General features: G+C 50.5%; 1 protein-coding gene across 2 annotated transcripts; it reads right to left on the bottom strand.

Moving 5' to 3' along the window:
- Positions 1 to 1,492: 1,492 nt before the first annotated feature.
- Positions 1,493 to 30,983, bottom strand: VIPR2 (vasoactive intestinal peptide receptor 2). Of its 2 annotated transcripts, XM_033098596.1 has the most exons (13): positions 30,817 to 30,983; positions 29,034 to 29,133; positions 19,863 to 19,970; positions 19,475 to 19,572; positions 12,847 to 12,944; positions 10,063 to 10,204; positions 6,849 to 6,999; positions 6,168 to 6,228; positions 5,573 to 5,642; positions 4,949 to 5,040; positions 4,646 to 4,775; positions 4,527 to 4,568; positions 1,493 to 3,379 (listed from the first exon to the last, which is right to left on the bottom strand). In XM_033098596.1, exons 1-13 carry the CDS (start codon positions 30,877 to 30,879, stop codon positions 3,221 to 3,223), a joined length of 1,314 nt encoding a protein of 437 aa, XP_032954487.1. In that variant the 5' UTR covers positions 30,880 to 30,983; the 3' UTR covers positions 1,493 to 3,220. The 2 variants fall into 2 exon arrangements, with proteins under 2 accessions (XP_032954487.1, XP_032954488.1); XM_033098597.1 differs by lacking the exon at positions 4,527 to 4,568.
- Between the last annotated feature and the right edge of the window lie 29,965 nt (positions 30,984 to 60,948).

Here is a 60,948-nt window from a genome sequence, read left to right as displayed (position 1 = left end):
GCCACTGCAAATCACTCGTAAAGCAACTGGAACATTCATCCCCCAGGGACGGCTGGAGCATCGCGCAGCTGTCACAAGGAAGGCACATCTGTGCACAGGCACGACCCACACGCTGTCTTAACTAAGAAAGCATGTTGCAGAACCTCCCTGTAACACAACCTCATTTCCACGGAGGAAGAGGAGGAGGAGGGAGGGCGAGTTCTGCACGTACAGGAAAACAGGGTCACTGTCAGTCAGTCAGATGTCATGCGGGGTCTCTGGTCCTGCTCCCCACATAAGAACGCAGGACATGGTGAGGCCAAAAAGGAACACCCACGGAGCCATAGATAGGGGAGTCATACCACTATAGTTTCACTGGCTGCTGGATTGGAGACACAGGGAGCAAACATCCGCCAGTACCCCAAAAGGGGTCTTCCTGCACCATCTCGCTGGCGGCCGGGCGAGACACACACAGGAAATAGTAGCCACATGATCTGCAATCCGCCGCCCACTTTTCTGCCTGCCAGCCAACCCCTCTTGCTAACTGCAATCCACCGTGCTAACTGTAATCCGCACTTGCTAGCTCAGCCACCATCTGCTGCTAGCGTAGCCACAGCAGTTATATTAGTGGCCCATGGCTCACTGGTTACAGGTGACAGCCAACTAGCCACAGCTGATGGCCATCCCATCAGAGTTGATGGCAATGTACTACCCGAGCCAGCACTTTTCCCCCTGAGGCCAAGAGCCTGGAAACTGCACTCCTGGTTCTGTCCCCACATATGTACCCCTAGAGGGGCCAGGAGGGTGGCAGACGGAGGGTGGCACTCAGACCCTTTCCACTTTCTAGGTTCTATTTGCCCATCATACTGGCGGTTTTAGAACTCCTCTGTCATTTCTGTAATCTCAAAAACGCCCTTTACAAACCTGCCATCCTGGGTGAGAGAGGAAAGTGCAAACTACATCCGTGGACTGCAGGGGGCGCCGTCTTTAGGCCCCGGAAGCTCGTTCGTCATGTCCCTCTCTGGTGTCTGCAGTTTCCTCCTCAAGCTCTGCTGACAAAGTGTGGACCCCAGGGTCGGGGCTGTGTGCAGCCTTCCCTCTTTTCTTCCCTTGGGCTTCGGTCAGTAGACTCACCTGAGGCTGGTCCACTGCTCGTCTCTTAAGTTTGTCGTCTTGACAATTTGACTTTCTGCAGTGCGCTGTATTCCTCAGGAAACAAAGCACTTTGTGGAGCATGGAGTTTATTAAAAAAAGATTTTATCTGCCGGTGGTATAAATGGGCTTGGGGGTTAACTGCAAGACACGCACACACAACCACACAGAAAGCACACACATGCACACGTGCACACACACACACAGTTGCACACGAGTGCTCAGCCGGCCCCCTTAGCAGGTTCTCAAGTTCTGTGAAGCTGGAGTGGCCATGTGCAGGGCCCCCACGACAGAGCTGTGGGGAGATCCCCCGGCCACCACTGCCCTGCTTCCCCAGTAAAGATGTCCTGTGAGGGCCTAAGTGACTTGGGGGAGGGGTGGCTGTTTCACACAGTCAAGGAGCTGCTGTGTGTCCACCCTCCCCTCTTCTGCCTCCATGCTGCAGCTGTGGAGAGATTCCCCTGGATGTGGTGGCGCTCACTGCAAAGCGTGAGTCCATCCTCAGTTTGAGGGCCTAAGGCCTCAGGATTGGCTAGTCAGAGTGACTTCTTGTGCAGCTTGCAGGTGTGAAATCAGACTTTATTGGTATTTACACATTTATGATGTCTTAAAGCGACACGAGGACTCTGGTCACGTGCTCGTGCTCACTGTCCAAATACCGACTTCCCCACACCCCCTTCCGTTCCTGGGCAATGTGGCCCGTTCCTGGTGCTTTGGGCCTCTGTGAACGCCAGCTGAGGGAAGCCTCAGTGACCCCACTCACGTCCCGTGCACGTCCAGCACCCGAGCACAGCCCATCGCTCCAAACAGACTTGGTCTGGCTGTCAAGTTGGCTGTGTGGATCTGGTTACAGCAGGACATCTGAGTGGGGGGCCCGTGGTTCCAGGTGGTCAGGACACAGCCCCTGTGCCATCCCACAACCCCGTGTCCACCGTCCCAGTCATGTCACCGTGCCCGAGGGGACCAGCACTGTGACCAGGTGTGTGCAGAACGTCTGTCAGTGCTGCAGGGCCCTGGACACTGAGGGGGCTCACTGTCCTCGCCTCTCGGCATCCTAGATCTACCTCCCAAGTCTGCAAACATCAAGGGATCTGAAGCCAGGGCTGCAGTTTGCCAAGACTGGACAAATGCACTCAATACGTTTTTATCCTTTGTTAAAATAATTCTCCATGTAAACAGAAATGATATTAAGATTATTTTCTTTAAAAAGAGACTAGGTTTCTGTTTCCACCAGATAAAATGCTGTGTCTTGTCTCCCTGATGACCAGGGGCCTGCAAAACCTCCTGCACAGAACAGGCCTGCTGGGTCCCTTCTAGCCACCTACTGATGGGCCCTGACGTGGCCCCTGGCCCCGTGGGCATATGTTCAGTGGTCAAGGCGCGGGATGTGAGGGCAGACACATTGCTCCCTGCTGCTGTCACCTGATGCTCTTCAGGGCACTTTTTCTTGGGCCAGGCCAGCTATTGTGGTGGAGAAGCAGGGACAGGGAGCCCAGAGCTGGGAGTTCAGAGAGGGGGGCCCGGAGAAGGGAGCCCGGGAGCAGAGGTGGAGGGGGGAACGGCCAGGAGGGGTGGGTCTGCTGTGGCTCGCAGGAGCCATTTCAGGTTAGTCTTAAGTGGGCTTCTAGGCATATGACCTTCATACCAGAGGGCTGCGCCGGGCGGAGTCACGTGGGGCCAGTGACGTGGGTCATGCCGAGGACAGGCACCTTCTCCTCTCATGAGGGGCCCAGCCCCCCTCCCCCCGCACAGGCATCAAACTTGTAAATCCCCTTTTCTCCCTCCCCAGAGGCTGGACCCACATCTGGGCCAACCAGTGTCCCCTATTCTCCTTGAAAACGGGTCCATCTACACAGCCAAACGTTATGAACAAAACCACCTAAATACCGGAGTGTGACAATGATTACATTGACGTCCCGGTCAGTTACGAGGTCACCCCGGTTCCACAGACGGGAGAAGCAAAGACCAGCTGTCCTGAGTTGCCCAGATTTACCCTGGGGCACGCCTGAGGGGTGCGCCGCCGTTGGCTCCCCACGTCCAGTGGGTTCCGGGGCTCTGGACGTGGCAGGGGTGAGGGGTGGGGGGCACTCTAGATGACAGAGGTTTCCGTCTGCAGGAAGGATGGGGTGTGGGAGCCGCGGTGGGAGTGCAGGGCGCTCTCCGAGCCATTCCTGGAGATGGACAGGCTGTGGCTGGAGGGCTGGCTCGGGCACCGGCTTTGCCACTTCCTTCTGAGCTCAGTCTGCACCTGGGGGCGAGAGCAGTGGGGTCAGGGCCTGGAGAAGACCCCCAAGTGAGCTACTTCCTCCTGCTGCCCTTTGTGGGGGACATGTGTCAGGGTGGGGACATCCCTCCATGTCTCATCGGATGGACAGGAGTGGGCCTTGGAAGGGGAAGAAGAAAGGGACTGGGGGCTCCGACAAGGGGCCGAGGATAGTGTTCCAACTGCGGGGACCTAAGGCCGTGAGCTGCTGGCTTCGAGAGCTTCGGTCCAGCGACAGTGGCTGACACGTCCCGAGCCCGAGACAGGTAAGGTTTTCAGAGGTCTCCCTGGACGCGGGGGAGGCCGAGTCTGGCAGGGACAGTCTCTGCTCAGGTCTCCTCCCCTCCATCAGCCCCCAGCAGGGTACTGGGCCCCCACCTAACATCAGCAATAAGTGACGGGGTCTCACCCAGGAACGTCACCATCCAGTTTCCTGCTCTCTAACCTGCGCTGGGGCACCTGGTGGCTGTAGGTGGGCACTGGGTATATGTTGCCCTCAGCCACCACCCACCACCCTCTGCTCTGCTAGCTGAGGGACATGTGAGTACAGAGAGGCCACAGCAGCAGCAAGCTGGGGACAGATGGGCTCAAGAGCAGGCGCCTGTGAGTTCTGATGACCCCCGGGCAAGTCCCTGTCACTCCTGCTGATGTTGGGAGGGAGGGAACCTGAGCGGCGCATGTGACAGGAAGGGCAGCCAGATGTGGGCCGTGCACACGCGGAAAGACCACCGCAGCTCTGAGGGGGAGATGAGTGACATTCAGAGGGCAGGCCCACAGAGGGACACACTCAGGGCTCCTGACACACCACTGGCAGGAGCTCAAGGAACGGAGTTCCACTGGCGTGCCTGCCCTCCCGCTCAGGGAGTGAGAGAGTGAGGGTGCCCAGAGGCGGGGTCCCTCCCGACCACCCAGGGGAGCACCCCTGAGTCGGACACAACTGGGAGGGTGGTAGGAGGGGCCCCAGATGGTGCTGGAAGACTGAGCGTGGCCATGGCTGTTGGGTGAACACCTGCCGGGGGTGGGACTGACCCAATAGAAGACGGGGCTCTCAGTCCCCACTGAGAGGCATTCCAGGGAATCCCTCACAAACCACATATCTGTACTTAATTCCCAAGGCGTGACAAGGACTTACTTCACTGTTCAGAAAGCAGTAGAGAACTGCCACCACCAGGCCCTGCAGGTGATAAAGGGTGGTCAGAGGCCGTCAGAGGACTCGCCCCATGGGGGACAGCCAGCCCTGCCCACGCGTACCTGGAAGGATCCGACACACAGCTCAAACAGGATCTGGTACTTGGAGGAGACGCCGATGGGAAACACAGCAAACACCATGTAGTGGACGCCGAACAGCGGGATGAGCAGCAGGGTGGACTTGGTCAGCCTCCTGGCCCGGGGAGGACAATGAGTGACCGCAGTGTCACGCACGAGCCACCGGCCACAGCAGTCCTGCTCGCTCCTCCCCAGCCCTTGCTTCGTCCTCCCTGCTCTCGGTTTCCAGGCCATGTGAGGGCAGTGAGGACAGCTCAGGGCCCAATGGAAACACACACTCGTACTCACTTATACTGTGACTGGTCATTGCCTCTGACTTCTGGGGACGTCAACTTCTGTAGTAAAATCCGTATAATACTAACGAAAAGAACAAAATTGACCTGCGCAAAGAAAGACAAAACATTTGTTCGTGACCCCAGCAAGGGAGAGGTGTGTGGCAGCTGGGCCCGCTCCCCGTCGCAGGGACAGGCTCTGGTACCTCACTTACAGGAACCCGGGCCCTGCCCAACCTGGCTGTGCCCCAGGTCGGAGCTTGACATTGTGTGTCAGCTGCATCACATAGCTTAGGGCCCCCTGCTTTGGCAGAGAGAAAATTAACTTTGAGACATGAAATCGGATAAAAGGAAATCTGGCTCAGCTCTAACATGGCCAGCCCGACTGTGACCCCCAGGTCCTCTCCCCCACGGGGACCACACATGTGCTCCCCGTCACCGTCCCCAAACTTCATCCGGAGGGTACACAGTGCACTACGGAAGGAGCTGGTGGCTCCTATGAGGGGCTTCTCTTCAAAGACTGGGTACAACGGGGCCATTCCTGTTCAACACAGGACAGCCGGCTCGCTCTCTGCCGGCTCGCTCTCTGCTCTCTGCCAGCCCCACACACATCTCGTGTTTCAGTACAGATATTACTTACTACGATAGAAATTAAAATTGGCGTTCGTATAACCCACCAGGGACCACTGTGCTCGTTGGTATCCCAGCAGCTGTTGGAAAGAGAAGACGAAAGTCACTGCCACCAATTCCATGAACCCAGCTACAGGATACCGGCGCTGCCTGTGGACCCACCTGACCGCTGGCGCCTGCGGGACGAAGCTGGCCCCTCCCATTGCAGGCGCGATCTCCTGGTTTGCTGTTCAGGGGCCCTTCTGACGGCCCACGCCACCCCTGACGGCCCACGCCCCCCTTGACGGCCCACGCGCCCCTCTCTAAGGCACAATTACTGTGCATTTAGAGATGTTGACGCAATCTGTCCCTATCGTGTGGTTTAGTTTTATTTTATTCTCAGCACGATAGTCTGCTGCTGGGGAGGTGAAACCAAAGTGTAACCCCAGAAGCCAGGAGAGGGGGCAGGTTAGGTCCCCCCTAAATCCATAACTTCTGGGTCTAACTGGGGAGTTGGTGCAGCTCATGCTCCTTCCAGCCCACATGAAAACGACCTAACGATACCAGAACTGACTCAGTGTTGCTCCATGTCACTCTAAAGGCTGCGGTCTGGGCACAACACTCACCCCGTGTCTTCTAAAGAGAGCCTGGCTGCTGTCCACGCCGCTGTGCACACGGTGGGGATGCCTGTGGACAGACACGTGGTCACCCAAAACCCCCTGGCAGTGAGCTCGCAGCAGCCTGCAGCGCCACGTGTGGCCTTGGTCAGCCAGGAGCAGCCAGGAGGAGGGCTTTCTGAAGCAAGGAGTGAGCGGAAACTCGTCATGAACATACACGAGCTTATGCTTGGGCCTCATGAAGCACTGCAGACAATTCAATAGGTGTCTGAAAGTGGAAACTTCCGACACGCGTAAGTGCTGCTACTGGAGTTTTGGAGCAGAGGCGTGAACTGACAAGTAGACAGCTTCCCCTTGCTGTGAATGTGGGGTCCCACGGCTTCACCCCCTTCCTGGGGGTGAAGCTCTTGCTAACTGGGACCTGAAGATGGCAGGACCTCCTGCTCCTCCTCCTCGCACGCCTCCTTCCTGACTCTGCCACCCCGGGCACGCTCCAGCAGCAGGAGTTTGGAGCAGCTTCCGACCCGGTCCCTGGTTCCCAGAGTTATCAAAGTGTTTGTTGGCTATAGGAACCGGCTGTCATCCTAGAAAAGCACTTTCTGATTTGACCGGAAGTGCACCCTAAAAGAACAGGCGACAGGAACCTGGAGGGTTTGTGGGCACATGCGGACTGGTGAGGGGAGTCCTTACCCCATCCAATCAGGAGATAGGCCAGGAAGCGACGGCCTGGCGAGAACATGGCCACCAGCAAGGTGTGCAGGTACAGCCCCTCTACCAGCAGCCAGTAGAAGTTGGCCATAGTGCAGTATTGGAAGAACACCAGGCTCAGCTTGCAGCCAACCTGGAGCAAGAGAACGTGGCCACACTTGGGGAACAGCTCACGGAAGGCAGAGCTGCCCCAGGGCAGCACGCACACCCCCACTTGTGTAAGAGCCAGAGACACCCCGACAGAGCTGTGGACTGCAGATGTGTGTGTGTCAGAGGCCCTGGGCGTGCAGGATGTCGGGGCTCAGGACTTGCTGGAGGCAAACGCAGGTCATGGCAGCTGCACACCACTGTCCAGAGAGCCCCGGACCCCTGAGTGGGCGCAGGGGCGTGGGCCCACTGGCCTGACCCCCCTCCGGGGCACCTGGACCCACTGTGCCACATCCTCACCCACCAGGCTGTCCCTGCTCCTTCCGTCTGCTCTTCCTCACTACCCTCTCTTAACAGCAGATGAAGAAAAAGGGAAAAACAAGAGAAACTGGCAAACAGATGACCTCCTCCAGAGTTGGGAAGGAGCTCCTACCAGGAAAAGGTCATGTAGCATATAAAATAAACATACTTTAGTCCCTCAGACTTTCATGTAACTAAACGTACCAGGTATTTCAAGTTCATGAACAAACAGCAAGTCAAGGCTTTCAGTCACTAACTCCACAGTGACGTTCATTTCTGTCCCTGTATCTTTGCAGCCTCCCCACCCCAATACACACACGATGGCCTTACTTACACAGCGGGTGGATGCCCAGACGCGCAGATAGGCTTCAGTACGTGTGTGGACATCCGTATGGGGGCAGGTGGGCCTACAGCCATTTTAGGCTGGCTGGCCCTGCAGGGCGCTAACTGGACCACCTGCGGCCCCTGGAACCTGCCCCGCCCCCACTCCCTGCCCCAACCTTGCTCTAAGCAGGGGGACAGGGCACCGTCATCCTCAGGGGCAGCACAGATAGCCAAGCAACACCCACTGAATATTAGGACCAGGGCCATCGTACGTGGACAGACGCCATATTAACAAACCATGAAAACAGTAAACCAAACTTCACTGAACCCGTGACTTGTCACCACTCCCGGGAATAGTCACAGAAATCGTGTCGGGCGTGCAGGAGGCAGAGCTGTGGAGCCCCTGTAGGTGCTGCCAGGCAATACGGACAGCCAGCTGGCACACTGAGGGCACAGCTGGCCACTGTTGCAGACTGTTGGAGCCAAGCAACACTGGTCCAGTCAGAAATACACACAGTCGTGAGCTATGTCAGAAGGACCAGGAGCCCCAAGGAATAGGTTTTGTACTCCAAATTCTCCTTTTGCAAATCAAATTCACCTTTTTGCACTCCAAATTCACCCTTTGGAAATCAAATTCACCCTTTTGCAAATCAAATTCATCCTTTTGCAGATCAAAGTTTTCCACAAAAATGTGTTCTTAATCTTTATAATAAAAATAAATCCAATGTTAGTAGGAAGATGAGTGACTAATGAATGCAGTCTAAGTGTGCCCATTACTGCTGGGACGGTTAAAGAAATCGTGTCACACCCACATAGTAGACCACTGCGCCAGTGGGTTTGGAGGGTTCCCACAGTGTCCTGTTGAATTAGGATAAAAGATGCAGAAATGTGTGTTCAAGATGATTCTACTTTCTTGGTAAAATCTTGACAATGCCACGCCTGCATTTCTTTCCCTTTGCTCATCCACCATCCACACTCTCTGCGGATGAGAGGTTTCGTGAGTAACAAGCTCTCTGCTGATGGCATCATCTTTAACGGTGATTTCAAACATGTCCCTCAGGGTGGAAGGGACTGTGGGCCACGCAGGGCCTCCAGGATCTGCTGCCACCCAGACACGGGGTAGAGACAGGCCCAGACCAGTGGGCCCTTAGCAGCAGGTCCCCAAGCAGACCTGTCCCCTGGCCTGAAGCACACGGCGGGGCCGGGGCTGCACCTCGTGTTCACCTGGCGGCTTCTGCTGAAGCCAACGCCCAGGTTGTCATCCTGGGCGTCTGGTTGTTCATTTTCTCTAGAGTATGGTTTTCATAGGAGTTAAATGAAAACCTCACAAACCAGCACAGAGGAGGGCATCTTGGTGTGCTCGTCCAGGGCAGGGCCCACCTGTTGGCTTCACGTGTGTCCTGTGTCCACAGCTGCTCTGCCCTTGACACGGGGTTCCGAACCAGTGGTCCTTCCAGGGGTGAATGCAAACAGCCTGAAGGGGGCATGTGTCTGTGTGTGCTGGCAGCTCTCACTCATTCCACTCCATTCACCTGCCTTTGTCCTGACACGTGGCCATTCTGACCTGGGCTGGGGGCTGACGGCAGCTCGATGGCCCAGCACCTCCAGCCCAGCCTCTCCCCCTGGGGCAGCAGCGGCAGGCGGGTTTGGCCTGGGCTGGGTGCCTCGCTGCAGAGCCCAGGGCCATCCTGCCCACCCCCAGGCTAAAGGACTCAGGCTTTGGGGGTAGGGGGTGCAAAGCCCAGAGGCCTCACGTGCCATGTGTTCTGGTCTCAGTGAGAATAAACTGCCCAGGTGGCCTGTGTCACTCGAGAGCTGAGACCAGGGGCCCCGCTCCGCACAGACCAGAGGTAGCTGCAGGTCAGAAACCTTCTCTTGACAGGGAACAGACCCATCACCTTCTGAGGACCCTGCCCCTCTTTGGGGGCCGCCTCAGGTGTCCCCCTCAGCCACAGATGGAGGCGTTTGGTGCTCAGAATCGGTGAGATTCTGGGACAAAGTAGCAGCACTGCACATGTCACCTGTGTCAGTCCTGGCAGGGACTGTCCTGGCACTGACCAGTCCTCGCAGGGCCTGCATGGTGTCTGGCTCTGCTGGGCTCAGTACTCACTCTGCCTGTGACCTCCTGGCCCTGGTGGCGCCTGGGACTTGCTGCCCACCTGCCTGTGTCACCTGTCCGCTACCAGCCTGGACCTGGCCTGCTCTGAGTCCCGGGCTCTGGGCCAGGTCCCTCTACTTCTCAGGCCTGAGCCCTCGTCCTCGTCCAAGCAGGACCTGCAGGACCTGTGCAGGGGCGGCTCTGGGACTTCATCCCCATGAGGGTGGGGCTGGAGATGAGGGGCAGGGGGGTGACGAGGGAGAGGGTGGGGCTGGAGTTCCTGAGGCCACCCTCCCCTTGGTGACAAACCATCAGCGACAGCCTTACCCAGGAGGACCGCTGGTCCGGGCAGTGCAGGGTGCCCGAGCTGGAGTACAGGACGTCATCCTTGACCAGCACCGAGATGGCACGCAGGATGAAGGAGAGGAACAGGTTCAGGTGGATGTAGTTCCGGGTGCAATGCAGCTTCCTGTGTGGGGGAAGGGAGGGAAGATCATCAAACACTGACTTCACAGAATAATTACAGAATCCCTGAATGAATTTAGCAAGGTGCTGAAGCCAGACTAATATACAGAAATCAACTCCCTCCTGGAAATAGTTAGAAATGGAACTTAACAAAACCTAAAACAGCACAAATACCTAGGGATGACAATCAAAAGATGTGCAAGACTTTACTTTAAAAAGCATGAAACACTGAAAGAAATTAAGGAAGCCTAAAGAAATGGAAGGATCTATTACTGTTCCAGGCTGAATGGTTCGTCACCCTTCTTCCTTTTTTTCTCATCTCTCTGCCCCTTCCCGCTCTCTCACCTGCGTCTTCCCACTGAATGGGGTTTGGGGTTTCTCGCCATCACAGATGAAAGCAAGCTGTCCAAAATGTCACCTCCAAGTATGGACCTACTGATGGATGATGGGTGCCCTGCAGGTGTGGCTTCCAGAGAAGCCAGATGGGAACCTGCTCTCGGTAGTGGCTGGGACAAAGGCTGGGTCAGACTTTGGAGAACCCGTCCACTCCCCAAGGCAGACGGACGCAGTGCAGGCCCTGAGACTGGCCACCAGGAACAAGGGCACCTCTCCTGTCTAACGGGTAAAACCTTGGGGCAGGGTGGTGGGGGCTAAATTACAAGCTCCTATAAACTGCGTCGCAGCACCTGTGTTGGCAATCTGGGCTGCTGCCCCCGGGGCCGGAGGCCCTCGGACGGGCTCTGTCCAGTACCTGGATACCGGAGTGTTCAAGGATGGTGGTCACGGTGACCGCCCGCGGCTCCCACACAAAACCCGGCGTGTGTTTGCTACCCACACCCTCAGCACACTTCGCGACTTGGTCTAACAGATAAATCACTCGCTTTCACTGTGTACGGAATAAGGACACAGTTACTTAATGACAATGCTCTCTTAGCTTCTGGAGAATAAATGTTTCACGACTGCAAAGAATTCCTTTCCTGGGTATATTTACCAGGACAATGGTGCTTGTCACTTTTATAATTAACACACTTTAGAATTCATGCACACTCACAGCTGTTGAGCTACCTGAACACATGGGACAGGTGGGGGAGTGGAGGGGATGTCATGTGAGTGGCCCAAGATGGCAGCATTACAGGCAGGACCAGCATGATGATGGTCACGTATAGAGGACTCGCTTACTGCTCCTAAACCCACGCATCTGTGGGATCTTAAAGGATCGCATTTGTGTTTTTGACAATTCCCACATGCTCTCGGGCTGGCTCAGTGGGAACCTGAGGGAAACTGCTGATGTCAACAATATGGGTAGTTCAGCTCTTTAAAAATAAGCTGAAAATGTTCTAGCTTGTTACCCTGTGCCCACTCACCTCCCCAAATTTTTCCTTTTTTATCTTTAACAACTTAAAGATTTAAAGATGTACAGTAAAATATAGAAGATAGTACAACAGATATTAATATTGTACCAGGGTTTTTTTTTTTTAAAGAACTAGAGAATAATAGATGTTCCCCACATTTTTCTAAGTAGGGTTCTGGGATAACGATACTGACTTATTCTCTCTGAGAATAACCAGCCACCTGATATAGGTGTGATGCCTGAAAAATGAAAAGTGTAGTTTAATTACATTTGCTGGATTTCTCAGCTCTTTTCTCCATTTATTCATTTATTTTACTTTCCAGTATTGCTCTCCTAATGAGTTACTTGTAAGGTTCTAAAGAATCTATTTGTTATGCCACTGATTCTATCTTAGTATTAGTCAATATTTGAACTATATTTTAGCAAAGAGAAATAAGACACATGGTGATCAAAACCCTGTTAAAATAAGCCAAATATCATCCATTTTATTTAGCACTAATGATGCTTAAGACATGGATTTAATCCTAGGTATGCCTACTAGCTTTTCCCAGACAGAAGCATCTGTTCTGGGACCAAAATCTCTATCCTCTGGACCCTGACCAACCAGCTGCTACAATGTATTTCATTAGTTACCCAAGGGAGTTGCTACAATGTATGTCATTAGTTATCAAAGGAAGTTGCTACAATGTATGTTATTAGTTACAAAAGGGAGCTGCTAACATTCAGGTGGGGGTGGGACCCTACCCTCACTTCCAGGGGGAGAAACAGACAAAAGTTAGAGTGCTTGCCACATGCCGTGTGGATTCCACTAGCATCCACACTTTACAGATGCACAGAGAGGTTGAGTAATTTGTGCAAGGTCAAACAGCCACTAAGAGACGGACCCAGGACTGAACCAAGGCAGGCGGACTCCTGCGTCTGTCCGTATCTTGAACACATTTCAATGTCTCTGTGACAGCCGGTGTGGCCCACATGTGGGTGCTTTTCAAAGGCAGTGCTGTTGCTTCTGTATGTTCAAAGCATTTGCATAATGTCTGTATTTAGTAAATAATAGTCGAACTGAATTTTCATCCAAGACCAGCATTACCTCTTTTACAAGGAATGCAGAGTATTTAAATAAAAACGTAAGTGTTGGCATTCCATTTCACACTGGCATCTCCCAGGGAGCTGGGTTTGCTTAGCACTCAGAGAGAACTCAGGTAGTAGTCTCCTCTCCACCTCTGATGGATTAGGCGGCTAAGTCGGTAATTTCCCCATCTTGTATTCTTGCAGAATTGCTCATTTCTGCTGCTTACCTGAAGAGGCAAAGAATGACGCTTCCTGTTGTAAGGGAGATCAGCGAGACACTGTAGCCCAGGGTGTAAACAGCCTTTACCAGAATATAAAACATGATCTACAAAGAAAGGAAAACACATCTGTGAGCCAGCATGAGACAAAGGGACAGGTCCCAGATCCAAGGACGCCACTGTTCCCTTCACAAAGGGCTCCTGGCTGCTGATGGCCTAGAAAACATGAGGCAGCATCGTTTCAGAGTTCCACCTCCATCCTGAACCAAAAAATTACTCTCCTCTTTAAACACCCAGCCTTTTCCTTACAGTTCATTGTGAATGACTTTGGATGGTGTCCGTAAAGCAAGTCTCCCCTGGAGAGATGTGACCTGCTACCCTTCCAGACAGCAAAGGAAGGAGGACGTGCTGGGCCGCATTCCAGGAGAGCTGGAGTCGGGGTCCCAAAGCCACGTGGCAGGATGTGCACACGCACACACTCAGGTCGAGGGGATTCCTAACCCAGACCAGTGGCTGAGTTGAGCCCTTGTCCAACAGGGCCTGGGACCCTGGAGCAGCACCTGCCATGCTTCCAACGCTTCTTTCAACATGAAAATGCTCAGCCAACATGGATATTTTAAATCTCAAGGAAATACAAGAGTTCTGATCACTCCAGGAATCTGAAAATGCCCTGACTCACACCAGAGAAAGAGAGAAAAATGCAGCAGAAGAGAGAAAAAAAGCACACACTTGGGCAGAGAGGCTGAGCAACCCGGCTGGACCCAACCCCTCTGTTCTTCCCTGAGGACACGCAGCCAACAGGAACGAGCAGATTCCAATTAGGACGAAAGGACGTTTTGTACTGGAAAACAGTGTTCCCGAACAAGAGATGTGTGTATGTGTCAGCGTGTGTATGTATGTCAGTGAATGTGTGTGTGTGTGAGTGTGTGTGACTGTGTGCGTGTGTAAGTGAGTATATGTGTGTGTGTATGTATGAGTGTGGTTCTCGCCTCCTTTCCATCAGCTCTGGAAGTGACTGGGTCCCAGCCCAGTGAAGATGGCCAGGGCTATGGGAGACCAAAGTGGAAAGGAAGGGCAAACGGGCACCGGAGGTGATATCCCTCCAGGTGGCACAGGTCAGGTGTGTGGGAAGTTCACCAGGCTTTTCTGCTTCAGGATGGCAGTGCTCTGTGGCTGTGTGTCAAGAAAAAGGTAGACAACACCTTAGGGTTCTGAAAATGTCCTCAGAAGCTCTAATTTTAGGTTTGTGTCATTTTCTGTTTTCTTCTCTGATTAAGGGTTCATAAATAGCAGCGGCTTTGCATCGTTTCCTCTTGTGATAAAAGTTCAGGTTGAACAGCTGGAAAATGAAGTATCTGAAACCTATCAAAAGCCTAGAAAATAACATACGGACAATACTCACCTGTAAAGAAACGCCAGTCGGCTGTAGCCCCACCTGCCTGAGGAGGAGAGTGTCGTGTCTGGGCGCCGTGGGGTCCCAGAAAGAGGCCATCCCCTCCCTGCTTTGCACTTTGGGCTGCTGCTGACCTCCACGCCAGCATGGAGCAGGCTTCCGCCTGCAGTGCTTTCCAAGCAGTGTCCCGAGGGTGACCACATGCTCGGATGTGCCCAGCTGAGGCCCGCTGAGGGATTCCTAACAGCCCAGCCCCCCTTCTCCCTGTGAGTCCAGGTCTGCCTGCAGCCCGGTCCCCACCTGGAGGCTCCAACTGCAGCCCGGAGTCCTGCCCGAAGAGCCACAGGCACGCCTTGTCCCAGCCTGTGTCTCACAGGAAATGCAGGTCTTGCTGTCACCCTGGCAGGCCCTGGGCCTCCCTCCTTCCCGAGCATGCCAGGTCCCTTCCTCGATGAGTTTGTCTTCGGATTTCCTTTCATCCAGTGGCACTGTCACCCACATGTGTGCTCCTGTGCCCCTTCTTCCTGACCGTGCTGACCTCTAATTCTTGTGCCTTTGTCATGGGAGCAGCTGCCTGGGCCTCGGCCATCCTGGGTGGAATTTTCTAAACCACCCCCCCTCCCGCCACTGGCTTCTCCTGGGCAGGTGCCGCGTGTCTTTGTTACAGTTTCAGGTAAGATCTGATGAACCTTCTGATCCTGGTGTGCAGGGCTCTGGTCACACGGCCAGCCGACACTGCTGCGTCCGTCACTGCACTAGTCTTACCCTGCAGGCCTCACTGTCCCTGCTCCCAGTGTCACCTCATTGTCCCATGACCCTAGAGAACAGCACTTACAGCCCTGGAAGCCATGACAGGAGCTTCCTCTGGCCACCCGTCACTGCCCAAGGAGCTTGCTCCGAAGCTGAGTCAGACCAGCAGCCACGACAGAACGGGGTGGGTACCCAGCCCTGCTGTGTCTGCTGGGCACACACGTCTGCTCCCAGGAGGCACCCTCTGCCATCCCCACCCAACTCAGCAGCAGCGTGTCCCTCCCTACTGGACCTGTGGGGACCCGGAGAGGCCAGAGCGTGCCCAACACACAAGCACCATGAGGACCGTGGGCGGTACAATGGGGGTGACATGAGTGGTCAGCGGGCAAGAGTCACCGCAGTAGTCTGAGGCTGAGAGGAGAGAGCACGCGTATTTTAGGAATATGGCATAATGTGGAAGAAATGTGTCCACTTGATGCATGGGAAGTCTGGAATGCCAAACAGCCCTCGGGGCTAAATTTAGCTGAAGTGTCCTGCATGTGAGAACTGTGTGAGCTCGCACACGACCCAGGCAACGCGGCACACTGCCCGCCGTCCACCCTGCACAGGTGCCCGCGTGTGGCTGGGGCTGCTGTCTTCGGCGAGGCAGGTGGCAACTGTGAGGGCACTCGCTGTGGTTGAGCCCGGGCACCGGTGCAGCTCTGGTCTGCAGACTCACCCGGAGGCTCCTGACACTCAGCACGGGGTACACCCTGGGGCCCACAGAGACTCATTCTGGTTGCTGAACGTGTAGTGGTTTCTATGTTGCCAGCTCGCAGCATCCCCAGGAGACCAGACAGGGAACCAAGGCAAGGAGTTCGCCCTGAGGGCACAGCCGACCTGGAGCCTCAAGATGGCCTTTGATGGGGATCCACTGACACCCTGTGGCCGAGCTGCCCGGTCTCGGGCAGGGTGGGTTGGAGAGGCTGGGGGCAACGACGACACCAGCGGAAGGACTGGTACCGGCGCAGGCTGAGGGCACAATGCCAGGACAACCTCCTCAGTGCAGGACGCCATCAACTCCCATGACAAGGGAGGGTCTCGCGGTCAGCAAGTGACCTGCTTTTCCCCGTGGCATTCAGCAGGCTGGGCTGTAGAACAGAGGAGACAGGAGCTGGGCGGGTGGGTCTTAAATCTTCTTACTGGGATTAAACCCTTTCTCCAATGGCTACAAGATAGAAGACCTATGAAAATGCTCCTTGCACAAGGCACATGTCTGGGGGGTGGCTGTGGTGACATGTACAAGGTGGGGACGTGCTGGCTTAGGCTTTCTGTGCACAGAAGACAGGCCCGACCACCTGACGGGGCCTCAGGACCCCTCGTCCCAAACGAGGGGCACCCATGCCTGCCTCGTCCTCTGGGGCGTCAAATCCCTTCCCCTGCAGACGCCCCTTCCTGACTTTTTTATCTTATGATGCCCTCACCATGTGTAGGCAACTCTGTGGCTTTTGTGGAAGCTATTTTGTTTTTCCTTGAGTTTAATTAATTTTGAAATCAAAGATTGCACACACAGCACCCAGGGCAGAACCTGGCTGTGTGGGAGCAGAAATCCAATGAAAGTCATGAACCTGGGAAGAAAGGAGCAGCTGATGAGACGAGGAGGACATCAGAAGCGTGAGCTCACTGAGGCGCAGGACATCGCTGCCGCCCCCCGGCCACCGCTGCAGGAGACCCTGGTCCTCGGGCACAGCCAGGCCTGGTGGGTTTCATCCTCAAAGCGATCCCTTAAACAACCAAATATTCAAAGTATTCGAGCACGGAAACTGCAATCAGGAAGAAATATTATTCATCTTGGTTTTATGCCATCATTCTCTTCGCTCTCAAACATTAAAATATTTTGACTTTCTAATCCGTTAGCAGGGACAATGCCTTCATGAAATCTGCAGAATCTCTGAAATGTTTAATTAAGAAAAAAAAATAGCTCTTCGAACTGGATGGAAAAGGATCAGAATTTAGACACTTTGTGTTTCACACAGACAGGATTTAGTTATAGGCCTTTCCACAAACCAAGTGAACCCAGAAGTTTTCCCAGCAGCTTTCCTGGGCAAGCCTCCCACACTGTGACCCAGCAGACCGAGGAGACGGGGTGGTGGGCTCACTTCTGAAGGTGCCCATGGCCCCCACGTGAGACATCCTGTGCAGCCACAAAGGGTTCTTAGTACCCCAAGGACAGAGTCAGAACTCCGTGGAGTGGACGAATGAGGACCAGGGCCCTGAAACAGGTTCTGAGTAGAGGCTGGTGGTGAGCTCTTGGGACACTGCTTTACACCCCACACGTCTGTCCTGAAGCCTCAGAGGTGCCAGACAGTAGAACAGAGAGGTGGGGATAGGACAGAGCCCCACCCCACACACAAGGCCACCTGCAGGCAGGTGAGATATGACAGGGTCAGCCGCAGCCACTGCTGGAGCCCTGGTCACCGTAGGGGTCGGCAGTGGGAGGGGGCAGTCCCCGTCCCCAGTCAGAATTCAGGGTCCTTAGAGCAGGGTCTGGGAACTCTTCTTTCTACAGAAATAGTCCTGAAACTGGGCTACATTCTATATAATTTGTAGTCTTATTCTCAGAAAGTCAACAGGACGGTCTCCTGGTTTGGACATATCGAGTAGCTAAACAGCAGTTTGGGACGAGCCCTCATCTGGAATCGCTCATATCTCCCCATGAAATGTGTTCTCAGTTTGGGTTTGATGCCCATAGGCCACAGACTGGGATCTGTACTGGGTCATCAGCCATCACATGCAGCATTGTCATTTGTCCCCAACTTTCCAGGTGGGGCCACGGGAGCTGAGGAAAGCGAATGGGTTGCCAGAGCCACAGGGTCCCTCTCCGTCATGTTTCCTGCCTGCAGCAGACTCACATGGGACTCACATCGTGCTGTGGGGTCAGCTGTGCCTACAAGGCCTCAGCGGCACTGTGACAACGGACGCAAACCATGGGGGATGGCACCCCAAATCCATGGGGGACTGCAGCCCAGAACAAACCACGGGGGATCGCACCCCAGAACAAACCACAGGGGATAGCACCCAGAACAAACCATGGGGATCGCACCCCAGAACAAACCACGGGGGATCACACCCCAGAATAAACCATGGGGGATTGCACCCCAGAACCATGGGGGATCGCACCCCAGAACAAACCACAGGGGATCGCACCCCAGAACAAACCATGTGTGTGATCGCACAACAGAACAAATCATGGGGTTCGCACCCCAGAACAAACCACGGAGGATCGTACCCCAAAATGAGTGGGATCAAAGGCTATGATGACAGAAGGACCACAGAGTAGGACGTGGGGCCTGGAAGGGAGGACCGGCAGCGGTGAGGTCGGGCGTTTCAGGGCATTGGGTCCTGTAGTGAAGTCCTGGGTTGGGTACCTCTTGTACTTATGCCTGGCCAGGTGGTGGCCACTCCCTGTGTCTTTGGGACAAGCGGGGTGGCGTCCAGCAGCACGAATCCACATAGGCTCCAAAGTGGCCCTTCCACTGGTCAAAGAGAATGCAGGCGCCACCAACGTCTTCACTTGTAACAAGTGGCTGAACACACAGGGGAATGTGAGATACCCTTGACACAGAAAAGCTGTCTTTCGCAATCATGACCCCAGAGGGAGAGCAGAGTTCCCTCACTTTCATCACCAAGGCTCAGAAAGAAACTCCCTTTCATAGAAGTCTAGCCTGGAGCAATTGTCACGGTGTGACGTCACATAGCAGCAGAGCGGTGGCTTCACCGTCCACACCAGGTTGTGGGGTAAATGAACGGGGCCCAACGGGAGGACAGGTATCAGGTTTGCTGCTCATGAAGCAGAATGAGCCACAAAGTATGACGGTGCAGAGGCTGGGGAGGTGTGCAGACAGGCCCTAGCAGAGGCCGCTGAGCTGAACCGACGTGTTACTTTAACCTTCCTGGCGGAGGGGCTCACTGAGCTCACAGCTCATGGCTCTTTACACGCCCGGGTGCAGAGCACCACCTGAGGGGATGCCGGCCATGGGGAGCCCCAGCACCGCCTGAGACAAATCACCAGCTGCCAGCCTGCACCCCGCACCACCAGTGGGACACGCTCATCCTCTAAGTTTGCAAAGATGCTTTAGTGTCAGCTCAATCAGCTGCTGCTGGCTCAGGGCGAAGACGACAGCTGCGCAGCTTCTCGAAAGCCCACATCGCAGCAATGTGTTAAACAGGAGGGAGAAGCCCCCATGGCTGAAAGGGCTCAGAAAGACTCATTTCAGGCAGGCACAGCCTTCCTGTTACTGACGGCAGGTGGAGAGAAGCAGCCTTTCCAAATCACAGACCATCGGACAATCCCAAATGCCACCAGCAGGAGGGACACAGGGACTTTGCTTGATTTGGCCAATAAGCAGCGTGGCCACCCAGAGGTGTAATCCCTGTGGGGCCGTGTGGGCGACCGGAAAATGGACCAGGAGCGCCTGCCCCCGCCAGCCCCCGCCTGCCCCCGCCAGCCCTCACCTTGCCCTCATCCTCAGGGTCATCGTAGCCGCATGCGTCTATGAAATCTGGAAACATCTCCGACCACCCATCACTTGTACAGTTTTTGCTTATGTTTCCTGGAAGGTAAAGATCGGATGTTAGGTCACTGCCTGCCCCCTCTCTGTGGTTGGTGGGGAGCCCCAGACTGTGCCATGACACTCCACTCAAAGCACTTCAGCATTTCTGGTCTCACGTCATTACCCTGTAACACCTGCCCAAGACAAAATGAACTCTCTGTGGCAGAGTAATGCCATCCAGGTGCCCAGCTGTGCCTTCTCTCCTCGTCCTCCTGCTCTCTAAACCCACTCAGCCCAGGAGGCCCCACGGCAGCCGAGCCCTCCATGTGCGAACCCACGGAGGATAGTACCTGGTTTGCTGTGAAGGTTGCCGAACACCGCTGGGCAGGGCACAGTGACGGTCTCCCCCACGTCTGCGGGACGCCAGCACGTGATGTTGTCCCAGACACCCCTGCAGGCTGGAAGGGAGACAGAACGAAGGCGGGAAGGACGGCCAGTCCACGGCAAGGACAGCGGTGTCACCACTGGGGCTCCCCAGCTGGCAGGATCGGATCTGTCTACGAGCTTTGCACATAGAAAGCCCATTCCGTAAATAATTATCTCACAGATTATTTTTCTGTTCATAAACTTGCTCCAACAATAGTTGGGAATACACTTAGCTATGTGTCCATTTAACCAGCTTTGAGAAATAACCAGATCCGTGGCAGAAGGTATTTGAGTAATGCAACATGTCCTGTAATCGAGTTGCCACCTTTGTCCTGCTGACGTGACAGAAGGGGCCCCTTTGGGTATCTGTCTACATTTTGGGGCTCAGGGTCCCTTGCACGAACCTTTCTGGCATGAAGGCGTCCGGCCAGGTAACAGCTGGCAGTGTCCCTCCCTCCACTTTCAGAGCAAATATCACCCTACCTTCCTCCACCCAGAAGCTTCACTTTAAAGCCACAAGCAGGAACGCTTCTTCCCGGGCAGGCAGCTGCGCTCGTGAGCTCTGTGGCCACCGCGGCCATCACCGAGTCCCCAGCATGCAAACTGCAGGGCCGACAGGGCCCTGCCTCTGAACTGCACCTGATGACTGGTGTTTCACCTCTGCCCAGCTGACCAAGGCCAGAATCCTGAAGACAGCCAGGAGGAACGTCCCCACAAGAGGACTTCCATTGCTTGGCTGTTATAAAAACACGCAACATTGCAAGGAATCTCACCAAACAACCTTCCTGTGCAGAGGCTGTTGGAGGGACAATCACACCGCCAGGCCCAGCCTGGGGCTGGGGACCTGCCTTTTGGGCCTCCATGGCATCCTATGCACAAGCTTACGTGCTACATACACAGAAGTCCCGTGATTTCTCTTTTATAAACTTTTATTTATTTTTGTTTTTCCAGGACTGATCAGCTCCAAGTCAAGTAGGTGTTTCAGTCTAGTTGTGGAGGGCGCAGCTCACAGTGGCCCATGTGGGGATGGAACAGACAACTCAAGTGTTAAGAGCACCGCGCGCTAACCAACTGGGCTAACCGGCTGCCCCTCCACGACTTCTCTATACAAAACCAGGAAGTTGTTTGTCTTGACGTCTCCCTTGCCTTCCCACTTAGCAACGTCACCCATGCTTTTTCATGCAGCACGCCATCACTTTTAGTGGCTACCTAACATCCCACAGTGTGGATATAACACCTTTAAATCCCCTACTTGTAAACCCCCAGCCTCCAGTGTATCTGTGACACAAACGAACAGTGATGAAATCATTGTTTGACTGGAAATCTAGTGATTAAGTATCTAACCGTGCCCCCTAAGTGGCGGGACTTTTTTCCTGTCCTTTCGCAAGGAACCGTAGTTTTTGTGCAGACGATGAGGGAAGAATCAAGGTCAGGCCGGGTCATCGCAGACACCCCAGCAAGGGGCGGGGCCCATGGGTGCCACCAGCCCGCAGGCTCCCTGATGACTGGAGAGAAGGGAGACTTCACCCTCCAGAGGCTGCAGGCCACTTTTTAACCCAGTGAGCAGAAGCACAATGGAACAGTAAGGGCCACAAGGGGCCAGCAGCACTGCGTGGGGTGGGTGCGATAGCACGGATCCTTCCCAAGGGGTGACATCCAGGGGGAAGGGGGCACGCGGCCCAGAAGGGAAGCAGACCCATTTCTAGGGCGGGTCACGCGGCCACCTGCCTGCTGAAAGCGTCCTGATTCTACGCAGGGTCATGACGTGTGCGGCTGCTGGAATGGTCCACGGAACGCATCCTGTACATGCTGTAAACGCAGGCACGTCACACCTCCCTTCCAACATTTTGATTATATAAATGTTCAAGCACACCGAAAGAAAGCGTCTTTTCTGCTGGAAAACGGCTCACGAAGATGGTAACGGGAAGCCACAATCCTTGACTGAAGCACCACACGTGGCCCCAGGAGAGCAGAGTGCTGTGGAAGGAAGCCTACACCCTGAGCAGGAGAGGTGGCCCCAGGGTCCCCCAGCAGGGACACCTGCCTGGCCCAGGCCTGGTGAGCTGGCCACTGAGGTCCCACGCAGAGGACACAGAAAACAGAGTCAGGCTGGTGGCACCTCAGAGGCCCTGGAAACACCTCCCAAGTGGTAACTCTGTCACTCAGGTTTATTCCTTGAGGACAAGGCCTCTGCTTTTCCCTCTGCATTCTCGTAGAAAAGAGACCAGATAAAAACTGACACGGCAGCAAAGCAAAGGGGACGTTCTCGGCACACTTCCTGCCAGCACAGGCCTGCACGGTTCAGTGTATTCTGAGCCTCTCCTGCTACAAGGAACCGGAGGAGCCCCGGGCACAGGCCTGGCTGTGCGGCCGTCAGGGGGCTGTGCTGAGCAAGATTTGTACCAGTCCTTGGAGCTCGAAAATTCTCATTTAACAGTCTTTAAAAAAATGAATTCTCTTCATGTAGGCCAGCAAAGCCGTCAGCCGGTTTCCTGCTCCCGTCTACTTCTTGCCTATTATCAACTTAAAGGGCTAAGACCCCAGTGGGATGACTCACCAACTGAGTTGGGAAGTCCTTTTTTAAAATTGCTTTCTCCTTCTCTGTGAACCTGGCCATTTGTTGAAATCTGAATCCCAGCCAAGCCGATCCCTGGCCACCGGCCTCAGAGCCAGTCTGGGGGACATGCTTCGGGCCGAATTATTGAGGAGGGTTCCGTCTTTGCCACACACAAGCCTGTCTTCCAGGGCCCCGGCCAGGAAGCATCTGTGACCGTGACCACTGGGCTTCCCTCACGTTAGATGTCCCAGGCTGGTGGCACCCAGGCTTCCAAAGGCTGCAGACCTGGTCCAAGGCAGCCCCCAGCCTCTGAGCACCTGGTGTCCAGGAGGTCAGCATGTCCTGAGCAGCCATCCCACTGCGGGACCCTGTAAAATTTGTCCTACGTCCTACGGCCAAAGTCGGGCTGCTCGTGATCTCTGCCCTGGGGAGCCCTCAGAGAGCAGCTGCACTTATGCCTGGTGGCACGTTCCCCTCAGTGCCTTGCTTTGACTTCCTGCTCAGAGACCACCCCTCAAAGTACTGCGGTCGCTGGACACTTGGGCCATCGTTTCCCAGCAGCCAGAGCTGACCACACAGCACAGGAAGCACCCCAGGGTCTGTTTCCTGAGCTCAGGGTGCACAGGTGTGACACGTGAAGTCACTTGAGCGGCTGCCAAGAGGGTGGCATCCACAGAGAGCGAGAGCCCCCTGTTCCAGGAGCTGTGTGCCAGGATTCTCTGTGTTGGCCCAGATGGTAAACAGGCTTCACAGTCAAGTGACGAAACCTCCCAGGAGCTGAGGTGACGAGAGCAGTCCCACGCAGGGCAGACACCATCACTGCCAACCCTGCACCCCCCGCCCCTGCGCGTCCTTGGGGGCGTTTCCTCTCTGGATAGTTTTACTGTAAGGGCCACTCCAAGTCCCGTGGGGCCCCAGTCACTCTGACACTGGCAGTGATGATCAAATTTCAGTAAACGATGGGTTCCTTCTTTCTGTTGTTCTAAGGATGCAATTTCATCTTTTGTCCTTAAAACATTTGCCAGTGAGACAAGGAAAGCAACATGCGTGCATTCGCTCCATCCGGCACTGCCAGATGCATTTTTAGCTGGACCGCCGTCAGGACTGGGGACGACAGTGGCTCCCGGCAGACGCAGGGTGGAGTGGAGCCCATAAGGGGAAAGACCAGGACCGACAACCTGTCTATAACTACAGGAGAGCTCTGCTGGGGCTGCGCTGCCTGAGACAGCCCGGCCTGCCGTGGGCTGACGGGACGGCGGGGATGGGTAACAGGACAGGCTCAGCCCTGGGGACAGGAAGGAGACAACACGTGGTCCGTCCAGGAAGCTGCACTCTCTTCAGGATTTCATGTGGAGCCCGGTTCATTTTCCAGCAGCAAGTGCTCACTGTGGCTGGGGCGCCATGGCTCAGGGGGCGGGGCAGAGGGCCTTGGCTGACACCCTTCCTCCAGCAAGCACAGCAGGCTACCTGCAGCCACAAAGGCATAGCCTGGGGACTGTGTGCAGACGGCTCACCCAACAAGCTGCACAGGCCTGGGCTGGGCCCAGGACACCGGGACATGTGGCACCGGCATCTCACACAGGACGATGCCGGGCCCCACAGCAGAGCTGGTGTTTCAGACAAGTCTAGGACACCCCAATACTCTTGTCTAATCAGGGTCTCTGCCAGCCTCACTCTGCTGGAGAGAGGAACAAGCTGCAGCCAAGGTACCATTTGCTGCAATGTTGCCACTGGATGGCGCTTTGAAATTGGGTCATTTCAGGATTTTGAATCCTGAGGTAGCAAGTTTTTATTGTGTGGGTGAAGGTCCAGGCAGATTCCATGAGTGGGGAACATATTCTGGGACTTGAACTAACATTAAACAGACTCAAAGCTCGGAACCAGCCAAAGCTGTTAACCAAACAAAAGCATTTTTCAAAGAAACACAGAGGTCCAGTTTGAACCTCTGTATTTGAAAAATATGCTGAGTGAACCCCGAACATCAAAACATCCCCCAAACTGAGCTGGATGAACCCAGTGCCCATGGGCTTCCAGCTGGCACTGCTGCCCGGGACTGATGCAGACACAGCAGAAGTAGAAGCAGCGTTTTCGTGCCCGTCCGCCTCCCACAGCTGCAGGACAGGTGCCCCCGGGACCCAACAGACGCCCCCGGGACCCAAGTGCGTCTCAGTTCGGGAGTGTGTTCATAAGTATGCAGAATGCTTATGCCTTTCTCCCACCAAGATGGTTGCTGTCCTTGCCTTTTATAAACAGCCTCTGTTTCCTAATAATCCTTTAAAAATTCTCAAAACCTTCCCTCCCATGTCTGTGACCAGTCGGGACACTGTTGGTGCCACAGGAACCCCAGGAGGGCAGAGCTGAGCACCACATTGCAGGAGGCCGGACTGGGAGGCTGACAGGCTGGGCCTCAGCACGGAGTCCTGCCATGTTTTTCCAGGATAATCTTCCATAGATTTATGGTCAGGACTTGGGGGGCTTCCCAGATTGTCCCAGGGCATCCGTCTACCAGTGTTATGATGGGAGTGACAGATCCTCTCACACAGCACAGTGGCCTGTGACCCTGTTTGAGAGCCCAGAGCAGCCACCCTCTGCAGGACGAGGGGGAGCTGTGACCAGTGCCCTGCACGTCCGTGTCCTGGGTCACAGCTCCAGTGTCCTCTGCAGCCCCAGCCCCTCCCTGGGAGCCTATACCCACACCCCAGGCAGTGCCCTACCCTCACCCTGCCTCTCACGTGTCCCTCCTCTCCCCTCCAGCGTCAAAGCTGCAGGTTTGCCCTTGGTCCCTCCTCCTCCTGCCTCCAGGACCACCTGCCCCAAATGCTCCCAGCCCCTGCAGGCTCTGTGACAGCCCTTTCCTGCCGCCTGTACAAGCACAGCTGTCCCCACCTCAGGCGCCTTTGGGAGAAAGAGGGTTCCCACCTTCTTTCTCTATTTGGAAGAGCAGTGCCCCGTCCTGTCCACTGTCCTGCGGGGGCTGCTCTGTCGTCACCTCCCTGCAGTGTGGCCCCACCCGCCTGCTGAGGTGACTGTCAGGGCCACTCTGGGGACAGCGCTGCACTGCGGCTGTGGCCTCAGAGGCCTCACACACATACTGGCAGGAGTCAGTCAGTCTCAGCAACGATCAATAGCAGATCACAAAGCTCCTAATGCCTCCTGCGCTTTTCTTTCTCACAAAGTGAATCCTTTGAAGGATTTAGAATTGAAATAGTTTGGGGTTTTTTTGGCCTGGATTTAAGTTAGTGTTTTGTTTGTTTGTTTGTTTTAGATTCAACATGTAATTAAAAGAGTTCCTTGTCAGACGTACAAACTACCTTACGAGAATTGAAAACTAGTCTTTTCTTGCATCTGGTGCTCTTACACCAATTTCCTAATCCTACACAATTTAAAAGTAGCTACAACAGACCCTCACTTCTAATATCATGAAGCGAGTGAAAACGTGACATATGGATTCACTCGTCCTGTCCCGTGAGGGTGCTGCACGCAGCTCGCAGAGATGGCCTGATGGCGTGTAGTGTCTTCATTCTGGAAACTCGGTGCTATTTCTACCCCTGGCATCTGAGCCACACACATTGCAAAGAGTAAAAAGGAAACAGGGGTTCAGAGCACAAGTTGCCGAAGCCCCTGCTACATGGCCGCTGTTCCCTGAGGGCAGCTGGCCTGTCAGCTCGCTCCTCCTGCAAAAGGGGGAGTCAGCTGCCAGTGTGTTTGCTGCGGGGCGAGAGCAACTTACATGACGAGAGCCTTCGCTGTAAGAACACGTGCGAGGACTGGTCCTGCCACTGGCAGGAAATGCAGTGACACCTTCCCCAGCCCTCTGGACAGGGCCGGTGTCCTAGGACCTTTCTCTGGGCCCCTCATGTTCCTTCTGCTCAAGCGGATGAACGTGGTGACCAGCATGTGGCTCTGTCCTCACTCACTGCCCTTGGGCTCGTCTGCTGTGGGTCACACACAGCTCACCTCTGAGGTACAACCGAGATAGAAGCGGCCTGCCACAGAACCCTCGGAGTGCTGAGGACGTGCTGACTGCCCGTGAGCCTCAGGTGTCCACCAATAGCGGGGCCGGCGGAGCGCACCACGCCAGATTTGCTGAGTCCCACACAGCTTTTCACTTTAAGTACCAGTTGCAAACTTTGAAGAAACTGGCATACTTTATGTAAAGTTTGCATTTCTGATATCCTCTGAAAATAGAAAGCTGGGCAATTTGGCGCCTGCATTTCCTCACAGTAACAAGCAAAGGTTGTAAGGGGCAGCTGCCTCTACTAGTGTCCAAGTCCCTACTGCCAACCATCTTCCCTCCATCTCCACCGCTGGCCATCCTCCCTCCATCCCCACTACCAGCCACCCCCACAGCTGCCACCCCCACAGCTGGCCACCCCCGCCAATCCCCACTGCTGGCATTCTGCCCTCAACTCCCACTGTGACCAACAAGTCACACTCCTGAATGGCTGGCCAGGGACCAGGACTCAAACCTGTGCCTCTGGACAGAGTGAAGCTAAAAGAACATTGTTTTGAGTTCTTTAATGCCACATTCCACCTACACAAACCAACCAGAAACAAAGAATCTTTTACACAAAAAACCTGACTGTGGGTCAAAACATCCCATTTCCTAATGGCAGACAACTAACGGCCCTAAAGCAGTCCTGTGTCTCCTCACACAGCAGCGTCGCCGACACAACTTCCCGGTGGCCCTTCCCTGTACCTGGAGCCCTGTCAGCCCCTGACAGCTGCGAGGAGGTTTCATCTGAGGGTAACTCATGGGCACATCCCACTGTTTCCACTGCTGAGCACCCACAGTGTGAGCGGAAAGATTCTCCTCCCTCCCTTTGTTGGGGCTGTGTGTGTGTCCAGAGCCTCGCCGAGGGCCTGGGGCACGTGTCCTGAAGTGTTTAGCTGGGGAGGTGACAGCAGAGCCTCCAAGGGGTCTTTGAGTGTGAAGATGCACTCACGTCGGGGTCTGTTCAGTGCTGCCCTGGGACGATGAGTGCCCGCGAGGGGCGCCATTTGTGGGCAGCCTCAGAACCCATCAGCACCTCAATTGTCCAACAATGGGATGAGGGTGGATATCCCGGCCCCAGACAGGGTCGAAGGTCACCGGAGGATGCAGCCCACCCCGCTACATGCCAGAGGCCACAAGGATGGAGCTGCTGGCACGTGCTGACAGGACCTGGGCTCAGTGGCCACCAGCTAGATGTCTGTCTCCTCTCAGTGTTTACTTTTCCTAAATCTCTCAATTTTCACTGAAGGGAACGGACCCCCGTGGCCATGAGAATTGTTTTGTCCTGAGGCCCTGGTTGGCAGGACCCACGCCTCATCTCTCCCTGTGGCACTCGCCTTTGCACAGGACAGACACTCGGTCCCTGTCTGCTGTGGGACTGGGCCACTTTACTTGCTTTTCTCTGGACACAGTTCAAGCAGACCATTTGGAAGACATGGCCATCAGGACAGAATCACAGTCGTTAAGGCTGGAAGGGACTCTGGAGCCAGAGGCCTCATCGTCAGGGGAGGAAGTGGACAGGAAGGCCACAGGATGCCTTTTTGGTTCCAGTTCAGAGCAGCACTGGCCCCCTGGGAGAACCCGAAGCCTGTGTGGTCCAAATGGTGATGTGCTCGCTTTCTGAGACTTAGTATATAAAGGAAAATCTAAAATTTTTCATCAGTACTGTATATTCATTACAGGTAGAAACGATAATGGTTCAGATACATTTGGATAAAGAAAATATATTGTTAAAACTAATCTCACATTTCTCTGTACTTATTTCAATGTGGCTCCTAGAAAATTCAAAATGACCTGTGTGGCTCTCATTCAGTTTCTACTGGGCAGTGCTGGGCTCTGGTGGGAGGTCCTCCACACGGCACCAGGCTGTTTGAACACATAGTCTTACTTTGATTTTAATTTATTTCTTGACAAGGATAAAATCAAGACACAGAACAGAGAAAAGGAAAGCTGAAGGACAGGTTTTTGCTACTGTTTATAATCTGGGCGTTAGCCCAGAATCTTCTGAGTAGATAACATGTGAATGTGCCTAGGTTGAGGGCATATTGTCCCAGAATTTCTTCTTTGGCCTGAAGAAAATAAAATCTGCAAGTTCACTATTTTCACAAGAGGTATGTCTTCAGGAGAACAAAACTCTCATTTTCCTATTTCATTTCTAAGTGCACTGTTCTCAACTGGACCAAAAGTATCTGTGATGTAATTAAGGATTTAAAATGCAAGAAATCAGATAAATACTCTAGAAAATGGAGTTGCTTTCGCAAAGCATAACAACGCCCATGAAATTATTTTAGCAACTGTTGCTATTGTCTCAACCATGGAAACTTGATATTGTTAGGGATTAAGATTTCTTTTAAAACGTTTATGGGAAGGACCTTCCCCTCCATAGGAGTTTTAGCACAAGTTTAATCAAAAAACAGTGGACATAAAATTTTTTTTGGAAGATGCAGGTGACCTTAAAACACAAATTACAGCGTGAGGTGTGCACTGTTTGTTTGTCAGGTTCTCCATCTCGGGGCAGTTTTACTCCCCAAGCCCTCACCTTACCTTTGTGAGCTTCTTCCTGAGCACTCAGAAGCTCTGCACACTTTGTTTCCTCCTCTTGTATTTCCAGATGGAATCGACATTCTGGGTGAATGCTGCTCACCTGGTCAAGGTTTAAAAAAAATAGAACTAACTAAAAATTCCATTATAAGATGAAAGTCAAGCAAGAGTTCTACAAAAAGAAACGCAGTTTTAAACTGCTTGCAAACTGACACTCATTCAAAAGCAATCAAAGTCCTATTTCTGGCACGGTTATTTACAAAAAGCTTCACTGTTTATTTTGCAAAGGAATTATAAAACAAATTTGAAATCTAACAGAATATTTTCTTCTACGCAGGAAAACAAGCTCACAAGCACAGTGCACGGAACGTTATTAGTACACTAATTTTGGCGGCTGCAGAACACGGTCACCGAATCATCTTTCCGCACCGGAGCCCTGTGCTCCACAGCCCTCGATGGAATTAATGTAAATACACGTTTACTCATAAGACTGTCCTCAGACCGTCCGTGATGACCCTCACTCACTACATGCAGACCCCAGTGTGCTTCACTTAAGCGTGGCCTCTGCATTCCCGGGAAAGAGCCCCAATAGGACAACTTTATCGTCAGAGGCTGCAGGTCACATTGGAAACAGCTTTGGAATTTGGAGTGCAGGAACTTGTCAAAAAGATTAGAGGGGCAAGTAGGAAGAAGAGTGGGAGAGTCACATCACTCTGTCTTCCACTAACGCAGATCTGTCATGGGAGCTGAAGATGTGACACAGAGCGTGATTAGTGTTGTCTATTACTGTGTGCAGAAGACCAAACCACATGTTTCCATCTTAAACAATAAGATTCTGACCTCTGTTTTTACTAAGGTCCAATGTTTTCTCTTTTTTTGCCCCCGCTCCCCCCACACACAAGTACCCACACTGTAGGCTGGAGCTGCAGTCCCGCCTGTGTCCGATCCAAATTTTACTTTTGCTAAAGAAAACCATACTATTGGGCATGGTATGGCCACCTACGTTTAATTATCCTACAGAAATAGGTCAGTTATAATTCTAACCAGGAATAAAATGTCCTAGAGAATTAAGAAGAGAAGCTTAACGCTGGATACTTTTGCCACATTTACTCTCATTTTTAAAAAGACCCAAGGCTTGTTGTTTGGTAGGGATTTGCTAGGTTCGGCCCTCCTAAAAGGCAGAGTTCTCAGCAATTACAACTTTCCCTAAATAGCTCCATCCCACCTTCACAACAACCTTAGGAAGGGACGGGAATGAGGAGCAGAGCTCCCTGGCTGCCACAGGCCCCCACACCACCTCCAAGGGGCAGAGGATGCAAGAAGACGGCTCACAAACCTTCAAAAGAGGTCTGCAAACAAAAGGGCGGTTTCTGGAGAAGTGATCTGCTAATTAACAGACTTCTGCTCAGTGTACCATTTCCTCCGGTGCTCTTAAACACTGATTTAAAAAAATCAAAGCAGAGTATTTCCAACAGGAAACTTTCTTTGGCCACATCGCGTCTCCCTCTGACACGAAAACAAAACCCACAGTAGGTACCAGGAGGTGGAGAGAGAAGTAAAGACACAGCCGACTCCAATTCCCCCTGAAATGGGCGCCCGCGCAGGTGGCGGCAGCCCTATCCCCCCGAGAAGGGTCTCGCCGGCCACGCGCCTGGGGAAGAGCGTCGGGGAGACAGTGGATCCCGTTTCCAGCAAGTTGGGGTGAGTGGGGGTGGGGGGCAAACGCATCTCCCCAGCCCGAGCGGAGCTCAGTTCCTGGTGGCGTTGGGGCGCGGGGCGCACTCACCGGGCCGAGCAGCCAACCGCAGCAGGTCAGCAGTGCGGGCGGCAGCAGCGCGGGCGCCCTCATCCCGGCTCCGCGGCACCGACATGGGGCGCGCAGCTCGCGGCTCCCGGAACCGCACGCCAGGCTCCCGGGCCGAGCGCAGCGCGCGGGGTCCCCGCCCGCGGGTCTGTCCACGCGACGCCCGCTGCCCCGCCCCGCGGCCCCTCCTCCTCGCGGACCCGCGCCCCCCCCCGCCCCGCCCCGCTTCTCTCTGCCCCGCGGACGCCCCTCTGCCCAGCCCGCCCCGCGCTCCCCCTCCACCCCCGCGCTCCCCCCACCACACCCCGCCTGTCTGCCGACCCTCCTCCAGCCGGTGCTCCGGCCCCTGCCCGCCCGGCGCCCTGCAGCGGCCGGAGGACCAGGTGGGCGATGCTCACACGTGGGCCATGCTCACAGGTGGGCCGAGCGCGCGCAGGGCCCGCCCTGCCCCTGGCGGAGAAGTCAGCGGGACAGCGGCGGCGTGACCCTGAGCGACAGGACCGCGGGCTCTGGCACCTACTTGTGCCTTCCTGGTGAACAACGTGAGGACGCCCGAGAAAGCGGCAGGAAACCCAGTTAGGCTGGGTGGTGGCCAGTGGCGTTGAAAATAGGGGCAACTGCGAACAGGGAAGGTGGCGCGCGTCTGGCGGGGGCGGACTGAGCGGGCGGCGGGGCTGCCGGCGTGGAGCCGGGACGGTCGTGCTGTCCCCCCGACTCGCAGCCGTCGCAGAGCTGGCTGCGGCCGCGGCCGGGCGGCCTCTTCACTTCCCTAAGGGTCACTGCAGCCTAAGAGCCGCTTGTTCCCCGGCAAGTGGAAACGGACCAGAAATGAAAAACAGGTAATTTTTGTTGTGGTGTTAACTTTTTATTTGAAAATAATTTCAAGCTTACACAAAAGTTAGAGTAAGAAGAGTACAAAGAACACCTTTTACCTTTACTTAGCGTCAGCTTTTAAAGTTTCCCTCACTGCTTTATCATTTGTGTTATCTGTGGCCACCTTTACCCCCACCCCCATTATCTATCAACGTCTTTCTATCGTCCGTCTACCTGTCAGTCATTCTATCATGTATCGTCTGTTATCTGTCTATCTTCTATCAGCTATCTATCTATCTATCTCATCTATCAGCTATCATGTTTTATTGTCTATCATCTATTGTCTATCTATCATCTACTTATCGTCCATCATGTATCTATTTTCTGTCATCCATCACCTATCTATCTGTGTGGCTCACAAAGCCCTACTTACTGGCTGGGCAGGTCTGCTTTTCTGAGTTCCTCAGGCATTTAAAACACTACATGCCATTTGTGAGGTTTTTGAAAGAAAATCTGGGAAAGAACTGAAGCAGTGGGACATTCGGGCTCCCTAGTTTGAAAGTGGCCTGGGAGGGGCAGAAAAGGGTGAGACTGGGGGGCGAGCTTGCACCCTGGTGCTCGCCTGTGGGAGTTGTGTCACCTGGACATGAGCAGGAACTGCACCATTAGGGATCATTTATGTCCAGGGGCGAGAAGAACACAGTACAGGATTGCAGAGCGTGGGTTGCGAAGCCAGCAAGTTAGAGGGAGTGCTGCACAGTCCACACAGGTCCCACAGACCCCAGACCCAACAGTGAGTGGAGCATATTGGAAGGCATCATTCAGGTAAGGCCACTGCGCTCTCCATTCTGCAAAAGGGACAGGAGACCTGGGGTAGAGCTTCTGAGCATAAACGTGTCAGCTTCAGAGTTTTCTGGTGACTGGACGTCATTCAGCTAGAGTTGGTGACAGCCAATATTGTGCACGAAAATGCACACAGTTCCAATCTGTGTCTTTACATTTTCATTCTATTTGTCTATACTTTGCTAAAGTTTCTAAATAATTACTTTATAAACAAAAATAAGAGTTAATGTTAAAGATTTTAATGGAACAGTGTATACCTATCGAAATACATAGTCTGTGGTTTAACTTTTTCCTGTAGTTTCTACTTATATTTTGGTTCAATAAATATTTATACATTTGTTAATACATCTACCGAGCCAAGGACTAGGAGAGACCTCTTCCTGCAGAGTATTTTAGGAAGAGACACAGAGGCACACACACTTTTCATTGACAAGATGGATAATTTTATGCCCCATTTCTGCACCAAGATTTTCCTAAGACTTTGGGACATCTCATTTCCAGCAGACACGTTCTCTTCAGCTTCACACTGTGGAAAGGACCAGGGCTTGAATGCTTTCCCTGGGAGGGGGTCAAAGGATAGTGCATAAAAACATCAGAAGGCAACACTCATCTTCCAAATATGTATGTACTCCATTAGTGACAAGTTTATCATTTAAAATGCCAGACAGAAAATTTCCTCCACAAATCGATGTGTGGGAGAAAACGATGCAAGCTTTTCAGGTGAGAAGGCCGGGCGACTGGTGCATTTCCCAGAATCACCTCTGTCCACCTCTCCTCTCCAGCTCATGGTGATCCTGCCAGGTGCCAGGCGAGACTGTTGTGTGCCAGGAATACATGTTTCCACATTCAGCTAAATGGTGCACATGGCTGTATTTGGAAAACACCTTTTCCTTCTTTCCTTTTTAAAATTGAGGTAGAAGTTCCAAGCAACAAAGGGCACAATGCACAAGTGTTCAGCAGACGAGTTTCACGTGTGTACACACGCGTGTACACACATGTGGAGCCAGGTGGAGCACATCTCCAGAGCCCAGACGCTCCATGGTCCCCTCCCCATCATTCCCCACTGCCCATTCCAGCTGTGTCAAAGCTACAACTAGGCACTGGTCTGACCGACCGTCCAGCATGGGTGATGGCTGGAGTTGGTGCCACTCATGTTGACATTTAGTCACGTGTTGATCTGTGTGTCTGTCTGATTGTTTTGTCTCACTTCTCACTGACTTGTAAACTCATCACGTATGGGCTGTGACCCACATTTCTGTCATCCCCTGGGGTGCTGGGGTACAGCCTTCAATATGGCTGCTTGTTAATTTGCAACATTCCACCAGTCCCCAGCCTGTCTTCAGATGCTCGTAATAGAAAACCAAATGTCCAACTGATTATCCACCAATTAACAAGTATTTAGTTAGCACCCAGTATGTGCAAAGCGCTATGCCTGATGTTTGAGAGAAAACGTCACAGAGAACCAGAGGCTTGTTTCAGACCTCACAGCTCACAGGCTGCAGGGGAAGAGAAAGCCAATAATTGCAGGAAAAACCATGCTGTCATCACTGCATTGTTCTAGTAAACTCAACTAGCCAATTATATATGTGTCATGCGGGGTCTCTACTCCTGCTCCCCGCGCAAGAACGCAGGACATGGTGAGGCCAAAAAGGAACACTCACGGAGCCATAAATAGGGGAGTCATAGTCTCGCTGGCCGCTGGGTTGGAGACACAGAAAGCAGGAGCCACACAATCCGCAATCCGCTGTCCGCTTCTCTGCCAATCACGCTTGCTGACTGTGTCATCCACAATCCGCTTGCTAACTGCACTTGCTAGCCACAATCCACACTTGCTAGCTTAGCCACGGCAGTTATATCAGTGGCCAATGGCTAACTGGTTACAGCTTATGGCCATCTACTACCCGAGCCAGCACCTTTCCACGTGAGGCTGAGAGCCTGGAAACTGCTCTCCTGGCTCTTTCCCCACAATATGGCATTCAGAGAGACTGATCATAAATGAAATACATATTGAACTTTAACTCAAATGCTAAAGACGTCAGCTTGGATACGTTGTAATTGGAGAAAATGAAGATCTGTTAAACGCACAAATCACCCCACATTTCTCCTGGAGAATGTTCCTTATAATTGAGAGCACTTAGCTGATTTCTTTGGAATGTTTCATTCCTCAAACAGGTCATATCCTGCTTTAATTTTCTTTATGCAGCGTTCTCTCCTTCCAGCTTCTAAAATATGTTTTTGAGTGAGGTTTAAAAATAGAATGTGAGGAAACTGAAAAAGCAAAATGCCGATCTTCCCACGTTGTCCACAGGAGGCAGATTTTCAGAAAGGTAAGTTTTGTCGCCCAAGTAGCACTGTGTGTTGGTGACTTTAATTGGATCCTATGACATTGGTCGACTTCATAATGTTGTCATCTGTCCCAGGTGTCCCCCAGGAATTCCAGGTTACAGGCGAGCAGCATTAGCTTGTGTTTTCTCAGCACCGCCAGGATATTGGCAGTCACAGGGATGCGAGCACCCAATTGTGCAGATTGATCTAAGCCTCGAGCAGAGGGAAATAAATGCTTGCCGAAGGGCACAGGTGGGCCGGCGGCTTCTAAATGGCTTTCTGGACCCCTCACCCACCTGCCCATCTTCCACCCCGCAACCACTCGTAGCACAGGGTGCCACCCAGCTCTGCTGTAGTGATGCCAGAGTCCCTCTGGGGAACAGCAGGGAACAATGTTCAGTAGCTCTGCAGGTCTCCAAGGGTGTGACTTTACCTGGAACAGAAGATGGACAACTCCACACTTAAGGTGTTGTCAAAACAGTAGCAATCTTGGCAGAAAAATTAGGAAGCGTCTGGTAGCACCCTGGTATGAGCCACAGGGCAGAGCAGGCAGTTTCACAGGGAGAACCAGGGAGACGGCCAAACAAGGCTGGGTACCCGCCAGGCTGTGCCCGCGCTCCGGCAAGAAGACTGAGCACAACAGGAAGCCCCCCAGCCATGCACAGACCATCAAAACAAGATGTCACACTTGACACAAGGGACATGCACTCAACCTGTGACCTCACCCCACCGAACAATGTGCTGTGCTGATCCTAAGCCCTGGGAAGCCAGGCCTGAAAATAGCGGCACAACTAGCCCCGGGGCTGGAAGTTGCGGTTGTGGCCCAGGCCGTGTCTCAGGAGAGATCAGAGAGGGCTGGTCTGGGGGTGAATCTGAGGAAAAGAAGTTAAAATGCTGAACTGGGACGGCAGCCCGGGGCCCTACATGCACCTACTCAAGCGGTAAAAATCTGGCTAAGAGACTTAAACACAGACTTTGCCCAGAGGTGGTACTCAGAGAGCCAGAGGATTTCAAAAATGGGGGCAGGGGGTAGAATCTGGGTCGAGACCCCTGAGGTTGCACACTGTGGGAGACAGACAGCAGAGACTCAGTCCAGCCAAGGCATGAACACACCCCCAGGGACGGGAGTCGGCGTCCAGACTCACTCCAATGCATTATCTAAAGTACTGTTTTCAACCAAACATTCTGAGAGATGTGAAGAAACAGGAAAGAGGGACCCCCCCCCCCAAACACACACAGGGGGAAAAGCCAGCAGTGTATACTGCCTCTGGAGGGAACTGAGGGTGCACACAGCAGACTTCCATGCAGCTAATATAAAGATTTCAAAGAACTGAAAGGAAACCATGCTTACCTAACTAAGGAGAGTATGATGACAATGTCTCATTAAACAGAATGTGAATAAGGAGGGAGGTTATTGAAAATAATGAAATGAAAATCCTGGCGATGAAAATGACAGAAACCAAAATGAAAACTTCACTAGAGAGGCCCAGTTGCAGATCTGAACTGGCAGGAGAAAGAAGCAGCATTCTTGAAGAAACATAAATAGAGAGTATATGAGGGCAGAACAGAGGGGAAATGAAGAAAAATAAACGAGCTACACAGAAACTTGGGGCTCCCCTAGCTGCACCAACATATGTGCAATTGGAGAACCAGAAGGAGAGAAAGCAAAAGGAACTGAAAAAATATTCAAAGAAATAACAACTTCTCGACATGGTGAAATATATTCATCTACCCATCCAAAAAAAATGAAAGGAAATGAAAGAAGGATAAAAGCCAAGAGATCCTCACTTAGACACATCACAGCCAAAATGATCACAGCCAAAGACAAACAAAATCTTGAAACAGTAAGAGGAAAATGACTCATCACTCATCAGACAGATGGGGACATTTCTGTAGAGTTAAAAAAAAGAGTATTAAAATTTTCACTGTATTGTGGTAAGAACACTTCACATGAGATCTACCCTTGTCAGAAAATTTTAGGTGCACGTACATTATTGTTGACTATAGTTTCAATGTTGGATAGCAAAAAGGAGGCATTTTGGCTGAAAGGAAAACTGTATGGCTAAACCAGAAAACAGACATTGTTAACATAAATTCAATGAGGCAAGTGGTCTTAGTGTAATGTTTTGTTTTGCTAACCCAGGACTCTCGTTCTCCAATTGTTTCTAAGAAATAATCCATAAAGTCTGATTCTAAAATAGCACTGGAAAGTTCAGAGACCCCTCGATGGAAAGGACATACTTTCACTCTGAAGGTGCTGATGACTTCACCGTAATCTCTTAGCAATGGACTCCGTGTTTAGAACAGACGTACTCCGATCTCCAGTAAACTTTCACTGGAGTAAAAGCGGAACTACATTTAGATGGAAATGTAGAAGAAAAGCATGATTCAATATTTAAACCATATGGGCTGAAGTGAAACGAGAACAGATGTCCTGAAAGATTTATGGTAGGAAAACTGAACGAAATACAAGGACTTTTCAACTAACCAAATTCAGGAGATGAGTCTGGGCTGTAGTGTAGATTCTGACCTCCTTTTCAGAGGTGTTTTTTTTACCTCCCAGCAACACTCCTTCTTAGCTAACATTCTGTGGGTACAGGGCCTCCTCTGGAAAGCGTCCTAAGAGGAACCCACTGAGCAAGTATTGATTTGGTTTTGAAATAGGAAGACTTTCATAAATGTTTCATTGCTTCTGAATGTTTCCAGGCATAACTGGTCTCCACTTGAATTGTTATTTATCATCTGTGCTAACCTATTCCATCTCCTGAGCAATGGAAGCCATTAAAGAGGTCAAGAGAGATCAAACTTGAACAGCTATTTTTACAGTTCTTTTCGCTGTTTGCATTGTCACGTTTTTATGGGGCTGTCAGCTCACAGGGTTACAGCTGGCTCATCAGCTGAGTCTCTGAGGACGATGGAGGGTCTCCCCAGGCAATCTTGACTTATTTCATAACCTGGTCTCTCGACTGGGATCCTTTACATCTGTTGTACCCTTCTTTCTTTCCTTAGACTTCACCACTTCTTTCTCTGGTAGCCTCACCTCAGGCTATTACTGTACTCAAATCACGTACATCCCAGGAAGAAAAACTACGAAATGAAAAGAATGTGAACCATTCTCACATGTGCTCTTAACCTGCTTGCTGTCCAGCTCCTCTCCTGGGCCTTCAGCCACGCTTCCCAAAGAGGACCACAGAGTTCTGCTGTCTTCCTGAACTAGCTCCCCACACAGTCCTTCTCCTGTCGCTTCTTTGGGTCACACGTGGGCTTTAGGGTAGCACGCCCACACCCCAGTATGCTTGCTCCCCCATTCAGCCCTCTGACTGAGCTGCCCGGGGCAGGGGCCGCACCCTGTTGTGTGCCCAGTGGCCCCCTGTGGTGGGCAGCACCCATACACAGGAAGGTGCTCCCTCAGAGCTGACGGGCCACAGAACGACTTCTGTGCTCTCAGGAGCCCTCGGCAGCTCACTCAGCCTCCGGTGCTGACTCATCAATCAGTCAGTGAAGTTAGCCACGGCCACCTGACTGCACTGTCCTTCCAGTTACTACTGTCTCCATCGATCTCCAAAGTCGGCCGCACCACAGTGCCCGGTACACGGGTGCCCAGGACTGCTCAGCCAAGCCACCCGAGTGCAGCTGACAGGCGTGGGCCCTTTGCTGACAGCACGTCCAGCAGCTGGAAGAATCTGGAAGGGAGATCTGAGTTGATCCTCAGGCAGACAGTACATGAGCCAACAAAGACGCCAGACCCAAAAGAATGTGCATGTTCCCTTCCACAGAGTTCAAAGCCGAGCAAAGCTGAACTTTTCTGGGGGTTTGGGGGGGGGGGGTTGTCCTGGTCTCACCTGTGTGATCACACCAGCGTCGGCTTTGTGGTCACTCATTGGGCTCTACACCTATGTCTTGTGCAGTTTCTCATTTGTGTCATGCCTCAAACGACGTTGAGACACTGGGAAGAGGACAGTTTTCTGAGATCTGGGAAGCCTGGAGTCTCAAGGCCCGCTCAGCTCTGGTGGACGCTGACCCTGCCTGGAACCTGCTGGTTTGTCAGCCGAGGACGCTCCCCAGTGCAGTCCATCTGCGTTCATTCTCCAGTGGTTGAACTTGGAAGATTCAGACACTAGGTTGGACTACTTTTCCGTATTTATTTTTGTGGTTGAAATGAGTACAGCAATGTGTGTGTTGTTTTCAGAATGAAAGGCTTGAACTAACCGAAACCAAAATAATGATTTCTTTCAACTCACAGAGCAAGTTACCTGCATTTTGTAACATGTTTACTATTAAAGTTAGGGTACCCATCTGCTGCAGAGTGATTTTGTTTTGAAGATGAATCAAGATAATACCTTGTTTCTAATATTTTAAAAAGCTCCTCACGGCAAGAAGGAATTTTGCTGATTTGGACGAGGAGCAGTGAGAGCAGGATGTCATTTCTAAGGGAATGGTTTCCAGCGCTGGCAAACAGTCCGTCCCAGCGTGCCCAGGACACTGCATTTGGAGGACACGATTCTAGGGACCAGCCCTTCCCCACGTAGTCAGAGGGGCACTGGCAGGGCGCCCTGCATGTTTCCACTGAAAGCACGTGACCAGGGGCCAGAGCTTGCATCCCACATTTAGGAAAAAAGCTTTAAAGGCAAGTGGCCTTGGTAAACCTAACACATCAACTGCTGCTTTTTACAACTTGAGAAAACGATTGAAATTGTGCGTGTGGTGGCCCTGCTCAATTTTACCACAAGAATGAAAAGCAGGCAGATGCCACTAGGAGATATAAGTGCTTATCTTCCAGACCTTGACAGCAAAAGGGCCGATAAGTGAGCCCACAGGTGTTGCTAACAGAACATCAAATCATCTTAAAAAATTGAAACGCATTTCGAAACAGGCGCAGGTATGTTTGACACATAACTGACAAAGGAATATTATGTATAATTCCAAGTGTTATAAATCAATAAGGACTAACAACATCTTAAAACGTCCAAAAGACAGTAACACACACTCCACAGAAAATGAAACACATAACCAACAAATACATGGAGAGGGTTCCGTATCCAGAGTGATCTGGAGAGCGGAGTCACCATCGCTGAGATGCCCTCTTGCTCCCCATCAAGCAGAAGACGTCATGGGGCCTGAAAACACCGGGGTAAGGTGTTGGGGGGGTAGAGCAACAGGCTCCCGCACACACTGCCCGCCCGCCCGCCCGTCCAGAAGCGGGAACTGGGACAGTGGCTTTGGAAGGTCGTTTGTCAGCATGTTGTGGGTGTGAACGTTCCTATCTCCTGTGGTGAGCAAGAGAAACATCAGCACGTGTGCACCAAGATACATGAATAGCACGTTTCAGGTGACAGCAGAAATCTGGAAACAACCCAAATGACTACCAACAAGAAAATGGATACATTGTCATATATTCGAACAATAAATTATAGCACCCCAAACTAAGAACCACAGCTGCCTCTCAGACCTAAAGTACACGGGGGTGACGGCAGTGTCGCTTACGGTATGAAATGTGAGCATATTGGCTGAAGGGAGGGAGAAAGAAGAGAGGGCAAAAAGACAAGGATGGAAACACGTTGATGATTGGAAAAAATACGGAGTTAAGTGTGGAACCAAATTTACCCACACCGACTAGGAAAAGTGTCAGAGGGAAGGAAAATTCCTTTCAGCTGTTCTGACCGTGTTGAATCACACAGTCTCCCAAAGAGACCTTCTTAGAAAACCCCATTCACGGGCGCGTTAGCATTCCCACGATTTATCCCGTCGTTTATGTGGAGGAGCAGTCGTGAACATTGTTAATGATAATACACAAGCAATGGTGACATTTCCTGAGCACCTACTGCGTGCTAGCTGGTGTGCCAGACATTTCTGGCACCACCTGTCTAATGACAAGTGGCAGCCATCGTCACCCCACTTTACAGACAGAAAATAAGTAGCATTTCTGGAACTCAGACCCGGCTTGCCTGATGCCCAAGCTCACTGCTTCCTCTCCACACTTGCACTTCTCCAAGTGTGTAGGTGGCCAGGAGGACCCGATGGGTGCAGCGCAGGGGCCGTGCTGCCAGGCGGGCACACGTTCCCGCAGTGGTAATTCTCCTTACAGATGTCGTGGAGAGGTGTTACATTTTTGAGCTCTTAAAAAGTTTTGTGAACAAATTTCAAGCAAAATCACAATTAATCTTGCCTTTATATGTTGCTCAGTCACAATTTGTCTAGTAACACCTGGAGAGCTGAAAACATGTACGCCAATTATAAAATTGGCTATTTTGTTTTAGCAAATCCATGTCTAGTGGTTCTAAGAACATGCTCCCGGGAAGAGAAGGCCTGAGCATGGTCAGTTCACTGAAATACAATAAATGAGCAGAAACTGAAATCCTTGGCAAGTCTGGCCAGAATCAAGTGCCTGTTTTTGTTTGAAACATTGAGTTCATCCTCTCGGAGACCAGTGGCATTTTTTTTTTCTATTAAACGTTGGCTCCTCACTGGAACATAATCTTGCTGCAAACAAGGATTTTGCCTGTTTTGTTTCTCTATTCTATCAGAACATTTACCAGCATATAACACACATTCGATAGATATCGATTGAATGAAAACTGGCATTACACAGAACGTTAACAGTTCAATTTCCTGTTACAGCTGTATTCTACCAAACACTTTGTTTATAGACAAAAGATTATGCCTAATCTCACTTCTCTTTGCAAGGAGTTTCCTGATAACAAAAGACTAAACATATTGAGGGTGGGAACTTCACTGTCATGCTCCATTTACCTTTTGTAGTTTAACTTTTAAACCGGAAAAATAGATTAAGTGTTGAAGGCAGGAAGTTTGAATGTGAACTTGAAGTTGATGAAAATACACAACGTAGAGAGAGAAAGTCAGAAGAACCCAGCAACACAGAGAGTGACGATATAAACAGAGACACAGATGTGTAGGTCTAACAGTATCCCTTAGACTCCCCACAGTGACCCTGACAACCCTGAACACCCCAATGTTAGCTCGTTAGTAAGGTAACAAGCAGCAGTAGTAAACCTACAACTTGTGGGACACGTCAACACAGGAGCATGGGGGAATGACTATTTTTAGAACATGAGCTGTTCAACCAGATGTCAAGACCATTCAATGGGGAAAGGACAGTCTTTTCAACATATGGTATTGGGAATACTGGATATCCACATACAAAAATCTGTAGTTTGATCTCTCCCTTACACAATATAAAAAATTCACCCAGAATGCATCAAAGACTTAAACATAAGAGGTAAAATGATAAAACGCTTAGAAGAAAACATAGGGGAAAGATTCATGACATTTGGATTCTTGATTTCTGGGACACCAAAGATCACCAAAGGAAAAACAGACAAATTGTACTCCATCAAAATTAAAACCTTTTGTAGATCAAAGGACAGAATTGGAGAAAATGTTTGCACATTACGTTTCTAAGACAGGATTGATAGCCAAAATGTGTAAAGAATCAGCTCCGCAGGCTCTGGAGACAGCCGCTCACAGCCACGGTCACACACTCGCCACTGGTTCCTCATCAGCTTCCCATCAGCCCTGGGACGTGCCGCCCTGACTCGGTCTGTCTGATAGCTGCTGGTTTTAAACACAGCCGGTGCGTGGCCCAGAGGTTGGGACACAGACGGCACAGCTGGCAGGGTGGCGTCCTTCTTCGCCTCGGTTGCGGCCTGATGGCGTCACCATGACGCCGCTGTGTACCGCTGTCGCTGCCCCGCACAGAGACATGCCAAGGATTCAAACCCTGCGGCCCAGGAAGCTGCAGGCCCCTGCGGCCCAGGAAGCTGCAGGTACACACATCGACCTTCGTCCTCCAGTCTGTGACTTGTGAATGACAGAAAAATCACCGGAGAACTGCCCCTCGACGCCCGTTCCTCTTGGTCCCTAAGGGCGGTGCTGAGTTTGGAGAACTGCAGCAGACGTGGCCATAGGAGCGGCTCTGAGACCAGCCAGAAACTTCTCATGGCTCCTTGGACAAAGGTCCCTGCGGCTGGGGCTCGGGCCGGGTGGGGGCAGACCACTCGCTGCCTCCCAGGGGCCCTCAAAACGTGATTTGTTTGACCAACCTAAATGTTTCCAAAATTTGTCCATGTTCCTAAAATAGAGGAACACAAAACACACTCAGACAAAATACCAGATAAACAAACCACTGGACGTCATCTGGACTGCATTTACTCGTGGAATTTCTATTGGGTTGAGATGAGGAGAATGGGGTGCATTATTTCTAGGGGGACTGAGCCTGACTTGGGTTTAAGTCTTGGGTGTTGGGTAACGGCCGTGGGAGCAGGTCCTGGAAGTCGCCCCGCACCCCTGCAACTCCGCTCCACTCCCACCAGACTGTGCCCTCGGGGTGGGGGAGCCCTGTCTCACTCATCTTTGCGTTCCCAGCCCTCAGCCTGGCACCCTGTCAAAATCAGCAAATGACTGAGTTCGTTAATCAAAAGATGACACGCAGTCCAGGGGCGGCCACACCCGAGTGCTGACTGAGAAGGTGCTTGAGCCCTTTCTGAGGCTTCTTTCTCGCGAGTGTGTGATGTGAGGAAGATCGGTGCAAGTCCAATGACCCTACACACCTCTGGTTAATTTCTGAGAAGAGCTGACCACCTCTCGCTAAGCAACCCAAATTCCGCTGGTCCCGATGCCTCAGGCTGTGGCAGTAAGTGATTTACAGATTATAATCTAATTTGGAAAGATGCTAATTTTAGTGAAATAAATCTGCTTCTTCAGAAACTTGAGCTTTGGCTTTGCAGGATATTTTGGGCCAGCCTCTGTTTTGCTTGAAGCACTAGGACATTTGGCTTCGGAGCCCCTGGAATGAGATGTGAGTGCTGGGGACAGATCTGCAGTCGGTCTTGGCTGAGTGTCCGTGTCCCAGGGAGAACTGCTTTGCTTCAGTGATAAACAAGCTATAATGAGCTTCATTCTGACTCTTGCCTTTGGACCCTTCAAAGTGAACCACCCAGCATCTTTTCACAAGTCCCACGGGCGTTGACAATTAGCCACACAGGTTCGCTGCCTCTGCCTCCATGTGCCAGTGTGGTCAGTTTCAGGACCTTTACAGCTCACCGGACAGGACTTGGCTTGTCCCACAGAATCAAGCCGCCGTCCAGGCTGGGCCCAGAGTGCAGCTCTGGCTGAGCAGACCCAGGCCACAGCCATCTGCAATGTTTTCTCTCCACTTTGAACTTCTCCATATAATGAATCATAATAGTACGTACACCTCCTTACATTGTTGCAAGCTTTATATCCTATAAAACACTGCAACATATGTTACACGTCAATTTTTAAAATAGTAAACTGGCCGTATTTTTTAAATTGCTCTCTTCCGTGAAAACTATGTCCTCCAGCTGCCCTCTGACTTCATGGAATCGGGGAGGAAGGTGGGCAAACGCCAATTTGGGAAGAAGCACTGACAGCAGAGAAGACGCCTCGTAGCGTGAACAGTTGAGCCCTCTGGCCTGGAACGCGGGGAGAAGGAGAAGCGAGGAGCCCGGACAAGCCCCTCAGCTTCTGCTTCCCCACACAGTCCAGGTGGAAATGCCAGAATCCTGGAGCGGGGGAGAGAGGGGGTTAGACAGGTTCATGATAAAGCCAGAGGCACAGGGATGTGTGCCCCCTCCCCACCGAGGACTCTGGGGACTTCTTCCATTGGGGACGGTGGGTGGCCTCCAGCAGAATGTGATGGGAGAGAGGAGGCAGCGCTCCAGCTTCCCACAGCTCCGGGTGGGCGGATGCTACAGGAGGAGTCAGAAGCAGTCACATGTCCTTGGGGGCACAGATAGTAGCTGACCTACAAGGCAGGGGCCACCACGAGAAATGGAGAAGCAACCCTACTGATGGAGGTTGTGACTGCATCTCAGAGGTGTTGCCGCCCAGCCAGAACTGAGGTCAGGCTGAGTTAGCAAGGGAAAGCTACCGGCTCCTGATGGGACAAGGCAATCACCACAAATAATGCTGCGGGAAGTGCCGAATGAGTGGTCCAGCCATGGGGAGCACGTGTGCATGGGAGCACAGCACTGGCACAGAGCAGGCAGGTGTCCTGGAAGGAACGGGTGAAGTGTGTAGACAATTAGTTGACAAATCAGCTATGGTTGAGTATTCAAATAGTACTTCATTTTGCAGTGTTGCAAACTGTGTTATCATTTCAAATATTCTATTTTTAATCAATAATTCGGGCCAGATTTGGCTTACATTTTTCAGAGGAATAATGAAAGTCCTGTTTTGGTCATGGGCTGACTCAGAGATTTCAAATGGACTCAAATGAGATTACAAAGCACTATGATTAACAGTGGAAGATATATTTTTTGGTGACCAAGATTTCATTCACTTCTGAAGCCAATCAGGGCGAAGTGACCTCTTCCATCTATGCTCGTGAAGGAACCCTAACAGTGTCCTTACTCCCAGCTGGATCTTGCTGTGAGACAAGCCCCACAGAGCTGGAAGTTCCAGTCTTCAGTTACACCCTCCATGGCTGGGGCAGCGCGTTGTGAAACGGGAATGAAATTCTGCAGGGAAGTTCAGGGGTTTGGAGTTTTATTCCTTGGTTCCTGGTCACCAGGCAATAACAACACCTGGCATTTTTATGCTGCTCGACTTCACTAAGGACTTTCATGTCCATTAAATGCTTATTACAACCAATCCATGAAAAATGAGAAAACTGAGGCAGAAAGTGGCTGACACTCGCTCACAAATGTCCGGGCTGGAGCAAGAACTGCAGATTTCGATGTCACCTGCTGGTGTCCTCCAGGTCTTTGACAGTGAGAGTAGGTCACAGCGTCGGACGGGCACCCAGGGAGTCACTTGTGTTGAGAGAATTGACCATGTTTGATCCTGGCGTGGTGGCTTCAGGAATCAGCACGTGAGACAAAATGATTTACAGTCACATACACACATTGTACCAATGTCCCTTTTTCTGGCTTTGATATTTACTATAGTACACAGGACCTCTCTTTACTATTTTTGCAACTTGTTATGAATCTATAGTTATTTCAAAATTTAAAGAAAAAATCAATAACTAGTCAATAAAATTTTAAAAAGAATAATTCTTTAAAATACCTAACCATTGTATATCCAGTTAGATCTCTGAAAACTCTACTCAGAGGTCTCTGTTTCACTGAAATCTATGAAATCTTAAAGCAGTTCCATTCAAGTGAAAACACCAATTGATCACCTTTTTTCCAAGCTGGTCAACTTACTTAAAAGATAATTGTAGATACACGTCCCTGCCTTTTATCCGATTTACAGTCAATTTGCTTGTTCAAGAGTTGGCATGGAGCAGCGTGATTCATCTCATCTATCCTCACGATAACCCCAAAAGGTAGCGTTCTTACTACCGGATTGCAGATGGGAAACTATTCATTTTCTACACACATCTGGGTTGGTAGTCGAGCGATTTCAATCCAACTTCATGCAAAGCACATGTTGTCTTTTAGGGAACCCATTCAGACAATGCCAGACAAAAAAAGGGTCCGGTTTGGTTTTGCATTACCCTGAATCCTCTGTGCAGGTGCACATTACATACTACATTAAGCAAATTGTAAACAACAGTGGAATCAGTGGGACACTGCTTTTTCTGCTTTTTCTGACCAAGGGAATGGTCAATTTTGAACTTGCCTTAAAGTTGACACGTAGACAAGCATGGACTTAGGTGGCCTGAGAGCATTTTGTTCAACAAATTCCAGGAACCGTGAACTTTCTGGCTGCCAGACAGAGATAAATTGGAAAGTTGCATATAATCCTATAATTCAGTCAACTTTTCAGAGAATAGAAATGGAAAGGGTTTGGGCAGCCAACCCAAAGATTCCGAGCTGCTGGCCGCTGGGCCCCAAATCCTTGGCTGTTCTTTGTTCTTGTCACACAAGAGAAAGTAGTTGGCCCACACAAATAACGTTCCCCCAGAGCTTCAGCCTGCTTTGCCTGGGAACTTGAGACAAGACTCCATTTCTCCGCAAGAGATGTCTACTCATGTCACGCATATGCTCTGCAAAATAAATCACACTCATGATCATCCTACATGATATTTTCATCTTGCATATTCATGGATTATGTAGACAGCACATGTGAAGGAAACCTAGATTTGGTGGCTTGATATATACTAGACATTCACTTTTTTCTTTTTAAAGGCAAAGCCAGCTAACGTTTACAAGAGAGAACCATGAAAAAGCATTTTTCATTTGTTTGGTTTACAAATGTTTTTATTGTACTCTTTCCCTTTGATAAGAAGAATTAGCTGAGCTTCCCTTCTGGTATAAAAACCAGATTTGGAAAATTCAAATTACATTTTAATTTACCAAAGATGTAATTTCAGTTAGACAAATGATTGGCTTCGCACTAAAATGTAAAGTCAAAAATGATTCATTTTCTAGCTTTAGCTTACTGCTATAGACATTAATTGTCGACGCATGTTATGATTCGGAAACTGTGAGGGAAAGTATGCCAGCAAAGCAGTGAAACAACGAAACCTGGTTGTAGGCTCTTTCTTTTGTGCACCCAGCTCCATCTTTACATCCAACACAATGAGCCAGCAGAGCATTGCCTGGGGCTTGGAGGGGGTGGGATGGGTCTGAAGTTACCTAGGCTCAGACATACCACATGTAGTTCACACCAAAAAGGGAAACAGGGTCTGCTCCAAGAAAACAGGGTTCTCTGGGGTCATCGTGAACTCTGCAGAGAGCCAGGCGCTATGAGAGAGGCCCCTTCTGGGCAGCCTGGATGAAATCAAATGAAACTACAGACACTGGATGTGAGTATAATCGTCCGCTTTCATTCAGTGGAGAAAAGTAGAGCACCGTTACCTAAAAGCTAGAGGTTTTAGTTTTCTGAAACACCAACTGCGTTTCTACTTCAAGAGCAGGAACAAACTTCCCAGTGTTCCCAAGGCATGTTCTGGCCTTCAAGTGTTCACGACTGGCCACAAGTAGAATCGGGTGGTGACTGCTGCCCGCCCTAAAACATACTCTAAGGCATACTAACGACAGGGCCACCAAAACCTCTCCCAAGTAAATCGACTTGGACTTCACTGATCACATATAATTGATTTTCTCTCCATGAGTCATGGTTAGAAAATTGAATCCTCATGGAGTATTCGTCGTGCTCCATCACCAGGCCGCCCTGGCCATAGCGCCTGTGATTTTCGTAAGCATGACATGGTGTATGGTGGTGCCGGGCTTGGCACAGTGCGTGAACCGTGTTTCTAGTCGGACCGTGGAAGGATGGGGGTACAAGGTACGATCCGCGCACATGTGTTTTGTCTACACAAATACAAATCTTTATTACCAGTATATTTTTTGTAACTTCTCCTTTCTTTTTAAAAATTAAATAGTTAAAAACAAAAGTGAAATGAAATATTCCAAAGGTCAGATTACCAAACATATGAAGCCCTAGCCAGCTAACCCTTTCTCTCCCCATCGGGGTGCACTCGGGACATTTTCTTGGCTTCAGCTCCATCTCTTCCCACTATTTCTGGATGCCCACGTGACTTGCCACCCATTTTTTCCACACTTCCCTTCTTGATCTATGTGGCAACTTTGGCCACCTTGTTCCCAAAAGTTTGGTAACACTGCCCAGCCTCTGCCATTCTGGAGCCCTAAAATCCCAGCTGATACAAGGAAATCCAATTCCACAGCTACAGCTTCTACGTGGCCCCAGATTTTAGGGGTCAGGCACCCCACAGTCTTCAGTGATACCAGCAATCAGGAGACTGTTGACGGCCTTACTGAAGGGCACGGGCTCCAGGGTCTCCCCACGGACACTGTTGGTTCACGTGACAAACCTGCTTCAATATTTGTAGCGCTCTGAAACGTCTGGCCTTTCCTCAGCACCCGATAAAGGCCGTCCTTTCCTGGAGGACACTGCTGTGTCCTCTGAGCCCCCCAAGGCAGAGGACTGACTTCAGGTGTTCTTGTCTGGGTGCGAAATCCTAAACCTTGCACTTCCTGTCCCTCAAGGCTTCCAAGCAGTTAATAAAAGCCAACTGAGTTCATGGTCATTACAACTGTTTTCATTATACTTGTATTGTCCCTGCATCGGTCAACTGCCTGAGCTACCACCACACAGCCCAGTGGCTCTCGCGTTCCAACTGCCTGCATTCCAGGGCAAGACAAGAGACTTAGTAACTCGACGCCGGTGGATGGCACCTCCTAGCAATGCCGTCAGACCCGGCACCCACATCTCATACTAGGGGGCTCTCTCACAGACAGAAGCCAAGCCAAGGGCTGACATGCCCACCGTTTACCTCGGAAGTAATTCAAGAGAATAGCAAGACCAAAGAAAGTGAAATGGGAAAACAGAAAGCTGACACAGAAGGCCTTGCCTGTTGGTATCCAGGACCTCCTGCTGGTGGAGGAGGGAGAGAAGTGGCAGCTCCCCACTGTGCCCCCGCCCCACAAACTGCCTGAGAGGAGCCTCCTGGCCTTTGGCTGCCTGCACTTTCCGCCTCTGCGGGAACCAGAGCAGAGAAGCCTCAGGCAGAAGCACGAGGTGAGCCACCGTCACCAGGCAGATGGCAGCACCCGGGACAGCCAGCTGCCTCTAATTCGGGCTGAGAAAATGGTGCGTTGTGAAGTCATTTTAAAATTGTCAAGGAAAGAGCCTCCCCAGGTTTCTTGAAAGCTCAGGAATTAGAATTCTCAAGGAATAATTCTGTGTCTTAGGTTTGAAACAAGTCAATTACAAGATGGAAGAGTAGACATAAGTATGTTATAAAGGTTTCTTCCGCAAAGACTGTGAACACACGGAATCCCACCGTCCATCCCCAGTGAGGGTGGCTGATGGGTTCCAGGAGTCATCGCACTTTCTGCTCAAGCACCCGGTAATTATACACCAAGTACGGACATCAGTCACGTTTCTTCAGACTAAAATGCCTTAGAACTACTTCATGTGTATGAAGAAAGCCGGTGCCTCTTTCCTTAGATAAATCCAGTGAGTAAAAACAAACACCGACAAGGCACTCAGAGTAAAGTCAGAAACAGAGGACACAGCCAGTGCCGTGGTGAAGCGCTGAGAGCGTAGGCCAGTGCTCGGACGTGCGGCCCCACAGCACTAACACCCGGCTCCTTGAACCAAGAAACACGGTAAGGCTTCTCAAAGCGTTGCGCTGAGCTTGGAATTTGGATGTTTATCTAAGACAAACAGTGATAATGCACTGGGAGTCCTTGAATTCATGGCAACCATTTCCCCTTGTCACTGCTGGTGAGCCAGAGCTCGGTCTTACACCCCGACCCACTCCCGAATGCCTGCGTCCCCACGGTGTACCTTATTTTGCTTCTACTTACTTATACCACTTCTTCTTTGTAGTTTAAAATAAAGCTAGTGAAAAGGTTATAAGTAATGTCATTTTAAAACATGGTTTTTTTTTGGCCATGAGAAGAGAAAGTGCTTGGGAGCACAGAGACACCCAGCACTGGCTGGGTCTGAGCGCAGTCTTTCTGCACAACAGTCTTGGGCAAAAGCACAGACTCTTTAACCAGGGAATTATCATGTCTAGGCCCAGCTCCTAAGAGGCAACTGAGGAAACCCGGTGTAAGCAGCAATGCTCTGTACCCACAAAGACGGGCCTGTGACCCCCTCCCACGTGCCCATTGCCCCTGCTGTGCGGCAGGAAGACGGTGGTGGTGAGAGCAGGGGCCACCAATGAAGGACTTACTGGGCTCAGCGTGTGGGCACCGGCTACTGTGACCCTCACAGCCACTGAATGACATCGACGCAGACTAGGAAATGAGGAAAGAGGAGGACGCCTGTGAAATGAAGTACTAGTGACAGAGCCAGGCCCCAGGTCTGTGCACCTCTAAGGCTTAATGATCTTACACACTGAGGATTAGGGAAAACTGAAATAGTCTATGATCAGAGATCTTTTTTCACTTTGCTTTTTTCTTTTTGCTTACCAAAGTGCTTTCACTCTCTTACGCTTCAAACAGTGAAGCTATCTTGCCCTCCTTGCAAACGACCAAATGGATAGAAGGTGGTCCGATACCAGCTGGTCCCAAGGTCCCTCTGACTCTATAATATTGTGAACTGCTCCAAACAACAACCACAGGTCTTCTGTCTTTCACGTCCAAAGTAAAAAAGCTTCGCATTAGAGTCACATCTTTGGCTCCTGACAGCAGGGCCCGCCTTCTCCCACCGGGACTTTCCCTTTTTGGACACATACAAAAAAAGGACGTGAACTGAAAACAGGAGTTTGGGCACCAGTCACGGCACCCTACATCTGACTAGTAGTTACATATTTTTAAGTGCATTTCAGTAGAGTCATGAGCTAAACCCATTTCCTAAACTCTAGGTCATAGAAAGGGAAACTGGTGACATGATAGAAAACTGTTGGAACTGAAAAGTTCAATCACACTTTGCTACAGAATACTCTATACCATTCTAGAAACTGTGGGGAAAAACTGATGACACAATCGATGGAGCTCCTTCTGTCGACTAGCTTGTGATCTCACCGATGTCACAACACACACAGGAGAAAGCAGAACAGCCAAAATTAACACACAAGCACCATGGAAAGGCCAGCGATACCTAGGCTGAGCTCCCAGAAGCCGACCCTGAGACAGACAGACACGGCCAGCAGTGTTGTGTGTCTGAGAATTCAGAAGCAACAGGAGTTTTGTGGTTGAAAATGTATTTGAAACGCACCCTAGGGGCTGCCCTAAGCCCTCGAGGTCCGTCCTCTTTGGGATGAAAAGAGACAGAGGCTGCAGGTCAGGACGGGCTCAGGAATCAGTGCAGCACTCTTTCCACTCCAGATCCTCAACCACCCAATGTGCCTTTATTGTCTCTGCATTGTTTCCTGTTTTGCAGTATTTGCTTTCCCCATAGAGACACTCGTTTGATTGCAGCAAGCAGTGATTTCCCAGACGATCTTCGGGCTTTGTCTGGAATCCATTCAGTGACTCCAGTTTCCCAGCGTCCACACCAGGAGGGCAGATCCCTGTTTCCAATCGTTGGGATGGTTCTGCTGGGACGCCAGCTCAGCTGACTAACTGGATGAGGTCCCTAACATTGTGCTTCTCTTCTGGCTGGCTCTCCCCAGACATGGAAGCCCTCCAGGTCCCTGTGCCCCAAGGGCTGAGCGCTCAGAGAGCTGGTGGCTGATGGCCCAGGCCCCGCTTAACACAGCTGAGCCAGAAGCAGGTTCCAGGTATCCTGCTCTCCCTTGCCACCTGCTGTGACCTCAGCACAGGTACCAAACAGTGCTGTCAGTCCAAGTAAAGCAGAGGAGTGGCCTGTGTGAGGGCACAGATAAGGCACAGGGTCTTAGGACACATCCCTCCTCCTGGTAGTTACCTCTGGGTACCCCCTCCCCCAAGCGAGGGCAGGACTTGGGACTTGCTCCTAAGCAACAGACTAGGGCAGAGGTGATGGGCTGTCAGCTCCTGTCTGTGTCATGGACTGTGCAACTTCCTTCTTGCCAGCAGACGCTTCCTGTGGCTGTGAGGAAGCAAGTGGCCCCGTAGAGGAGCCCCATGTGTCAAGGGATGAAGAGTGGCCTCCAGATGCCATCAGCTGGTAACTGAGGGCAGCCTCTGGCCAGTAGCCAGCAAGAAGCCAAAGGACTGGATGCTGCCAACAACCCCATGAGCTTAGAAGCACATTCTTCTCCACTCAAGCTTTCAGATGAGACCCTGGCTGATGCCGTGATTACAGCTGGCTCTTTATTGTAAAAAATCATCTTTAAAGAATAAATTGCCAGCTTATGCACAATATGGTTCCATTCATAAAATGTCTATTTATGCACTGCTTTTCAAAAGCACACTATTGCTTCACGAGTGGTACTCTGATGTCTAAAGATGCTTTTACTAACAAACAAAGCTGAGGAGTAAATGTCCTGAACTAAAATAACTTAATAACACAGTAAAACGGCACTGGTGACTGCATCATTCCTATTTAAGTTAATGAGACTTAGAGTCTTTCGCATTATAGAACATTTCAAATTAGGCATGTGAGAGTCAGTCTAGAGTTTGTTTACTTTTTACTGAGAAGCGTGATTTTGTCTGGTTTTGTGGTGACCTACATCTGGATTTAATAAATGTGATTACACAAATCGGGGAAAGTAAAGTAAATCAAAGAGAACATTTAACTGAGTAGTCAGCTTGAATCCCAGCTAGCAGGTATCAGTGACACCCGAATAGCTTAGGAAAGGACAGGTGTCACCCCTAGTACAGCAGGGCCACCTGACTGTCGCTGTGGGCGTGACATGCACACTGCTGGGCAGGGGGACAGTTCCTGGGGCATGTTTCTGAGTCTCAGCGTCCACACGGCGGTGCCTTCCTGTTCTAAGTGCAGAGTGTCCACACTAAGGGCCAGTTCAAAATGACAGTGTTGGTCTACACGAGTGACTCAGGTGACTAAGTGACCAAGGCTTTGCTTTCAACAAAGCTGAATGAGGTTCATGGAGGTCTGGGGCTCACCACTCAAATTAATGTGTGTTGGTAACTCATTATGTGGTGTTTGTCAAAAACATCTAAGGAGTTAACAAAGATTAGTGATGTTACTATAACAATTTTTTTCTATTTGCATCTGTTTATCTGTGTGAATAAGATTTCTTAGCATTCACATTTATAAAAGTGAAAACTAGGAACAGACTTGGTACTGGGTCCTGTCACATTCTAGCAATAATATTCATCTGAATATAAATGAACTAATCATGTGGCAAAGGCCCATCCATCTCATTCACAGATGCAACACAGCTAAACAATTTTCAGTTTGATAATTATGTTTTCATCAATTTTTTATCAATTGTGTACTACTATTAATTGTAATTATAACTCAATCCAGAAGACTTTCTTTACTACTTAGAACCTTATGATACCAGGAAATTTTGGGAAAAACATTAATTTCAATTTATATACAATAATTTATCAATAAAGGACTGTACAGCATAAAAATATTACATTCGGATAAAACTCTGTGGAAACGTAAATAAAAATTAAAAAGGAATGAGGCTCCATGTAAACTGTCCATCTGTTAAAATGGGACTTGTTCGTGTGTTTTTAAATAGATGATGGTGGGTATCAAACTGCTAGTGTATTTAGATTTCATTGGTAACATTTAAAAGAATGGTGTAACAGTTTCATTTTAAAATGTCAACATTTACAATATGCTGGAACTTACATCCTTTATAGGTACTTGAAATACATTTTAGCTGTCAATTTAAAAGTATGCAAGAGTGCATAGTATTATGAACTTTTCTTCGGGTATAAACAAGTTCATGTTTGAAGCTCATTAGTCTCATGCCTGATTTAGAATGTGCTGCTGAATAAACATCCTGGAGTGACATCAACAAAAATGGTGGAGTAAGGAGCTCCTAAAATCCTCTTCTCCATAAAAGCAAGCAAAGACTGGCACAAATGGTCAGAATCCACATCACCACAGGCTTGCAGCAATCTGGGGAATTTTACTGAAGAAAAGTGGCTGAATCTCACGAGAACAGCCAGCTTTGTGGCATTTTACTTGTCTTAGTCCCATTTCCACTCTCCAGCTACATGGAAGCCTCAAAAACTAACAACCTGTATTGACAGTGTATTGACAGCAATGTGGAAGCCACCGGAATGAGTAAAGAGCTGGAGCTCCATCAGCCTCATTCTCACAGAACAGCCAGGGTTGGACCTGTCCGGTGGTCCTTGGCAAGACGCCACTTACAAAACTGTCTGAAGTTGACCTGTCCAGGCGCATCGCCAGTGTAGAAAGCCTTTTCCTCAGGGGTACTTGTTAAAAATAATTACAGCAGTTTTCTAACTTTACAGCTGTCTGAGGCAGTGGGTAACAGCTGGGCAAACAACAGGTCACTTACCAGAGAGCCTGAAAGGAAAAGCTGGGCAATGAGGTGGCCACAGCAGGGGCTTTGTAAAGTTCTGACATTCCTGGGAATCGAGAAAACCCTGTGCATGCCTACGCTCAGGCAAGACGTGAGAAGACCCTTAGCTCTCACCGCCCGCTGCTCCTGAGGCTCTGAGCAAGCAGGACGAGAAGGCTGAGGCACAGCTGGTGCCATCGCCGCACTCAGGCTCCTTTAGCAAAGCCTGGGAGACCTAGTCTTTCCAGGAATTCAAGGAAATTGGTCCAATCGGTACCTAAGCACTAAGTTAGCTGAGTGGCCACACATAACAAAGAAAATAGATTTTACAGAATTAGTTCAGAAAAGTCACTAAATAACCAGACCACAACCACCACTACTAGAAAAAAAGCAACAACTAAGAACTGTGGGGAGGGAGTGACTCTCCTTCCTAGTGTTTCCATGTTATAGTATTTAAAATTTCCATTTGCAAGGAAAAAAAAAAAGACAAGAAATGCAAAGAAACAAGAAAATATGGCCCGTACAAAAAGGGAGAAAAAGCAATCATCAGAAACTCCCGTGGAGACCACGGTATGCCACCGTCAGGCAAACACGTTCAACTGGGTGTTAGAAACCTCTTCAAAGAAATAAAGAAAACCATGCCTACAGAACTACAGTATGAGAATAACGTGTCACCAAAGGAGACTATCAATAAAGAGACTGAAGTTATAAATACAATGTTTCAAACCCTGCAGTAGAAATTCTGAAGTTGGAAACACACTAACTGGCATGAAAAATTACCAACTCCCTCCCTGCAATCCCACCTGCTGCCCGGCCTCTGGGCATCAATTACAACCCACTCCCCGAATACAGTCCCCTTTGCCTATAAATATTCTCCGGACTAAGCTGCCCTCCCACCCACCCTTTGCTGGTCCTGTGAGTCAGCAGAGTGTCGGTTGGGAGGGCAGTGGCGGGAAAGCTGTCGGCACTCGGCACTGACATGTGAACGCCGTGGGCTGAGCACCCTGGGTTTTGAAATTTTTGCCATAATTGGCTGTGCCCTCATGCCTTATGCCTCATGCCAGGGAAAGCAAGGCACACAGTGAAAGTCTGCAGACAGCAGTAAACTGAGCTGTGAAGTGGGAAATGTCAGAAGGCAACGCCACTGTGCGTGACGGAGAAGGAGTAAGCTTGACAGGAACTGTGGTCATTAGATCCTCTGAGCTCAAACTGAACTCCGTTAGTATAACGTAAACACAAGTAGAACGCTCATACTTCATCTTCTTTCTCAAACATAAGATGAAACAAATATTTAAAGTTCCTAGTGGATGTGCCATAGACAACCAAGGCAAGGTATGCTTGGGGCAGAGGTCCACGAGGGAGGACAGAGCATCTCAGGAGGCTGGCCGTCCCCTCCCCTCCACCAATTCCTTCACGTTCTAAGCATTACAGACCAAGAGAGCAGAATAAAGTCAGTACAATGTTTTCATGGCGAAAAGCCAAGGGCAAGCCCAGAGAACAGCCTATTTAGGAACAGTGGTGAGAACTGAGGTCTGATGCGTCTCCCTGCTGCTGAAAGACGTTAGAATGCAGAGGTTAAATGTTTGCCCCCAAATATGAAACTTGTGAACTGCGTGATGTAGGCAGGCCTATTTAAAGGTTCTGGGCCTCTAGTTTTCCATCTGTAAAATGGGAATAATGACACCTGCCCTCTAAGGCTCTTATGAAACAAGAACTTAAGTGATAAAAAGAATTTAGACCAGACTCTGGCATAAAATATATACTCGAGGGTTGGTAACTGTTGTTACTGTTGTGAACTGGCACCTCTGTCAGTCCCAAAACACAGAACACAGGACTGCTGCGCTGGGACGAAGTGGGGTTTGTCTCTAGAATTTCTCTTTCAAAGTGTAAATCAGTCGGGGAGGTGATAACATATCTTGACAATCTTAACTGGCAGTACCTTCCCATTTGTTAATAACCAGAAATTGGATCTCCAATTATTTAGCAAAAAACTTAGCTCTGGAAAAATTAAATATGTGGTCAATACATTTATATTGGATGCCAATTTGTTTTGAGCATCAGAAGCTGCTTTAGGAAATGGGAGCTGCCTGTGGCTCCTTGGCAGAGTGGGAAGACCGGGGCACAGGAGAGGGATGGGGACAAACACGGGACACCCAATGCAAGGAGAAGGGGGGCGCCGTGCAGAGACGGGTCCCTCTGCAGCCTTGGAAGCCCAGTCATTTGGGAAAATATTTTGCATATGATGAAAGGCGTGCTTAACAAAATGTAAGATTCACACAACCATGGTCCCAGAGGGTGCGAGAAATTATATAAAACAGGTTGTGAGGGCCCCAGACGGAGCCAGAACCGCTTCTCAGAGCACGGATGACGTCTGCGGAAAAACAGAGGCTGAACCGTGACTGTTTGTGGTCTGTGTCAGTTGTACCATCTGGACTTCAGCCAGATCCTCAAATCCGTAGACAGACTCAAGTTTTGGGATTTGACCCACGCTAAACTCCACAGTCACCAACCAATCAATGTTGAATGGACATGCACGCCCAAGAGCCATTTGAGCAAATCACTTTCGCCCAAATGTCACAGCTTGGGCTGCATGAGTCTGAGGGTTTGGGTGGACAGACTGTCATCCCCACGGCCTCTCCCCCCACGCTCATCCACTCAGGTCCTCAGCCCTCTTGGCTGTCTCTGAGTTAACCTCAAAGGTCACTCAGGAAGCTCACTTGTGCCTGACAGGGGCGGGGGGGATGTCCCTGCCTCCACGAGCAGCAAACTTGGGCTAATACTCCCAAGTCTCCACTCGAAACGTCCGTCCACATTAGAGATGTGTCCTACTTGATTGCAAAGTTTCATATTACCATGTTTTAAAAATATAGTAGAACACAGATATCCCTGAGAATATTCCCTTTCTGGAGTCACTCTTCATCAAGCAGTGTCCTCATCCAGCTGACTCTGTTGCAGGAACAAGTGAAATGAGCTGAGAAGCACAGACTGAGAACAGATCAAAGAAGAGGCTGGAAGGACTGGAAAACAGCAGGAGGGTGAAAACCTCCAGAGCAGAGCCATTTCTCAGAGTTTCAGCCCAAGCTTTTGTTTCTGGCCATTTGAAAAGTCTTTCAAAGCAAGAGCCCATGACACACATACCAGAACTCTAACCTGACTAGACCGTGTGGTCCAACCACTCCTGGCCACAGCATTTAGTAATAAAATGTCTCAACTCCAGGAGTGCTTTCAAACAGGTAAAAACATTTGAGCTGTGGGCACCTCCCACCTCCTCCTGTGTAAGATGGAGTAGAGAAAGTGAATGCCAAAGCAGGGTACCCTAGAGTGCTCAAGTGTGGACCCTAAATGATACGTTTGTGTTGATTCAATGTATCTACAGTGTTTATGTGAATACATTGTACATATTAAAGTGTAAATACCTGCCAGTCTACATGACTAGAAATGCAGCACCTGGGGTGGCAGGCCATATCAAGTTCCATCTTTTGCCAGATTTTCACTGGGTTTCATTATTCACAATGATTTAATTAGACAATTGTGGTGTTGGCTGTGAAGAGTAATCTATCCATCATCTTAATGAAGCTCAAAAAAACAGATCATGGCAAAAATAGAACACAAGCCAAAAACACTAAGATGAATTTATAACTAAGGCTGAGATATAATTATACATTTTAACTCAGAGATGACTAAATCCAGTGCTCACTATGTACAATCATTTTCCCAATAACCTGCTTGACATCCATCAAGTCCAGCTCACAAGCATCTAGCACTGTGTGGCCAGTAATTGTGTGAAATGCAGTGACGGGTTGGAAGGGTCCTGGGTACCCGGCCAGGTTTATCACCAACCAGCCGTGCAAACCTGGCAAAGTTTTTAACTGTGAAATAATTCAGCTAGATGATCTGTTTTCACAACAAAAATGAAAGGTTAAAATAATTCCCAAACAATTATGTCTAAAAGCGAAAGATGAAAACACCACAGGACTGGGGTTTTCATCCTTCCTGAGAAGCCCTGGGGCTTGAGGGAGGGGACAGCATAGCACAGGGGTTGGGCCCTTTTCTCCTTTCTTGAATCTTACATAAGGAGCTTCTCTACAAGACTTGATCTGAAAACAGGGGTCCCACAGTAAAATTAGGCTGCAAACCGCTGCTCTACATATTCTGGCAAATATTTCGTTTGTGTGTTTTCAGATCTATTTTCTGGCTCCGTGCTTTCTTTGCCCCAGGGAGATGAATGTCAGTGTAAATAGCACAAGTGCTCAAAGCAGTGAGAGAAACTGGAATTCAAGAAGCTGCAGGGAATATCCCTTTTGCCTTTGTTTGTGAAAATTTAGGAAAATTGCCAGGAAGGAAAGAGGTGTCGCTCTAAAGATCTTTCCCTCCCGTAAGTGTGACAGGATGGGGACCAGGGCTCTGAGAGACGTCAGCACCTGGCCATCAGTGAACTTTTTCCCTTCCCTCACCTGTACCCAACAGCAGAGTGGCATCCCCACAGGGGGCGGTAGGTGACTCAGAGGGGTCAGTGTGTCACCACATGGGCTGTGGCATGGCAGGCTCCTCTCACCTGTTAGTGACAGGTGGAGGTGACCGAGTGACCAGTGTCACCATTGTCACATATCAATATGAACAGAACTCTGTCCAGTTCATGTTGCTGCAAGCCTCCAGAAGACAGAGTGTAAGCCTTTGCTTATACCTAATGCCACCCTCAAGTGACGTCTCCCTTTGCTGTTTGACGTTAATCAACATAGAACTTATCACTCCCTAGAATCTGTGAAGTGTATCGGTACATGTTTTTCCATCTGATATAAGTGCTTACTGCATAATCATCAAAGGCCAGTGTTCCCTTTGTGCCAATTTTAAAACAAAATCTGATACAATAAATATTAAACATCAGCATGACATTGAATTACTGATTGATCTAATGTATCCATACAAAACGAAACACAATCATCCCACTTGCAGAAGATCTAGTTCAGACTACGGAAGGCTACAATATTCAGGAAAAAAATCCAGATGATAATTTGACTGGTAGAAGTCTATAATCCCAAATATACATACATTACACTAGTCATAACAATGAAGATAAGCTTATTCAAGAGGAAACACAGCCAGAAACCATCAGAGGAAGACAGCTGGGTGCAGACACACAGTACGGGTGCTGGGCCCTTGTGAAGGTGGGTAATGTCACAGACCCATCTGGCTGGCTGGCCCCTCCCCCCCGTCCCGGCTAAGGTGACCATTTATTTTGTCACCCAAACTGGGACCCGTGTGAGAGTGACAGGGAGACGATTAATAATGATCCTAGATGACAGGCTCAAACTAGGGTTTCCGGGAGGGAATTCCTGCCCATTCTTGGGTTTTTTTTTTTTTTTGCTTTCCCATCCCCGAATCCTGAGAAAAGTTGGTCAGGAAATTGGGAAAATTGGCTCCTTGAACCCAGCAATACCCACAATGGGAAATAAATGTACTACTCACAATGTATCTCTTAGACATTTTTCCTATTTATCTTTAGGGTTTCCAGGCAGGAATTCTCACCTATTCTCGGCAATTTTTTTCTCTTTTCCATTCCTGAATCCCAAGAAAAGTTGGTCGGGAAATAGGGAAAATTGGCTCCTTGAACCTAGGTGGTTGGTAGTATCGGCCGTCACTTTGTGGAAGCGATTCATCATGGAGAACAGAAAACAAGTTTGTATCTTGGGATTCGTGAATGGGAAAGCGCAAAAAAATTTCCTGAGAATGGGTGGGAATTCTCGCCTGGAAACCTTAGCTCAAACCAAGATTACCCCGATCAGAGCAGGACCCGTGGTTGTCCGCGCAGTCTGGGCACGTTGTTGAAGCCTGGAGTCCCCAGAGGTGGCCACCCTCCCTTCCTGGTCCAGAGGAGTGGCTCTCCTCCCGGGAGAGAACAAGCGCACCCACAGCCTTTCTCGGGAGGAATAAACACCAGTAGAGAGAACAACTGTACGTTATTATCAATGATTTCCTAAGCTGGCAACTATAAGCACAAGAAAAGGAAGTGTCACTGAAGATGGCAGAATGACTGTATATCCAAGTCACACGTGCCACGTTTCTGAGAGGCAATGGAGCACCATAGGAAATAGAGCTGCTCAACTCACTGGGACTGTATGGCACCTACAGACACCATTCCAGAGAAGAGCCAAATAGGGTGTAAGGTATGACAGGAAAAAATTAAAACGTCAATGTCCAACAGTAAACAAAGGCTAAGAAAGTTGCCATTATATTAACCTAATCAATGATTAAATAACCAAGTACAGAGGGTGCCAAAAAACTGTGTACAGGTTTTAAGAAAGGAAACAATTGTATTAAAATTGTAATACTCAAAATACACCGATGACAAA

The sequence above is a fragment of the Rhinolophus ferrumequinum genome, chromosome 26 (genome assembly GCF_004115265.2).
Source record: "Rhinolophus ferrumequinum isolate MPI-CBG mRhiFer1 chromosome 26, mRhiFer1_v1.p, whole genome shotgun sequence".
NCBI lineage: Eukaryota > Metazoa > Chordata > Mammalia > Chiroptera > Rhinolophidae > Rhinolophus > Rhinolophus ferrumequinum.
This window is presented reverse-complemented; position numbering and strand designations above follow the sequence as displayed.

Excerpts from the sequence above, each read along its gene's own strand:
- VIPR2 (XM_033098596.1), bottom strand. The coding sequence starts at position 30,879 with ATGAGGGCGCCCGCGCTGCTGCCGCCCGCACTGCTGACCTGCTGCGGT. Across the intron at positions 19,971-29,033 it reads TCAGGAAGAAGCTCACAAAG|CCTGCAGGGGTGTCTGGGAC; the intron begins GTAAGGTGAGGG and ends TCTCCCTTCCAG. Across the intron at positions 4,569-4,645 it reads TGTGTGTCGGATCCTTCCAG|GGCCTGGTGGTGGCAGTTCT; the intron begins GTACGCGTGGGC and ends TATCACCTGCAG.